The 63054-nt window shown below is 43.1% G+C and overlaps 1 protein-coding gene across 4 annotated transcripts; it reads right to left on the bottom strand.

Annotated features, from left to right (window-relative positions):
- Positions 1-2509: 2509 nt before the first annotated feature.
- On the bottom strand, positions 2510-44884 carry MORC2 (MORC family CW-type zinc finger 2). 4 transcript variants are annotated; one of them, XM_080821116.1, is made up of 27 exons: positions 43645-44884; positions 36654-36707; positions 34774-34808; positions 28861-28929; positions 28245-28335; positions 24819-24927; positions 19650-19809; positions 19427-19538; positions 18804-18929; positions 17922-18001; positions 17117-17199; positions 16480-16565; positions 14907-15047; positions 14667-14821; positions 14426-14554; positions 13802-13907; positions 13352-13484; positions 12115-12189; positions 11651-12031; positions 10934-11065; positions 10419-10473; positions 9856-9997; positions 9503-9730; positions 9316-9409; positions 5474-5662; positions 5288-5380; positions 2517-4258 (listed from the first exon to the last, which is right to left on the bottom strand). In XM_080821116.1, exons 1-27 carry the CDS (start codon positions 43710-43712, stop codon positions 4190-4192), a joined length of 3195 nt encoding a protein of 1064 aa, XP_080677242.1. In that variant the 5' UTR covers positions 43713-44884; the 3' UTR covers positions 2517-4189. The 4 variants fall into 4 exon arrangements, with proteins under 4 accessions (XP_080677245.1, XP_080677242.1, XP_080677243.1 ...); XM_080821117.1 differs by having other exon boundaries at positions 5288-5350; XM_080821119.1 differs by lacking the exon at positions 5288-5380 and having other exon boundaries at positions 2510-4258.
- Between the last annotated feature and the right edge of the window lie 18170 nt (positions 44885-63054).

The following is a 63054-nucleotide window of genomic DNA, read 5'->3' as shown; positions in this document are numbered from 1 at the left end:
CTATGTGGGCCTCTGAGTAGATTTCAGCTGAACTTGCCTCATACCTTAAATAAGCCAGGCTGGGCAGTGATTTCTCTGAAGCCATGTGAGCTGGAAGGAAATTTCTACAGGACCCACCAGGAGCCCTAGTTAGGCCAGGCACATTGCAAGTTCCTGGATGAAAAAGGTGGGGGTGGAGGGGTAGAGGGGTAGACTGGTCAATATTTTGGCTCATTGCAAAACAAGATGCTCCTTGCCAGGGCTTTCCTCTGTCCAGTCTTCGTCTTGCTCACTCACTATTGGAGAGGGTGACCCCATTAGTGCTAAGAACAGACAGAACAGTCTGAGGCCTCAAACAGGGCAGCAGAGAAAGCATGTTCCCTTGGAGCTCTGCCTCCCTTGGCCAAGCTGGCCATTTACCTGTTCAGGGACCCAAAAGCAATGTGGTCATTCCAAAGGAAGCCTCAGGGGGCGCCTGTGTGGCTCAGTGCCTTAAGCCTCTGCTTGAAGGACCCCGCATCGCATCGGGCTCTCTGCTCAGCGGGGAGCCTGCTTCCCCTCTCTCTGTCTGCCTGCCTACTTGTGATCTCTCTCGCTCTGTCAAGTAAATAAATAAAATCTTGTTAAAATTAAAAAAAAAAAGAAAGAAAAACAAACAAAGGAAGCTTCAGGTTCCATCTCCAACAAAAGCCAGAACCCTCCAGTGGAATTCTGAGGATCTTTCAGGCACCTTAGTGACCACCCACCAGCAGGATAGCCTGGCTCAGCTAGAGAACCTTCCAATAGGGATAAGTAGCCAGGAGCCACTGCCTACTTCAGTCAAGCCTTGTATTCTAATAAATGGCAGAGACATTTGAGCTCTATCACTTGCTGGTCCTTAGAGCTATGAACTCTTGGATACCACTGCTTGAACCACAGGTCTGAAAGGCAGTCATAGAGACATGGGGAACTGGACCCAACAAGAGCAGCTAAAAAATGATGTCACTCAGATGAAGAAGGAACCAGAGTTTTTCTCAACCTATTAACCTGTGCCTTCCTTGAGTAAACAAACATGCTAGAGCTTTGTCCTGACTTAGTAATACAGTATTGATCCTAAAGTGGGGGTTATAACCCTAAATCTGTGGGACACTTAGGGCCTGAAGGGGTTATACAAGGTGAACATTCTCCTGAGGACTTCACCCCTTGGTTATCATCTTATATTTCTGTAAACACTTTTGTAAAGTCCCTAATCCAGATTCAGAACTACAGACTGCATCAGAGATATAACTGGCCAATGAAGGTGCTCAATCTTACTTAATTCGAACCAACTCAGAAATACACCACTTTCACCTTCCAGATGGGTACACAGGATGGAAGAAACTGCATACTGAAAAGTGTGGTGGGTGATGGTGGTGGGGAATACACTGTTGGTAGGAGTTAAAGTTGGACGTCTTTTCTGGACTGTATCTTAGTATTTTAATATTAGTATCTATCATTTGACACAGCCATTTCTCTTTGGCATTTACCATACATACATATAGATCTGAGTTAATAATACACACACACACACACTCTCTCTCTCTCATCATAGCATTTGCCATAAATGTTAACCCAAGTGTTTTAGTAGACTCTTAAACAGTACATCCAAGACAATGAAATGCTATTGGGTTGTGCAGAAGAAAAAAGTAGACCCATATGGGCTATTCTGAAACAGGTTCCAAGATACACTGAGAGGGAAACAGGCAGAAACAGAACAGATGTGTGCTCAGCATGGATATTCTTTTCAGGGAGAAAACAGGGATCACAGGTGAAAGGGTATTTTGCTTTTCAGGCTTTCCAGCCTTTTGTAGTGTTTGAATTTTTACTGTTATGTATGTGTCACTTAAAAACTAAAGAAAGACCCCATTGCTCCCATTCTTTAAAAACAAGCAATGCTGTACTCATTCACCTTTTTGCTGCCATTGTGCTACGGGCCCTCAGGCTACAAACCAGCCTGACCACTTCCTCCTTCCTCCCAAGTCCTCAGACAGTTCCAAGCAGGTCCCATCACATGGACAGGGGAGGGACTCTTGAACTTTATCTTCCCACCCAGAATGGCAGGAGCTCTGCCTGGGAAACAGGCTGCATTCAGTACAGCTGTGGCTGGATTTAAACAGCAAAGTGGGCACATGGAGTTCAAGCTGAAATGTTTTAAGAATTTGGCATTTGGGGGCGCCTGGGGGCTCAGTGAGTTAAGACTCTGCCTTCGGCCCAGGTCATGATCTCAGGGTCCTAGGATTGAGCCCCGCATCGGGCTCTCTGCTCAGTGGGGAGCCTGCTTCCCCCTTTCTCTCTGCCTGCCTCTCTGCCTACTTGTCATCTCTCTCTCTCAAATAAATTTAAAAAAAATTTTTTTTTTATTAAAAAATTCAGCATTTGTTTCTGTGTGTGTTAAGGAATGTGAATACAGAAAAAGGAAGATGGTGATGAGGAATAATCTGAAGACAGTTTAAAACCATAGTGGTAGAAAGAATGAAGTAGAAAGTGCTAACAGAAGAAAAGAGACTGAGTTCAGGAGTCTCACCAATAAAAGTTTTATAGTATTGCATTTTGATTACAGCTGTGTAAATAAAAAACTTGGGTATTGCCCTCTGGTAAAAATGCAGAACCAACTTCCTTTAGATTAAAAACAACAGGTTTGGGGACAAAAATAAACCACATGCTGCCTGGGAAGAAGGAAAGCGAGCTGGACAGGAGAGGAATTACCAGCTCAAGAAACACCAAGGCTCAGAGAACTTCCAGAGGAAGAGGCCAGGTTCTGAGTGGTATTTCCCCAAATAACCCTCCCCCAGAGGTGTGGTTTGGGTAAGTCCCAAACCCACAAGTTGCAGGTGCTTCTGGACACACGCACAAGTGGATAGACTTCCCTCACCAGTACCTCCCAGTCTTCTGCAGAGGCCACAGAGTGGCATGTGGGCCACTGCTGACCTGGGGTGGGTAGATGCCAGAAACACACTCAGAAACGTTTGATGAATCACAGACCAGCGGTATCAGGCCATAGTTCCTGTGCCTCTAGAAAACCCAAAGTCCCCAAATAAAGAGGAGAGAGGAGAGTTGGGGGAAATCAAACCAGAATTTTTCCAATGACCACTAAAGAGAAACTCAGCAACTTTTGCCTTTGTCTTTGACCCTGAGAAGTCACTTGAAGGACACAGCTGTGTGAGGCTGTGGCTAGATGGGAGGGAAGGCATGGTGTGCTCCCAACAAAGCTGCCTCTGGGGTCCCTGTGGCTCAGTGACCCCCTCTTCGGTCTGGCCCAGAGCAGGGACCAGTGGGGCCAGGCAGAGGGGTAACAGTAAAAGCAGCAGCAGCAGCAGGTTCTCCAGATCAGCCAGCACCATCTGAGGCAGTGTGCTCCCTCCCGAGCCCGCCACAGGCAGAGGTCACCACCAGATCAGCACCAGGGGCTCTGTCATAAGCAGCTTTCTCAAAAAGAATCCTTTGGAATTCATTCATTCAGTGTGTATCCCATTAGAGTCACATCTACTACTCAACCTGGACTCAAATTTTTGGGGTGGGAAACCTCAATGTCCATGGTAACTAAGGAAATCACTGCAACAGACAGAACTTGAATGGTGGATGGGGAGGTTGAATGGGAGGCTCTTTCTTTCCCAAGCTGTTTAGACAATGTCACAGCTAAGATGACTGACAGCTGCCTGGGCCGACATTCATGTCCCTGACCTGAGAAGGAGCAGCTCGGCACTGAGCCTCATCCTGACCCATAGCCCCCAGGGGTCCCCCAGATCAGAGCCCATAGGAGAAGCACCACTCTGGAGGGCTCTTTCCCCCCTCTACCCCTCAGATTTCAACATTGTTCATCCTCTAGAAGAGACGAGGCCTGCCCCCAAAGCCTCTCCGACTTATGGATGACACTGGGTTTACCACATCTTGAGGAGCCAGGAGACAAGACTTGAAGGAGCCTGGCATCCTGGTTCTCTGTCCTTTGCCCAAGAGTCACCAAAAGAAAAATGTATGGTCTCACAGCAGGTGCAGCATCTTATTTCTTTTAAAAAATAAATATTTATAAACTTAGGGAGGAAGATTCAAAGAATCAGAGAATTTTTCCCTCCAAAAGCACAAATGTCTCACGTGAATCAAACCAAGGTAAGTCCACCAACCCATGAACAAAACACCACCCCCCCAAGAACTCTGCCTTAAAGGGCAGAGGAGCTGATCTTTGTCTCTGAGCCCCTTAGTCCCCCTTGGTGATCAGGTCCTCGATGTAGGCATCCAGCTCATCATCTGTGTTGATGTCTATGTCCTGGAATAGAAGGGAGCAGTCAGCTAGAAGCCAGAAGGTGGTGGTGGGGCTCCCCATCCTTCTCACAGGCAAAGGAGCCTGAGCCCAGAGTCCCCTCCTCTTCCCCCTCCACCCTGGCTGTCAGGCCTGTCCCATCTTGATCATTCTCCCCCCTCCCCATCCTCTGTGCACAGATGACGCCCAGATTTCTTGCTCCTGCCCTGCCTTTACCCCAGGTTCCCGGGTGCCTTAGATGTGTTGCAGACTTCTCAGACTCAGTATTCCGAACAGCCCAACTGCATTATTCCACCCCAGGTTGTGCCCGTCTTAGTACAGGCTACCTACCACCGTCCCTCACCAAGCAGCTCAAGACAAACCAGAAGAATCACCCCTGTTTCCTTCCTTACCCCCAAATATTACAAAATCTTTCTCATAGTCACCATCCAAGATTTAGGCCACCAAATCTCTCACGCAGGTAAGTGTGAGAACCTCCTCACCCAAGCCCTGGCTTCTAATTTCCACCCCACTCCAGGATTTCTACAACCAACCAGAATAAATATCTTAGGTTACAAACAGGATTGTGCCACACCCTGACTTCACATAGGCCCCACCTCTTCTATTGCCCACAACTCCCTACCTTGGGCCTCAGGTCCTAGTCTTCTCTCTGCTCAAAGCACTCACATCCAATCTTGTGTAACTGACTCTACTCTCAGCTCAAATACCCCCTTCTTAGAACACCCTAAGTGTTCTAACAGAAGTGGCCTTCTGTTTTCTTTCTCTTGTAGAAGGCCTAGACTACTGGGCCATGAGGTTAGGGACCTTATCTTGCCTATCTGGTTCACCCAGTATCCCCAGGACAGACACAGAACAAGTCCACAGTTTTCACTGCCTGGGTGCAGGACCCTGCAGGGCACTCCCCACTTCTGGGCAACCCAATCCCAATCTGGGCGTCATCTGGAAAAGCGAGAACTTCTTTCTGTTTTATGGCTTGGAGGATTCTCAAACCAGGTTGTAAATCAGAATATCTAAACAAGGGCAAAAATCTGATACCGTGGGTCTGGCTGGGATGAGGCCCAGGCAGCCGCACCACCTCCAGCCCTCTCGGTCAGGATGCTGTGCAGCCAGGGTTGGAACCACAGATTCCTGTGAGTGGGGAGAAGGGAGCAGGAGGTGCCCAGGCCCCCCTCCCTGAGACACCAGGTGGTCCAGCTGCAATGAGAGGGCTGCCTGGCTCACCTCCTGCACCTTTTGCAGGAGCGCCACGATGTTGGTCCTCAGCTTCTGCAGCTTCTCCTCTGTCTCTCGGAGCTTTCTCTCAGAAGTACGCAGGCTCTCCTCGGAGGCCTTGGCCCGTGAGTCAGCACGGCTCTGGTAGGAATGGCAGAGATTCTGGAGTCCCACTTCATACTGCTTGAAGTACTCTTTCTGTAGGGAGGGAACCCAGAGGGTGAGTGCATGAGCTTACAGGGGTCCCCAGGGTCACTCTAAAATGACACTTGTATCCCCACCCAACTGGCCCAGCACAAGGAGGCTCAGTGTGAAGGGAGGTCACACACAAGGGACAAGTGGGTTTTCTAGCCCATCTCATGAGGCTGCCATGAGGAGGGAGGTAGGATCACCCAATGTGAAGTCCTCAACCCTTGGCAGACAGCAAGCCATTAGTAAATGTGAGGAATGACTCTCCCATTCCAGTTGGCAATAAAGGACAAGTCCTTCTCCCAGCTCAATCACACCTTTCTAACTTCACCAGTCCTCCTGACAGTCCACTTGAAGTCACACCCCACAATGTTAAGAACCAAAAGTTCTCTTCCAGAAATATTTATCAAACATCCACCAATGCAAATACCTCCAGATTTGTGTAGTATACTTCTATAAGCAGGATCAGAGCTTTTACTACCTTTCCTAAGTACCTGAAATTTCCAAGATGTGGGGTAGTGATGGTAAACTAGCAGTTTCTCTAGACATGAGGCTTTTCAAACTTTTAAAAGGTAGCAGAGGGGCGCCTGGGTGGCTCAGTGGGTTAAGCCGCTGCCTTCGGCTCAGGTCATGATCTCAGGGTCCTGGGATCGAGTCCCGCATCGGGCTCTCTGCTCAGCAGGGAGCCTGCTTCTCTCTGCCTGCCTCTCTGCCTGCCTCTCTGCCTGCCTCTCTGCCTGCCTCTCTGCCTACTTGTGATCTCTCTCTGTCAAATAAATAAATGGAATCTTTTAAAAAAAAAAAAAAAAAAAAAAAATGTTTAAAAAAAAAAAAAGGTAGCAGAACAGTTGCTTCAAAAGAAATATTTTGAATTCGAACATGGAATCTAATTGTAAAAAAGTCTGAGCAGTATCTATTTTCAAAGCTCAAATTTATAACATTTACTCCTAAGCCACCAATAAGAATGGTAAGGTCATTTGATGAAAATGAGTGGTTCTGGCTGACCACTGGGGTCTTATCAACTTGTGTTTATATGCTTCTGTAAAAATGTATGAGCTACCTGCCATTGAGGGGCTCCTGTTTTTAAAAAGCGTTACAGGCTCCTGACTGCGGTTTTAAAAAGTGTTACTGGCAAGTACTTAACTGTGTCATTTACCTTACAACTTAGAGAATTATCTTATTAAACCAAGATGGCAAAGAAATTTGAAGTTTTATGTAAAAAATAATTATGTTGGAAGCACAAAATAAATGTTTGAGCACACTCCAAAATATTAAAACTCAGTATACAATGTCTTGAGTCCATGATGTTAGTTTTTTTAACTCTTTAAACTTTTTATTTATTATAGATTTGCATGGTTATATTATTTTTTAAAAACATATATTTAAATCTAATGTTTGCAGGACTCCTGAGGACTTTATGGAACCCTTACTCCAGTATGATAGCAAAAAGGATCTTTTACAGGCTGACAAAAACATAATGAACATTAGACTCTCTTGTGTCCCTGACATTAAAAAATTAGTTTGAGTTGTTGTAGACATTACAATCAGCAGACTATAAAGTTGATGCATTGGTCGTATACCTCCTTTTATAAGCACAAGCTAATAGACTCTTTGAGGCTCAGATACTCCTGGCTATGTTTCTGGTCTAAGCAGCAAAGATCCCACTGCACTCAGGCTTTGCTCTGAGTCTGGCAACAACTTTAAGCCCAAATCAACAAATCTGACAAGAGGCTGCCAGGTCACCCTAGCCATCCTGTTAGTGGTTTGTTCCTGGGATTTGCAGAGAGCACCCGCAGCCTCAACAAGCACAAGAGCTGAGGCATGGAGCTTTCTGGGGAAGCGACCAGGAGCTCTGCCATCCTCTAGCTCCCTCTGCCTGCTCCTCCCCTCTCATCTCAGGAAGCAAGGCAGTTCTGGTAGAAGGGCAAGACCCTTGTCCTAAAGAAGAGGTACCTGGGTTCAAATCTGAGTTTTATCACAACAGACTATTCACCTCTCTGAGCTTGTTTCCTCAACACCTAACATCTCTTTTAAAAAAAAAAAAAAAAAAGAATGGAGATTAAAAACCCCATCTCTTCCTCTCTGGCAAACCATCAAGCACATAGCTGCCACACGAGGCCCCAACATCTTGAAAATACTAGATTTGCAGTTTCGATTCTAGTTCTATTGTTTAGAAACTCCTCCCTAGAAAACTTAAGCGATTCTAACCATAAAAATGTCTATCCCCCTCAATGAAGACAACTCCCAGATCCCTTCTGCAGTCCTGGCCTTTGCACCCCTTAAGTGCCCAGTCCCCAATCTCCACCTGCCCACTGGACATCACCAGAAATGTAGGTGCTGGTGCTTCCAGCCCAACATACATCATAATTCATCACCTCTCTTACCCTCAACCCTCTGTTTTCTCTCCCAGTTAATAGCTTTGTCATCACTTCCCACAGGCCTGAGACATAGAGAAGCACGTGGGCTCTGCCTCCTCCCCCATCACTTGCTTCCAGTCAACAACCTGACATGGCCCTTTCACCCACCAGTTCACTCCCACCACTCTGGCTCAAGTTGCCACTCCCTCACCTCTGACCTTTCACAAGTGGACCTGCCCCCTTGCCCCTGCATCTCCCATCCACCCATCCCACCCACACTACCATGAGAAGTATCCTCTTAGGGCAGGGTCAGCACACTAGAGCCCCAGGCCAAATCAGCCCGCTGCCTGTTTTGTAAATAGAGCTTATACTGGAGCGCAGCCATATCCACTCCTTTACAAATTGTCTACTGCAGCTCTCATGCTGTAATAGTGGAGTTCAGTAGTTACCACAGAGACTGTATAACCCCCAGAGCTGAAAATATCTGCTAGCTGGCCCTCTACAGGAAGTTTGTTGCCTCTTGTCCTAGACCAGGTTCAGACTGACAAATTCCCCCAACTCAACACTTTTGCTAGCCCTCCATTTTATACAAGGTTTAAGCCACTATGCTAAGACCAAGATGCACCATATCCTGGCCCTCAGGCTCTCTTCTTCCCAAAGTGCTCCTCACACAGCCTGCTGCCTTAACCTGGGAACTTTCATCACTCTGACCCCTTGCTCACAAAGTCCCCCTGCCTCAAAGTTTCCCTGTCACACAGGCACTTCAGACTGCTGCTCTCTCCCTCCCCATTGCTGCCACAGCCCAACACCTGCTTCCACAGCACTTAATGTTCTCAGTCTCATGTCCAACTACCTGGTAAAAATTTAATCCCTACTGAACCATAAGCCACTTAGGAGGCAGGACTCTCTTCTGCTGCTCATTAAGAGGTCCAGCACAGAGCCTGTGCCCCAAGAGCATAACAACACTTAGTGCTTACTTCCAACACATCTCTACCTTGCTCTAAGAGTCAAGTTTCAGGCATTTTGAGCCTAAGTTCCTCCCTGTTGCCTGGGACAAGTTTACCCCCTTTGCTGGGGTAGAGGAAAAAGGATATACTCATTGTGACATGTCAAACCAGGCCTGCTGCCCCTAAGTGAGGACTCAGCCCCAGCATCTTATGGTAGCGTATGATTGGCTTCTACATGCCAGTCACAACAAGCTACTGCCAGGAGGAGAGGACAAAGACATAGTAAGAGCTGGCAATTACAAAAAGCACAAAGCTGAGGGGCCACACAAAATAAAAATAAAAGTTAGGCCAAACTCACCAGAGGAAATGATATTAGCTCATCTGAATTCATAGCACTAAGCTCCTTCTTGGAGATGGGGAAACTTGGAGGCAGAAAGTACCGTAAACAATTCCTAAAGAAAGGAAAAGGTGGGAACAGAAATTCAGAATAGCAAGAAAAAGTGCGGAGCGCCACAGTTAGCCCCAGAGTGGGAAGACACACATACCGGAGGATCTGGACGAGCAGGTCAATGGTCTCGTGGTTGGTGCTCGGGGCAGTGGTGTCAGGCTCTATGCGGATGCAGTCAGAAGTAGAGGGCTCTGCCATGGCTACAGCCTGCTGGGCCACCACCACCTCCTCCTCCTCCTCCCCGCCCTCCTGCTGTGTATCAGGGCTCTGGTACTCCGGAGAAGGGGGCTTCATCAGCCGCACGTCCTCACTGCCTTTCTCCACCCTAGAAGTCACACAGCACTTGTCATGTGCATCCCAGATGCCCAGGATGAGCCACCTGCTGGGAGGCCAGGGACAGACCTCCCTTTGGCCTGGCCAACTCTGTGAACCTCTGGAAAGGGGTGTTACCAGCGGTCTCTCGGAGTGGTGTCTGTGGGCACGTAGTCGAACTTCACCTTCCACCGCACCACATGTTTGCCCACCTCCACAGCTGTGACACGGCCTGTGTACCACTCCCTGTTCACACGCACCTCCACGTGCAACCCTTTATCTGAGAGAATGAGGATGGAGCAAGAGTCAAAAAACTAATGAAGTTCCCCACTCAGCCAGGGCCACCTTGAGAGAGGCGGTCCCAGGATTTGCAGGGACAAGAACCCCTACATGCTTGCCCATACTTTGCCAGGAACATGGAGCCCAGCCACCCTGGTCTCCTTCCCCATCTGCCATGAGGGTGCCAAAGAGCGGCAGGATGACAGCCTGCCAGAAGTGCAAGCCAAGAAACCTGTGCTAAAAATACAGATAAGGGTGTGCTATCTTCAGAATTCTTCTCAGGATCAGACTTGGAACCACTGTTGCACAAGAGCCTAGAGCCAGGAAAACCTTCACAAGAGCCTTCAGGATAAGCAGTTGCTGGCAGAGGGGCCCCACTACCCTTTTTCCCCACAGGCTGCCACGTACCTCCCCAAACTCACCTTTCTGAGCCCTCTTAAGGTCAGCTGGGTCCTCTTCCCCAGCACTGTCTGAGAGCTGTAAGGAGAAGAGAGTCTATCAGAGGCATCCCCAGTGCCCCTGAAAAGCAGATTTTTAAATGACTGGAACCCAAGGTCATTAGCTGTCACTTCATATTATATGAGGCCATTTAAATTTTCATGTCTCACCAAGAGCTGCTCTCTAAATCACTACCTTGAGTATCTACCCTTCTGTCACCTTTATAAACAAGACAGTATGCAAAGAAAAGTCACAGACACTGGGAAGCAAAGAGTTTCAAGCCTCCCTGATCTATGTGTGACCTCCAGCCAGTGATAAGAGCCAGAAGCCAGTCTCACTCAGAGGCCTACCTGGCACCATGTTTCTAAGTCATCTGTGTGACTGAGTCCTATAGAGATGAACTGGGCTTCTGGGAGGCTCAAATCACAAAACAAAAATGGAGTTGGTACAGACTGCAATCCTGGGGAAGGACGTTCTAACCTCACCCGGGACCACCTACCTCATTCAAGTCCTTCTTTTCTTCCTTCACAGCAAACCTGCCCCGCTTAGACCTCTCTTTCCTCCTCTCAGACTCCTCCTCAGCTTCTTCTTCATCAGAGACCCCAAGAGTCCGCTTCCGACCCTGAGTGGTCTACAGCAAGAGGAGAGGGAATATAAGGAGGGCCCCTGTCAGTCCCTGAAGTGCAGGAAGATTCCACCCGGCCTAAAGGAGCTGTTCCACTCGTATGCTTCTCAGTTCCCCCAGGGCTGAGCCTCCTGACATTACTCAGTATACAGCAACCTCCTTATCCCTGTGCCCACAAGGCCCTTTGTTCAAAGCTGTAGCAGAGTGAGCCTCTCAGTTTATTTCTCCCTTAGCCTGCCTGACCAGTCAGCTATGACTACCCTGAGACATGCAGATCATTGTAGCCCACCATGGCTGTCACCAAGCTGTCAACCTATACCTATACCATAGAAGCTGGTGGTGGGGACTCAAATTTATGGCAGACCAGAACTCGAAGGGAGCAGTGAAGAGCTCCTTGGACAGGAAATCACCTTGCTCTGCACCCTGACCAGATCAAGTGCCTTCAGCTATTGAGACTCCTCCTCAGGAAACAAAAAGCTTTAGATTCGATGACCTCCAGTGAGGCTCCCCCAGTACAGCTTTGACACAGCCTGATTCCATTCCTATACCACTGAGGGTAGACGCAGGGCTGGAAGAGATAAAGCATCTTACTGGGCAGAGTTTACTGGGTGGCTCTGGCTTCTTGACCACTGGAGTCTTGATGGCTCTGGGAGCAGGGACCTCCCGAGGGCTCTTGGAGTTGGGTAGCAGAGATGGTGACAGTGGCTGCACCACAGGGGTGGGCCGGGGCGCAGTCTTAACCGGTGTGTTAGCAGGCTTTCGGGGTGCCTCTGGTGGTTGCAGCACCCTGGATGTACTGGCCTCCTCCCGAGCTGCCAGGGCAGGAGGTTTTGGGGTACTGCTGATGACAGGAGCCTTTCGGGGCTGGCTGGCTGGCCTGGGAGGTTGCAGGGAAGGGGGTCTGCTCGGGGCATTCTTGATCACAGCAGGTAAAGGAGGTGACCGAGGTCGCTGAGGTCTACGTGCAGGTTCCTAAAAGAGAACAGGAGAGTAAGAACACTGAGCATAGCGTGAGACACCTAAGAAAAAGCCCTTCCCCCACGCCTGGGCCTTACCTCAGTGGAAGGTCTGGTGGTCACTTCCAAAGGCAATTTCTTCAGGTCAGCTTGGGAGCGGATAGGTGTGGTTTTCTGCACAGCAAACATGATGATGAGGCTGTTTGAATATCTTGGTACATTCAAGCATACTCTCTGCATCCCTACTATGTGTCTGGGACAGTGTATAAAAAAGAAAACCTAGGCCACAGTCCTACTATTGTAAGACTCCCATTCTCACTGGGGAGACAAAAAATACCCTAAATCATCAGCAAACTACAGGATTTTATGTGATTAATCTAGCAATTGAGAGACTAGGAAAAAGTGCCAATGAACTAAATTCCTATAAAAGAAGCCAGAAAAGGTAAGAAAAGCCTGATGGAAAAGGTCAGAAAGGATGAGTGGGATTCAGCAGACATGGAGGCAGGCCTAAGACATCCAGATTAGTGTAACATCTGCACATACACTGAAGCCAGAAAAGAAAAAGCTTTTTATAATAAAAATGATAAAGGATTAATACCATAAACACATCTCAAAAACCTGACAAATATGAAAAAAAAAGAGAATAAGCTATCCTGAAAAAACAAATTGATGAATAAAAAATTGTTGAATTTAAAAATATGAAGGAAATTCAAATTATAAGATGTGTATCTTTGCCTATTAAATTGCAAAATACTTTAAAATAAATGTACTGCTGGGGCACCTGGGTGGCTCAGTGGGTTAAAGCCTCTGCCTTCGGCTCAGGTCATGATCCCACGGTCCTGGGATTGAGCCCCACATCGGGCTCTCTGCTCAGCGGGAAGCCTGCTTCTCCCTCTCTCTCTGCCTGCCTCTCTGCCTACTTGTGGTCTCTGTCTGTCAAATAAATAAATAAAATCTTTAAAAATAATAATAATAAAATAAAATAAATGTACTGCTTGTAAAAAACAAATTAATATATCTTCTGGAGAATAACTTGGAAGTAGTTATAAAAAGCCGTAAGATTTTACAAACCCTCTTACTCTTTCAAATTCACTTCTGGAAAAGTATCTCAAGAAAAGTATGCACTAAAGAGTATGCGTCATGATACGTAATTTCCATATTTTTATTATAAAATATATATTTATGTGTACATAGGTAGTCATAGAAAGTTAGGATATGTTAGTTGATGGCGGTTACTGGTAGGATAACCTCTGGTAGGATACTTATTTTCTGACCACACTGGAATACATAAACAAAATAGCTAGCTAGCTCTGTCCACTGCCCATGACCCACACACCTGCAGGGCTTCTAGCTTTTCCTGCTGCTGGCGAATTTTCTCTGTCAACTGCTTCTGCTTCTCTTCTTGTGTCTTTAGGTCCTTTCTGAATGTCCCCAGGGGAACCTTCTGCTTCTGTTCAGAAGCCTCACATCTGTAGAAAGAGGGTGTTAGGGAGGTGATGGCAAAACAGGGCCCTAAGTAAGACATGGTCCTTCCTCTTCACCCAATCCATGCTCTCTCTCGCCACAGCAACAATCTCAGGGTTCCCAAATGTACAGAATGAATACTCACTGCAGGACAGACATCTATTCTTATTTCCAGGGCACTTATTATTTGCAGCAAGACAGAGATGTGAGGATATCAGCACTGACCTCAAGATGCACAGCGAGTTATTCACCCAAAGGGTAGAGAGAATACAGTGGAGAGAGAGGAGATACCCACAATCTCTTTGTTAGAGCAAGTGCTCACCGGTCCTGCTCAGGATCAGGGTTCATGGAGCAAACCCAGGTGTCAGGGTAATCTTTTTCCACAGAACTCAGCTGGAAGGGGAGGGTTCGCCACTTCAGACACAAATCTGTGACACAGAAAACACCCCCACAAACATCAGCCTTGCCCCATAACAATATCTTTAGTAAACAGGTTCCTCCCAACCAGGCCCAAGGCAAAGATGCCCCCAACTTTCCATGCAAAGATCTTTACGCTGGCTACAACTCTGCCTTCCTTGCAGAATAGTAATTCTTCTCAGGGATGGTGATTCCAGCAAGAAGAGACATTTTATATCGTGGACTTTTCAATGTTCCCAGCCTCTCTCCCTCCTCTAATAGGATTCTGGCTCAGTCATCACTCACACCATTAAGAATGTGGTACCAAAGTTAGGCTTGGCAGGTTAGATACCCTCTGCCTCATTCAGGAGGGACAGGTGGACTTGACACAGCCCCAAGGCTGAGCTCCCAGGGCCATCACTAAACAGACTCATCTCCAGTGGGACCCAGAGTCCATGAAAGTCAAGTCAGGAGGCCAGCAAGGGGACAGAGAGAAGAGGGTCATGGATTATGGTGGAGAGTCAGAAGGAGGTTCCGACCACCGGCTCACCACACTGGATGGTGGTTGGGATTTCCATAGCTCTCCGACGCTTGTAACGTAGCTCACTGGATGGGGGCTGGTTCCAGTTGGCAGAGAGGTAGCCAAACTCATCCCAGAACTTGATGATTCCCCTCTGGGCTGGAAAGGAAACACCCACACATAGTAGGAGCCAGACTCTTGCTCTTCCTAAATTTACACCCTTGGGCACTAAGGGTCTCCTAAGATAAGAAGTGAACAGAAAGGGAATTACCAATGGCAATGTCCTTCCAGTACTGTGCTAGATGCTCCCCCATCGCCCGCAACAGGTGCCGGTACTCCTTGGCATCAGCAAAATCCTGCTTGTTGTGTGTAGGTTCCAGGACCAGGTAGGGCACGTCAACAACCCCAACAACCCCACCGCATGCCCTGAAGGGAGAAAGAAGACAGTTCTGTCACCCCACTGGCCCACTCACCACCTTGGGCTGAAAAGCTCTTGGTGGGCAATACTCACATGCCTCCTTCCAGCTGTGGGCCCACTTTCTCATACATCTTGATCAAGCGGCTACAGTTATAGATGAACATGCCATCCAGGTCCCGGTGTTCAATGTTGACCCCAAAGACAAAATTCAGTTCCTTAGGTTCTTTAAGCGCTCTGAGAAGACACAGGATAAATGTAAGCAGATCAACCCATTAACACACAAACACCATCTTCTTTAAGATATGTGAGCTTAAGCTCAAACTTGAGACATGTTAAGAAATAAATTTTGCACTTCCAGTCAAATGTGTAACCCATCAGACTTGGTAGGGGTATGGTACTGTGCAGTGACTCTGAGCATCCCTAATTAAAAGCATGTGACTGTGGCTGGCTTCTGATAACAAAACAGGGATGTTAAGATTTAAGTATGAATGGGATACTGTGAAGTTCCTGCAAATCTCTGTGAAGATAGTTACATGCTGTGCTAACACAAGGTCATACCTACTCCACTAATATGACAGTAATTAATTTTAAAAAGGTAAAAATTCATTAGAACGATGAACATGTATGTGAGAAAGAGACCGTCATGTGATGAGTAACAAAATCATGGAGTTGAAAAGTAGATTAATGAGCAGTGCACTGACTCAGAAGAATCCGGGAACCTATGCCTGTGGCAGGAAGGCCAAGAAACAGCAACTCGGGAATTCTAAGACCAGAGTTCCAAGAAGCTCCAGACATAAAATGGGATGTGGAGATAATCTAATGAGCCAGGGCAAGTGCCCATTCTAGATGAAAAAGATCCAAAACTCAATCTACAACATTACTCCATATTTTAACCAGGGATAAAATATTAAGAGTAAATAGTACCAGAAGGTATTAATATAAGGGAGTTTTAAGATGGTATTTCTAAAAATGGTGTTTTATAAGTTTTATATAATCAGCATCATATATATATGATGTATATACATATAAAATATATATTTATATATGATATATATTATTAAATATATATGTTTATCCTTTAAATGAAAAAGAGAAAAAAGAAAAAAGGAACAGAAAAAAGGAGGAGAGAGAAGGAAGGGAGAGAGAGGGGGGAAAAAAAAAAGAAAAGAAAAAAACAGAGGGAGGAATGGGAATGGCCAGGAAGGAAGGTCTGGTGTTCTATTCCAGGGATTGGCCCTGCCCTGACTTTTCCTACCTCAGGAGAAAACCTACAGTAGGCACTGACAAGCATTTGGGACCACAACATCACTGGCTCTCTCAAAGCAATCTTTGTGATAGAACAGCAAACTCACAAGGTGGGGAGGATTCCTGAAGCTCTTAAATTGTTAATAATGAGTACAAACGTTACATAATTTAAAAAAAAACCAAAAGCCAGGGACCCCTGGGTGGCTCAGTTGGTTAAGCGGCTGCCTACAGCTAGGGTCATGATCCCAGGGTCCTGGGATCAAGCGCTGTATATGGGCTCCTTGCTCAGCAGAGAGCCTGCTTCTCCCCCTGCCTACCGCTCCCCCTGCTTGTGTGTGCTCTCACTCTTTCTCTCTGACAAATAACTAAATAAATAAATCTTAAAAACAAAAACCCCACAAAAGCCAGCCCTGGCACTCACCGCTGCTTGGCTTCCTTGATCCGCTTCTTGACATCGGCTTCTCTGCGCAGGGTAATGGCAGTGTTCTGGACCTGCCGCAACATCACCTGGAAACATACGTTGGCACCAAGTGAGGGGAGGCGGTACTGTGGGCCATAGGAGGCAATATTATAGCCACCATCTGAAACTTCTGTTTTAATCACATGGACTGAGAACCACACTTAGAGATTTACTTCTTTTCTACAGAAAAATGGCCTTAATGGGGACAAACTCAAAAGCTGTGCTTTACCTGACCAGGATGAAATGAAGGAGGAAACACCCCCAACTGAAATAATAGTGCCAGACAGAGAGGGGTAGAGAACTGCTCAGACCCCTTCAGGTATGTGACCTGGGGCAAGTGACCATCTTCACTTCAATCTCCCTTTCTATAAACTGAGAATACTAACAGTGGCCACTCCATATCGTTGTTAGGATGTTGAAATGATTAGCCAAGATTCTGCCATATAGTGTGTTCAATAATGATTTGGAAACATCTTAATGTCCCATTTTGCAGCTTTAGGGCGAGGGGTTCACAACTAGCCTGGGGCTGAGCCAGGCCAGCTCTGGGATCCTAATGCCAGAAATGTTAGACAACAGCTGCTCAGATTTGGGGCCTTACCCTGGAGTCCCGCGTGAGGTCTCCACCTAGGCGAACTTCTAAGGTCCGAGCTTTGCTCTCTGCCTCCCGTGCCTTCTCCTCAGCTAAAATCCAGAAGAAACCATGATTAAGGAATACAAAGATTCAAAAACCCTTAGTCATCCCTCCTGAATCTCACAGTGCAGTACCCACTGGGCAAGACGTATGTACACTGTCAAGGAACAGAAGAGCTGCCTCCAACCTCCCTGCCTGGAATGCAGAGTCAGTACAAAAAGGAAAATCCTTTTGTTTGGAGGCCCCAAACAAAACAGGCACTATTTATACTTTAGACATGTTTTTTTAAACTTTACAAACGAACCAGAACAGGTCAAAAACTGCCCAAGGCAACCAGAGTTACATCCTCAGCAGGAGCTGGAAGGTATCAAAGTCCTCAGCCAATCACTCTCCATCAAGCTGCCAAGAAGCCCCGTCACCATGAGAGACCTTGAGATTTTTCCCTGGAGTCAGGAAAACTAATTTCACAAGTATTTGGGCCAAGGAAAGTGTGAGATTCTTCACTCTGGGCAAATCAAGGAGTTGGTGCTATTTTAGGTAAGTCCCTAAAAATTGCTGATAAAGAGAAAGTAGAGTCTGGGGGAAAAAATGCTGAGAGGATTGGCATGCAAGGGGAGGGGTGCAAGAGGAACTAGACCGGTGGTTCAGAAGAGCCTGCCTCTGGGTGCTAGACAGAACTTTTTTTGGATCCTGCTTTGGCCACAACAAGTATCCCCCAGACAACTCCAACCTGACCCCCCCTCTTGCCCAGGGGGCAGGGAGTGCACATTACCAATCCTCGCTACATGCTCAGCTTTCTTCACCTCCTGCTCTGCACGAGTCTTGAAACGGCTTGATGTGTACTTGTACATCCTGAACAGGGGAAAAAGCAACCTGAAGACCCAAGCGGCAGCAGGGTAGGGCAGCAACCTGAGCAACTCAAGAAGCACCCTGATCTCCTGCCTCCTTCCAAGCTGCACTATATTCATGATGAGTCAAAAACAAACTTATTTTAGGGCACCTGGTTGGTTCAGTTCGTTAAGTGACTGCCTTCAGCTCAGGTCATGATCCCGGAGTCCCGGTATCAAGTCCCACATAGGCCTCCCTGCTCAGTGGAGAGTCTGCTTCTCTTTGACCCTCACCCGTCTCGTGCTCTCTCTCATTCTCTCTCAAAAAAAAAAAACCCAACAAAACAAAAAAAACTTATTTTAGCAAAATCCTCAACTCCTTATTCCACTTGCCCCTTGCTCCATCTTTGATAAGCCACCTCACTACTCACCAGATGTGTCAATAATCCCACAGCAGAAACAAATCTCAGCAATCAGCCAGGAACTTTGCTCTCTCCTGTGTAGAGTCTAAAGGCCCCTTGGCCCTTAAGCTGAGAGGCTCAGTTCATTGTGCCAGGTAGGGCACCCTCCATGTCATAGAACTCACACTCAACAAGCTTCAAAAGCCAATCTTCACAGCTCACCAGCCATCTGTGCCCCCTCCTCAAGACTTAGAAGTTTCTATGCAGTAAATCACAAGTAGCTTAAAGGCCCAAATGTAGTCAACACTGTCAGAACCTCTTATCATCATCACTCCTACCATCACTCCAACAATGCCCATAAGAAATACAGCCACAGCCCCATCCTCAGCTCAAGAGGACAGCAGACCAGGGTGGGCAGGCCCCTACCTGGGCTTATATAGGCAGCAGGAGAGCCTCTTGGTCTGCACCTTGTGCCCATGGATGAAGATCCGCATCCGGGGATCAATATAGAGCACAGCAGCATAGGCACGGAAGGAGCGCCGCTCTGGCTTCCTAGAGGTGGCAGGAATGGAAGAGTGCTATCACCCACCCACAACCAGCTTGACCAAAGATATGGCAGGAAAGCTCTCTGCAAACCCTCCACCTCATATCTTGGCTTTTCTCACCACCCTGAAGGGCTGCTCCCTCAGTGTGGGGTGCACACCCCTCACATCCCCAGTATAGGCACTCCATAGACACCTGACCCAGCCCTACCACTGGCCCCACCACAGACCCAACAAATTCTCCCCCACTTCTAAGGCTGTTTCCAAATCAAGGAGTCAGGGCAAGGGATCATTAATCTTTTCTTTTGGCTTAGCTGTGGAGCTGCTGTCCTATTTGTCCTGCTTGTGGTAAGAAAATATGGAAGGCTCAGCTTCATCAACTCCAATACTGGGAAATTGAGGGAATGAGCTCCCCATCCCTCTTTCGCTAAAGTCACCTCCTGAGCTCTCTCCCTGAGAAAATGAACACCAGTTCCAAGACTTCCCTCCCTTCCCAGCCACACTCACGTGCCCTCTGGGGAAGTCTCTGCCATCTGGATATCTCTTGGATTTGAGATTATGTCTAGCTCTGGCTCTCCATTATCCATGAGTTTGAGATTGAAGATGATCACCAGTGTTCCTGGGAAAGAAATCCTCCTTTTGTCCTGCTAGGTGCCACCTGCCCATCCCCACACCATTCATGGCTCTGGAACTCCTAGTTTCTAGGGGCTATAGGCTCAAGCCTACTTACCACTGTCCCCAGGAATCTTCATGAATTGAGTCATAACTTCCTCTTCATTGCGGAAGGGAGAATACTTGTAGATGAGCTCTGTCTCAATGGCAAACTTCTCCACATTGTCTGTGACAGGTTCCCGGGTCCGAGCATTCCAGGTGGGCAATGGGACTATCACCTTTGGAGAAAGCACAGGCAGACACTGATGGAAGATCCAGAACAGCCTCCCTCAAAATGTACCCCCCATCTTGTCCCTCTCCACAGTGGCTCCACACTGCCCCACTGCCCCAGAGGAGAGATCCAAGCTTTATAGCCTGACTTCTCTGACTTCTGCCCTTTCCAAGACTCAGCCTCACAGCACTAGGTCCTCTGGATATGCTGATTTATGCCCTGGAGGTCTTTGCATGGGCAGTTCCCTGCTTGGGATGGCCCTGGCCATTCTCCTAATTTGGTGTTAATTCTACTCTTTCTACTACTGAAAAGATATTTGTACTTATCTAGTGAATCTGAAGATACCTATAAACATACAACTCAGCAATTCCACTCCAGAACCTGGCAGTGTGTCCTGTACATATGTACCAGCAACCAATTTAGAATGGATAAATTATACTGTCATATTTATACAATGGAATAGTGTGTAGTAATGACAATGAACAAACTAACAGCTATTAGCATCAACATGGATGGATCTCAAAAACAATGCTAAGTGAGGGGCGACTGGTTGGCTCAGTTGCTTAAGTGTCCGACTCTTGATTTTGACTCAGGTTATGATCTCAGGGTTGTGAGATCAAGCTCCATGTTGGGCTCTCAGCTGGGCATGAAGCCTGCTTGAGATTCTTTCTTTCCCTGCCCCTCCCCCTACTAAAACAAAAACAACAAAAAATTGTTACATGAAAAAGACAAAATAGAAAAAAAAACAATCTTATGGCATGAGCCCACTTACATAAACATCATAAAATAGACAAAACTAAACTATTCAAGAATGCATACACAAGGGGCGCCTGGGTGGCTCAGTGGATTAAGCCTCTGCCTTCAGCTCAGGTCATGATCTCAGGGTCCTGGGATCAAGCCCCACATCGGGCTCTCTGCTCAGCGGGGAGACTGCTTCCCCGCCCCCCCACCGTCCTCTCTGCCTACTTGTGATCTCTGTCTGTCAAATAAATAAATAAAATTAAAAAAAAAAAAAAGAATGCATACACAACACAGGTGCCAAAACTATAAAGAGAACAAGGAAATAATCATTACAAAAGTTACCTGAAGGTGGTTCCTTCAGAGGTGCAGTAAGGAATACAACTAGTGAGGGAACACACTGGGGGCTTCTAGTATCAGTCTATTAGGACAGCTACCTAGGTGTTCACTTTGTAATTATCCTCTCAACTGTACCTGCATTTTTTTTAAGATTTTATTTATTTGACAGAGAGAGATCACAAGTAGGCAGAGAGGCAGGCAGAGACAGAGGGGGAAGCAGGCTCCCTGCTGAGCGGAGGGCCTGATGCAGGCCTCGATCCCAGAACCCTGCGATCATGACCTGAGCCAAAGGCAGAGGCTTAACCCACTGAGCCACCCACGTGCCCTGTACCTGTATTTTAATATATTATTTCATGCTATGGAATTTAATCTTATGTTTTTAAAAATCCTACCTTTATCAATTAAACTTCAATAAAACTGGGGGGAAAAAATCCTACTCTTTCTTCTAAAACCCCACCCTCGAGTGCCACACCCTTTAGATGTGCCCCTCTCTCAGCCAGCTGCCCAGGAGCCCTGTGGATAGCTGACATTTGATTCCCTCTGTAAAGCAAACCAGTCTCAGCCACCTCGAAGGTTCAAATCAAACGGCCTACCCTGAGAATAAAGGGGTCCTGTATTTTAAGAAGTGTCGGGGTGATAAACTGTTAAGGGTTCTGAGACATTTTACTGTTTTCTAAGAAGCTTTATTCCTGATGGTATTCATCCCTAGAGATGGTTTGGACACATTCCTACTCAGTAGAAAATGATCTTATTTTGAAATCTTGGCTGAGTTTGCACTAGAGTACAATCCAAAATAGTGACCTTCTAGCACCAAGTAAGGAAAAAACTTCAACCTAGCTTTTTCACCAGAGGAACTGAGTTCCATTTGTGTTCTGTGAATCTATACCTGACTCTGCAACCCCCATTCTTCACAACAGCCCAGGTGACAACAGCATTACTTTAAACAGCATATACTTCCACTGGCACCCATCCCAGTCATCAGAACACTTCTTTAATTTCAACGTCACCACTCTCCTGGTTTTCCTCCTACATATCTGATCACTCCTGTCTCTTGTGCCACCTTGTCCTCTCCCTGGAGAAGAGCATCCCTGAGATCCCAGGTCCTCTTCTCACTGTGTACACCCCTTTAGGTAAGCTCATCTGCTACCAAGGATCCCAGAGCCCGGGCCTCCCTCCAAGCTCATGACCCAGACTTAACTTTTCATGTCCAGGAGAACTTAAACTCTTCACCAAAGAGCAGGGCGCCACTCTCATTCTTTACCAGCTCCAAACAGCCCACATCATGCCCTAGCTGCCACACCAGAACGTACATCATTCATGACCCTCCTTCCTCTCGCCACTAATCAAACACCAGATTTGTGGGCCTCACATGTTAAAGGACCTCCCTGCTGCAGTCCTGCCAGGCCACACATAGCTAGGGAATCTCAACTCCAACACCTATCTTTCCCTCTTCTTCTTCTTCCTTTTTTTTTTTTTTTTTTTTTTTTTTTGGGAGACCGAGAGTGAGAGCAGGCAGGGAGGGGGAAAGGGAAAGAGAGAATCTAAAGCAGGTTATGCACTGGGCATAGCCCAATGGAGGCTCAATCCCAGGGGCCGAGATCTTGACCTGAGGTAAAATCGAGAGTCAGATCCTTAACGTTCTGAGCCACCCAGGTGCCCCACAAAACTGATCTTTTTAAAAGAGAATCTGAGGGGCACCTGGGTGGCTCAGTGGGTTAAAGCCTCTGCTTTCGACTCAGGTCATGATCCCAGGGTCCTGGGATCAAGCCCCACAGCCGGTTCTCTGCTCAGCAGGGAGCCTGCTTCCTGCCCCCGCCCCCCACCTGCCTGCCTCTCTGCCTACTTGTGATCTCTGTCAAATAAATAAATAAAATCTTTAAAAAATAAATAAATAAAAAATAAAAGAGAATCTGATACTGTCACACCACCTTTACTTAAAAGGTCAAACCTGACCTATCCCTCCCTGCTCTCCAGAGGCCACCACCTTTCTTCAGGTAGCCCCTCTGCCAAGTCTGATCCCACAGCCCTCACCAGCCCTCAGGGCCTTCAACAGGCTACTTCCATGGACTTAACCACCCTCCTCCCACTACGCACAGTCCATCAGGAAACATTCCTGAAAACCAGAGCCTGGGCAAAAGTTCTCCTGCACTACCTTCTCCCAGGAACCTGTTCATTCCAGCTGTAGCACTTCTCTCACTGCATGTATGATGGATGAACTGACACTGTGCACCAAAAAGGCAAACAAATCCACTGGCTTGCCAAGTAAAGGTGGTGGGGAAAAACAGCCTTTCATTCCCACCATGAACTAATTTGCTATGATTTAACCTCACATCTAATAGGGCCAGCACAAATTAAATCACAGCTAAGAGAGATTGAAACCCTAACTAAATTCACCTATCTCAGGATTTCTCTCTGCAGACCCTCTCAGTCCCCTCTGTATAGCTCTGGCCACCATTTCTCACACATGAGAGAGTCTAGACTGAGGCTGGGCAGACTAGTCTCTGATCCCCTCTCTGGTGAGGAATCACATACCTCACCAGTCCAGCTCCGCAGATGTCTTAACCACCAGGCCACAAAGAGAATCAACTGAGCATGTGTTTAACTTAATAATTAATTACTGTAATGTTTTAAAATCAGAATATTCTAGATTCATTAGGACTTCTTTCCAGCATAGCAATGATGAGCTGGGGCTAAGTGTCATCTGTCATTTAGCAAAGAACTTACCATGATGTTTTCCATATACTTTCCTGCTTCATTACCTGCCCAGGCCCCATAGGTATCTGACTTGTACCTTCTGATATAGACAAAGCAACAAATTTCTTAAAAAGGAAAATACAATCATAGCACATTTCACAAAATCACCATCATATGGGAAAGACAGTGCTGCTCCTATTATTAGTTATTATTACTGCAGGTTGTGCTCTCTACTCATAGTCAAGAAGCCAAAACATTCCCCTTAATAAAACAACTCTTCATACTGACACCCCACCAGACTAAATTCAGGCTGCAGGTCTAGAGAAGCTACAAATCCAACTCTTGGTTCCTGCCATTTGTTGGCCTCATTCTCGGAAACAGGACAACTATTCTCTAAAGCTTTGAGATTTTTTTTCTTTATTTTTCATTTTTATTTTTATTAACATATAATGTATTATTGGCCCCAGGGGTACAGGTCTGTGAATCATCAGGCTTAAACATTTCACAGCACTCACCATAGCATATACTCTCCCCCGTGTCCATAACCCAGGTGCCCTATCCCTATGCCCCTATCCCCCATCAACCCTCAGTTTGTTTTGTGAGATTAAGAGTCTCTTTTGGTTTGTCTCCCTCCTGATCCCATCTTGTTTCATTTTTCCTTCCCTATGTCAACCCCTGCCCCGCCTCTCAAATTCCTCATATCAGAGAGATCATATGAGAATTGTCTCTAACTGACTTATTTTGCTCAGCATAATACCCTCTAGTTCCATCCACGTCGTTGCAAATGAGAAGATTTCATTTCTTATGGTGGCTGCATAGTATTCCATTGTGTTTTTGTGTGTGTGTGTGTGTGTGTGTGTGTGTGTACACACACACATACATACCACATCTTCTTTATCCATTCATCTGTTGATGGACATCTAGGTTCTTTCCATAGTTTGGCTGTTGTGGACATTGCTGCTATAAACATTCAGGTACATGTGCCCCTTCAGATCACTACATTTGTAGATTTAGGGTAAATACCCCGTAGTGCGATTGCTGGGTTGTAGGGTTAAAGCTTTGAAATTTTTAGCTCCTCTCACACTAAGAAGTCTGCCTAACCCCTCAACCAGTTAATCCAAACAGATAATCCCACAAGGAGGGCATGGCTGCAATCCTGCAAACCCAATAAGCACAGCACGGTGAATAGCCACGAAGACCCACAAAATGTGAAATAATGACTCAGACCATGAGGATAGGACCTACTTCATCAATGCCTTCTTCCTCATGAAAGGTCCGAGACAAGAAGAGGCAGGTCATAGTGTCTTCCTTCTTGGTGAAGAGTATAAAATCCTTCCCAATGCGCATTGAGCCCCTGAAAGGAAAGCAGAAATGGGTTATTCTCCCAGGGATTCAAAAACTCACCTGAAAAAAGAGCAAATTCACCCTCTGGACATGACTGAAACTGCCTTTGGAGAGCTCTCTTCAAGACCTCCCTTCCTCACAGGACCCTGAGATGAGGTCCACAGTCCTCACTCCCTCTGCTCTTCCATCAGCCTTCATCATTCCTCACAACTAGCCTGACCCCACTTACCCACCATACAAGGCTTCCTTTCTAGGGCACATTCACCACAGATCACCAGCCCCAAGTTTAACTCCTGACCTGCTGCCACAACAGCAAGTACCCTGCTGCCCATGCACCAGGTTCATCTCAGTTACACAAGGGCTGCTGTACTCTCTGCGCCACCATCCAATTTCCCTCCAGGAACTAATACCTTCAACACATCATCTTCCATGCTGACCACATCCAGTTCCCATTTGGTCCTTCCTTTGTTGACACAAACTCCCTTCTCATTCACTCATCAAATGGCAGCACCATCAAGGGCACAGCCCACAATCTACACTCACTAAGTCCTCAAAAAAACAAAAAAAAAAAAAACCCAAAAAACAAAATAAAACAAACCCCACAAAAAAAACAGTATGAGCTCAAGGCTAAGCCAAATATAGGGTCTAACCATACACAACATAATTCTTAATGATAGTTTTTAAGGAGGCCTATAATTGGTTCATATCCTATAACCTCAACCATCTTCTGTCTCAAAATGGTTTTGCCACTTCAAACTCATTATGACATAGGTGGTCCCTGCTCTTACATGCAACTGGTTTCTGGGAAATGTGCCTTGAGGCTGGGTTCCACAAGGTGAAAGTCTGAATGGAATCAACTGCTTGCTTCCTCTGTTTAGCTACATTAAATCAGGTGAGGAACAAGCAAGGACAGGCCTTTCTGGGCAACATGGAACAAGGCAAAAGTTCCAACAGTTCACTGCCCACTGAACAATGGGGCTATTTAGCTCCTTTCTTCAAAGCAGCTTCTGGGGCTTTATGGCTATTATCTCATTAGTCTTCATAATACCCCAGGGAGGAGATGGCAATAGGAAGCCTCATTACTCTCTTCTACATACAAATACAAACCAGGCTGGCATGCCAAACACACAAATGAATGCCATGTCCCATTTCCCCAAATGCTCAAGAAAACGCCCAGGACACTATCCAGAGACACCCTGGGGGCTGCCAAGTTCTCTTTCTCCTCCTCCAGTTCCCAAGATGCTGGCAATGCTCCTTCCTCTGACAGATTTCACGGCCCTCCTCCTTCTTCCCTGAAGCTTACGGATAGCAAAATGAGGCATATTACCTTCCCTTCTGTCAAAGCTTGCTCTTGCCCTAATTTGGCAAAAACTCTTTGTGCTTCTTTCTTCTCTCTTTGATCCTGACCTTGGAGGCTAAGAGCAACAACCCCAAAAATGCCACCTCTCTACTGGCTTCCTTGCTTCTCAGCCCTATTCTCACCACAAATCACTCCCTTCTGAAACTCTTTTTCAACTTCTGAATTGGTTTCAAAATAAATACACTCTCAACACTAGATGGCTCCAACTGAATGCATCCTTTACAAAACTCAGTCTACTAAAATATGCTAAGGACAACACTTGCAACTTCCCAGTCTTCTAAGTACCGTTAGAGTCCTATTTTGTTTGCTCCTCAAACTTGCTCTGTAAGGTAGAAGGTCAGAGAATAGAACCCCATTTTCTAGATTAGAAAACACATATGCAGAGATATGAAAGAGCTTGCCTGAGGCCACAAAACTGCTAAGATCAGGTAGAAGGAGACTGGCCTACAATCCAGATGGGAAGTCAGCACTTCTTTCACACTGACACTAAGAGACCTCAGTTATTGGGATTTAGGGCACCAGCACCACAACAATGAGGAACCTACCTATAGACTCCTAGGCCCTACCCGAGATCTAGCAATTCAGACCAGGAATCTGCCATGGAAAGATCAAAGGAGAAATAAAGTAAGAATCCAGAAACTAGTCTAAGGCTCTCAAGGCAATAAGAGCATTTAATCCTTAACTTACTTAGCATGTATTTATAATCCCAATTTACAAAGGAGGATGCTGAAGCTCAGAGAAATAATTCAGGTGGCTGAGGTGAGATTTGAACTTTAATTTGTATGACTGAAGTGAGACGGGTAACCGCTCCAGCTCTGCAGTCAAAAGGACCTGGTTCATATCTCAGCTCTACACTTGGGCTACACTTTTATACCTTTTACAAGGTATAAAATCTTTATATTTTTATACCTTGGGCTACACTTTTTTACCTCTGGGCAAATCACTTCATCCCCATAAATCTCAATTTCCTCACTGGAAAATGAGAATAAAAAATACGAATAGAAGGAATAAATAAGATCATTCAAGTAAAGTTTTTAGCAAAGTGCCTGACACATGGTAAGAACTTGTTACTACCATTTGATTTCTCCCCTGAAAGACAAATAGTCCAGGTACCATGTCCCCGGTGTCTTTGGAAGCACTCTCTTTCCTTGCCAAAGCATGATGCATGCGAGGGACAACTGATACTGCTGAATGACCAAAGCACCACCCTCTCTCGAACAAAACAACACGTTTCCACAGCAAGACTGGAAACGTGACTCAGAATTCCATTTGTACAAATTCCAATTCCACTAAATCTTATTCCATCCAAAGGTATGTACAGCTGGAAGTGAGCATTTCAGAAATAGAAACCTTTCTCTTGGGACTTCACTCAAAACCAGAACAACACATTCCAAACACCAAACAAGTGGGAACCAAGGGCTGAGAAAGAAGTCCCAAGGGATCTGAAGACATTAGGTATGTCCCTGCTACAGGGTCTAGCAGGACACAGAAGTGGAGACCATGTCCTCTGAGACGGAGGATTCAGATCTCCATTACTGACCCTGGATCCCCAGCGCCTGGTCAAAGCATGACACGTGGCAGGTTATCAGGAAACACTGCTGTGCCATGAAGCAACCCCTTTAGCATCTCAAATACATCCTAACCCCATGAAACAACCACTTGCATCCACAAACCACAGGGTAAAAATAAGAATTTTCATCAGGAGGAGAGATGCAATTCCACAGCACACCGTCAAGAAAAACCTACAGTTTGCTTCTCTCACCCCAAATGGTTTAGGATGTTCATTCTTTCAATCTGTAAGGAAAACCTGGCTGTACAACAGTTGCTAAGTTCCCAAACTGCTACTTCTTTCTGACCTTTCTTCTGTTCCAGAAGGATAAGGAACAGAAAAGTTTTCACTGGACAGCAGCAGGACAGTATTGCTTAATTCTGTACTGAGTCCCATGACAGGCTTCTAGTATACTTACGATTTTAACCCATTCCCATACTGCCCAATCTGGGTGGACTCAGGCGTTCGCTTGGCCGACTTCCCAAACTGGATCACACTGGCAGCATCACCTGAAGTCACAGGTACAAAGAAAGTGAAAGCATTTACATTTCTTCCCCAGGATCCTCAAAAATCAAAGGTCTGAACCTAGTTAAATCTAAGCAGGGCTGTGTGTCTACTAAAACCACTTTCCAAGGAAATTCAGAACCATGAGGCAAATGGAAACAACCTCTGACTGGCCTGTCAGTACCACCATCACTATGCCCTTATTCTGTTACCAGAACATGGTATGTATGAAGGCTGAGGGAGGCCTCTGTAGTTCCAGCTCCAGGATGTTGTGCAAGCTGATAAATACAATGTCAAGAGATGGGTAATCTGACTGACTTCAGGTTGCCATTCAGATCCTATCTCCCATGCTAGGACAAGACCTGGCAAATCCATTAGTGGAATTAAGCCTGAGACATTGTAACAGACCTCTCTCTCTCTCCAGGTGGATCTTCTAGTCACAACAGTAAGGCAACAGAAAAACAACACAGTGAGTATTTAGTAAAAAGAGTTACATCCTCCCCAAAAGAAGAAATCATCTCATCACTTACTTGGATCCATTCCTGCTCCATCATCCAAAAAGCAAAGCATAAATCCTCCTCGAAGGTCCTCTCGCCTTTCTGTAAAAGAAGCAGTTGCCATTACTGGGTAGTTACCTAACTACCAGGTAATTACCTACCAGGAACTACCACTGGTAGTTCCACCAGAGGGTGGAAACATGGGTAAGGTCAGAAGGTAGATTAGTGTGACATTTGGCCCAAAAAGGTTAGGACAAACCTAGCTCCTCCTTCTAACAGCCCTAGCTAGTGTAAGGTAAATGTCAGGGCCCTTGAGGGTGGGCATTACTATCAAATGTTTTCCAATGTTTTCTAATTCATGACAAAGATCGACAAGACTCTTTGAGGGCAGGAAATACCTGGTCCACTAGATTAACCACCAAGCAGGGAGCCCAACTCAGGGATTGATCCCAGGACTCTGAGGTCATGACCTGAGCCCACTGTCTGAGTCACCCAGGTACCCCTGAATATGCATCTATTTCACGCAAGCCTCAATCATCCTACTCAATCATCCCGTCTCTCTACCTGGATTACTTCCACCTCTGCCCTCTGCCATGGGTCCCAGGGCACTAAAGCACTCCAACTACTACACATTGTACATTGTCAACACTGCTCAAATTCAGCAGGGCCATCTTCTTTGTGGGTTAAATCTGGAGCAGCCTTCAGACAATGTGATCAAGCCAGACATGCTGTGGGTACAGTGGTGGCAGTTACTATCCACAGAAATTGCTAAGTCTACGTGTGACTATCCCCAGGCTAACTTGAGTTTCTGGAGTATCTGTACTCATTGCCACATCCTCTGCTTGCTATGGGTCCTTGAAATGGCTCCCTAACCTAGAAATGAGATGGTACAAGATGCAGTGAGAGCTGCCTGGTTCCCAGTTGGACTTGCTTGACTGGAAGGAGGAATAGTCTTTTGACAAGAGGATTAAGTCCTTTGATAGTGCAGCCACAGCAGGGCTTCCTGGTTGACAGGAGGGGAATGAAACAAACTGGCTGCCATTTCAGTGGGTGCAAGAATCTCTTCTTTCAGTAACTGTCTTCTGCAGCAGCAGGTGGTTACTCAAAGTAGTCTGGGTCTAAACATGTCACAAACACTAAAGAAGAGATTCCCAAACTGGGAAGGGGGTGATACTGGAGTTTTCAAGGTGCCTATGACCAATGATGAAGATAATTTGACAAAGGAGGAACAGCACAGGCCTTGGAATCAGGAGAGCACTTCTACGAAAAGGCAGGAGGTATACGTAAGGTACTACAGGGACAAACCCAAGGCTGCTTTAGAGCCTAGTTCCTGAGTACTTTTTTGTTCTCTGTAAGCTGTGGTTCACCAACTTTAAGCTGAGGAATCCCAGTTTAAAATACTCTTTGTCAGGGCGCCTGGGTGGCTCAGTGGGTTGAAGCCTCTGCTTTCAGCTCGGGTCATGATCCCAGGGTCCTGGGATCGAGCCCCGCATTGGGCTCTCTGCTCAGCAGGGAGCCTGCTTCCTCCTCTCTCTCTCTGCCTGCTTCTCTGCCTACTTGTGATCTCCCTCTGTCAAATAAACAAATAAAATCTTTAAAAATAAATAAATAAATAAAAATAAAATAAAATACTCTTTGTCCTAAAGATTCAGTGAGTCATGACCACCTTCTGTTAAATGGACTAGTGTAATTTAAAATGCTATTCAAAAGTGTTATAAACCACAAATTTTCAAGTATCACAACGTGTTCAGGAAGCTGACTTTGCTGAAACATTAATGACAAGTGCTTCTTGAAAGTTCAAGAGCGAGGACCTTCCTGTAAGTACTACGGGTAGATAAGAACACTTCTCCTTATGGCAGTGCCTCTTATCAGCATGAAGAATCCAAGTGAGATCTAGTAAGCATGAGCAAGTGCAAGAAAAGTGCAAAGAGGCTTCCAACGTTTCCTTCTGGAGGAAACAAAGTATAACATGAAGACTCAAACTAGGTCAGATACAGAGTATGGTAAAAGAAGTGTTCTAAATCTAGCCAAGAGCCATTTGTTGTACACTTCAGCCATAAAACACACATGAAGATTCTGCTTTGGAATCCAGAATGGTTCAAGCCAAGTGGCACTCCTTGAACACTGTATAGGAAATTACTTCTAGGCCCTTGTGTTTGTTAGGCACATAATCATCACTTAACAGTGGGTCTGAGATCCCTTTCTTGTTCAAGGATTTCATTTAAAGATTTTTCATATGGTTTACAAGCATAAGAGATCCACCAATGGAGGATCTCTTGGCCACATAGTGATCAACAGTCTGTAAGCAGCTAGTAGTACCCAAGACCACATGATCCTATGCAAGACTGCCTCAAGGCCAAGAGACTAGCTGACACAGCCGTCACTTCTTCAACTTTGTAAATAGGCAATGTTGCATCAACACCTGGTTACAATGCTTATCCTGATCACCTGTTTAGTTTACTGAGCACTTCTCTGTTCCTGGCTCTGTGATGAAGACAGCAGTAAATAATGCAGATATGATCACTGCCTTCATTGAGCTTACAGTCCAACAGATGCTGTCTGTAGCAAATCAGTTAAGCAGAAGGGTTTAAGCAGGAGATTAAGAATAAGCTAGAGCAAGATGAAGTGTGCATAAGAATCAACTGAAGAGCTTGTTAAAAATACAGATTCTGGGCTCTACCCCAGAAAGTCTGTGTGGGTCTGAGAAGGTATCTGAGAATTTGCATTTTAAAATGCTCCCAGAGGATGCTGATGCTGTCCGTCAGTGGACCACTCTGTGAGAAGCACTAAGCTAGAGCATCAAGAACCAGGTTTCCCTACTCAAAACTATCTCCCCAGACATCCCACCAGTTAGAGATGTATTCCTAACACCTGATATTCACTTCGATCAGTCAACTGTTATCTGAAGCCTCCAAGCAAAGGATTTTGATGAAGGAGGGGGGAGTTCTAGAGAGAGAGGAGTCTAGAGAATCTAGAACTGCAGGTTTTATGCTCCCACTCCCATCAAATGTCTTGGAACTGCCCTCTTTACAGTTGTGCTTCAGATCCCGGTAGCAGCTAAGTAAGATTATCAGAATGAGTTTGGAAGGATGCACATCTAAACTCTCCCCAGGATGGCCAAGTCTGGCTTTCCAAATTAGCCTGACATCCAATCATCTAACTCCCAATGGAGAGGAGACAGAAAGAAGCAGAAGAAATGTAAAACGGAACTCATAAGTCAAAGGTCAGAGATGAGAAAATATTGTCCTTAACAGAAGTTGTTAATAAAATGAAATCCAAGCTCTTTATTGTTCTTTTGCAATCTGAGTAGTGTTCACTTCAGTTACATGTGCTCTAATTTTCCACTTACTAGCATCACAAAGGGGATCTTTGAGGAATGGCATTGCAGATCCGAGGAAGTCAAGAAGTCAGTAAAAATACCAAGTCTACTTCTGACAGGCACATTATTGTCTGGCCCCGTCTAACAGGAACAGGAATGCTTTGGGTAAATGAACACCTTTGCACTTTAAGATTCCGGTTCCTTTGTCACCCTTCTTTTAAAACAGGACTTTTTAATGAAGTCAAACTAAATCTGATGTTTAAGGGGATTTCCAAGTTCAGTATCAATCTAGTCCCAAATGGGAGACAGGAAAATACTTTCCTCTGTGCCCTGACAATAAGAACTTTACAGTACTAGGGTATTACTAATTCTATCATTGTACTTGTAAAATGAGGTTGCTTTTATTCCTCCTATTGAATGTGTTAGTAAGGCTCTGAGGTAGAAGTGTGAAGTTAAGGACATCTCAGCCAGGATTCCTAATCTGGAGGTATTTGGAGTAAATCAAGTCTTTTTCTAAAATGCTGTAGTGCTTAGTACTTCTATCACACCATTTAATCCTTAACTGCTTTGACAGTTCCCGCAAGATCAAGTTATTGTTCTCTAATCACCTGTAGAGTGCTAACTGTCTCTCCAATTAAAGACTTAAATTCTCCAATGAGAACTTAAAAAAGACCCCATCACATCCTCTCTGGACTCTTCCCTAAGCACAACAGGAGTAAGAACACTGAGCACAGAATAAATGTACAGTTGGTCTTTTTCATTTAAATTGAAATCCAATAGTTCTGTTGTATTCTGAGTGTGAAGGATTAAATTTTCTTAGTGAAATTCACCCACCAAAGGTGGGAGGAGGGGGCGGGGGTGATCTGCTGCTTTCGAGTAAACTCAGCTATGATTTGTCCTTTCAACGTCACTTGGGAGTAGAGGCCCATTCTCTGCTTTACCATCTGTACAAGGATTAAAACATTTCTTTCAGAGGTAACTGTAATTGCTCCTCATTAAAGTACACTTGAGATGTAAGATACATACTGTGACTTGGGAATGGTGCCTCCATTTGGTCTTAGGGTTTAAGTAACCATCTTTAACACTCTTCTGCTGTGCCTCTGGATGTATCCCTAACACCTGATACTTACTTTGTTCCTTTCTTTCCTGTTCCTGTTCCTTTCTACTAAAAATAAAACAAGTCTTATTTTCACCACTTTGGCATAGCCTTTTGAGCAAAAGGCTTTCATAATAAGCAATATAGCTGATTTTTAGCTGTTCTGAATTATCTTCTTTGCTCCCAAGTATATCAGGCATGAGAAATTCATCGTATCTGGGAAGATTCTTCATAAAATTATGTAACATTGGAGGTTCTGAAAATTGTCTCTTGTTTGCTTGTTCCCATTCATGAATGAGTCCACAAAGATGGGTTATTTAACAACTGTATATTCCCACAGAAACACTTCACCTTTCTCAGAAGCTAGTCAATGTTATTTAAGACTTTAGAAAAATTTGTCAGAGACCTATATTATGCTAGCCAAATAGGATTTAAAAGCCATCTTCCTCTATTTTGCTTCCAAATTTCTAGCAATTCAAATGATCAAAAACATGCTGGTACAAACAATGAACAGGCAGAGACCAAACTAAAAACAATAATTTAAAATTTTAAAAAGCCAATGATAATGACTAAGAATTTACAACAGAGCCAATTAAATAAGCAAAACAGGAGACACCATTAATATCTTTAAATTCTAGGGTGCCTGGTACACTCGGTTGGCTGAGCATGACTCTGGCTTACATCATGATCTCAGGGTTCTGGAATCAAGCCCTGCGTCAGGCTCCCTGCTCAATGGAGAGTCTGCTTGTCCCTCTCTCTCTGTCTCTCCCCCCACCCCATGCTCTCTCTCTCTCTCTCAAATAAATGAAATCTTTACAAAAACAAAAAACTTTAAATTCTAAGCAAAGCAGGTCTCCTTCCTACCTGACACCTCTGCCTGAGAACATCTCCTCAGCAAACCCCAGTGCCAACCCACTTGATCCATTGTTTTATGCAACTGATACCAGCAACTCTCCAAGTCTTCACTGAGGTTGCAGAGAGAGAAACCGGCCTCCAACAAATCTTTTTGGCTCCAGGTACCAGTAAAATCAACCAATCAGTAATCCAAACCAGTAAAATCACCAGTACTTGGTCACTTCACTCCCCACTACTCTACTCCATCATCTCATAAATCTCTCAGTGGCTATCTAAATAGATCTATAGGGGCGCCTGGGTGGCTCAGTAGGTTAAGAATCTGTCTTCCGCTCAGGTCATGATCCCAGGGTCAGATGAAGCACCCAGTCAGGCTCCCTGCTCAGCGGACAGCCTGCTTCTCCCTCTCCTCCCTATTCATGCTCCCTCTCGCTATCTCTCTATTAAATAAAATATTTAATAAATAGATAATCTATAGATCTGGGAACCACATGTTAGTTTCCTTACACCAATATTCTTGGTTTCTATCACACGCCTGACTACAGCTGCCCTATTTCTACCCTATGATCTGGAGTAATTGTGCCATCTCCCCAGGCTCTTAGACGTTTCTTCTTAGGCACAGCAATAAATGCATTCAAAGGAACTGAACATCAGAAGAAAGGACTGACGTCCAACTTACCTGCATAAATATCTATTCTGGTGGCATCAGCATCTCTGCAAAATTAAAAGAAATGAATATATGAAAACATGAAATATCAACCATCAAAATACATAGTATTTTAAGTGGGATGCATAATATTTTGAATCCATTTTTAGGAAGTCACACAAATTCTGTATCCATTAAAGTACACTTTCACACTTGGCAACATTACTTCCCTTATGTCTGTGAAACAGTTCTGAAACTCTAAATTATTTAAAATAACCACATGACACATAAGGCCTGTATACATCTTTTAAATACAGATTTCGCAGTAAAAATATCTAGAGGATGAAAGAACATTTGCCTTTACACACTAAAAAATGATTCACAACTATGTTTCTTTCACTAATTTGATAGCCATCATAAAAAATGTTCCAGTAACTTGTCCATTTTTCTTATGTACAAGATACTGAGGAGAAAGAAAAACATCATCTGCCACAAAGCCTATGAAAAATCAGGTTTCATAATATATACATTACAGTTAACAGACTAACTGACAAGCCTATAATCTTATCCCCCCTAATCTAGAAAGGAAGTTAGGGCACTCCATTAAACCAGCCATCAGCTGAAATACAAGTTCAGTCATAAATAAAGGCTTGAAACTAATCTAGTCCAATTCTGCCAACTGCAGGCAAGGAGAATGAGGCACAGAGAATTTCCTAAGTTTTAAATGCAAAAAATCCACTCAAGTCCATACAGTTCTACATGTACTTATTCCCAAACACACAAAAACAGTTTCAAATATGAGACAGATGGGCAACATGTGTGCATGACCAGGAAACACATACTCCCAGAAATCTCCAGTTCACCATATGATATACAAAAAGGCAGTCTACCACAGCACACCATGGTCTCACTAACAAGTGGCAAGTTCAAATATAGTTCCATTAAGCTACACCATTTTTAAATTGAATACAAAAATTAGGAGTCAATCAGGATTGAAAGAAAACAGGAGTGTTCTGATTAAACAACCTGTTAACAAGCACACTTCCATATAACAATCCCAGTGAATAACAATGAAAGTAATAATGGTCCAGGATTATAGTATAGATATACAGACAGCAAATTATAGGCAAGCTCATTAACTGCGGATCCATTTAGAAAGCACTTCTACCAAAACAAAACAAAACAAAAAAAAACCTTCTCTCAACTCTTACCCTCTTCCTTTATTAGTCATCAACACTTGGTCAATAAGCAATGTGTCTGAATTTTATGTTTGCATTCAGAAACAACTCTGAGATAATATTTTCGTAATTAACAGAATCTTGATTTGGATGTTGTTATTTGTTTATCTTTGAGCCAACCCAAACTTCTTTCCAGTCCTGTACAGTAACATTTATAGACTTCCATCACTAAGAACTCAGTATAACACAGTGCTTAAGAATTTCTTCCAAGGACAGCTGCTAACAAGACACTTCAATCACTTGGAAGTCATCTGACATTAAAATACACATTTTGAGAACATACCTAACTCTGGCATAATTTTAAAGACTTTAGATGGTGTACTGTTCTGAGAGCACAAATTAAATTAGATCTTGTCTGTCCCATTAACTTGATTCCTAGGTTTCTATCTTAACTCCCTGCATTTCACTACAATTATTGTGCTCTAATACACAAAGGAAGATAACTTTGGATGTCATAAGTTCATTATTTTTAGGAAAAGCAATGAATGAATGAAAATCAACCAAGTAAATAAGTATCAACTAATGTGCTATTAAAAAAACTTCAGGGGTAAGAGACCTCTTAGGAGTGAATTACAGCTGCTTACAGAATTGTCTTCCTCCCACATCTTCAGAAGCAAAGGTCAAAATGACCCAAGAAGTTTTCAAGCACAGACTGTACGCCTAAAGACTACATACCTTGCATTATCAACCAGTTCAGCAAGAGCACCAAACAAGAATTCATGAGTAGTTCTGAAATGATAAATACTAAGAATCAGCAAAAGAATTACATAATTGAACTATGACACCTAATAAGTCAAGGTTATAAAATACTAGTTTTTAGGGAAAAAAATCTAAAATTCCCATTCGTGCTATCAATTTATACTACTGAAATTTAAACTTCTCCCAAATTTGAGCCTTTTAAGAGCCTGCTAAACCCCTTCAAATGTTAATCAAGTTCTGTTATCTACTCATGTTTATTCTGTTAAGAAACCAACTATGAAGCGTTAAGATTCCTGTACATACTATTGATTTAAAGGCAGTTTTTTTCACCACTCATGTTGTGCCTAGAAAAATGTCAGTGTTTTATTTTTCATTGCCTTAACCAGCTATCAGTTTCTGCCTATCTCTAAGCATGCTCAATGGACAACTTGCTAACATTTTGCTTTACCAATACTTGCATATTATCTATTGGTGAAAGAAGAAAACCCATTTGCTTCTGTGCAGTTTGTAAACAAAATATTCCAAATGAAAGTGAGGAGAAAGGAGAGAATAATCTATTTCCTGACATTTCAACTCTAGCTAAGAACAACCCTCACCACGTTAAAGAAAGGAATCGAAGACCCTCTTGCACAATTCCTCTTATAAGGACAGCTTGGTGTGTTCTTCCTAGGGTCCCTGATAGCCCTTTTAAGAAGATAACCTCTCTGAAGTGGAGCTGCAACGTGGGGGGTTTGGGGGGTAGGGAAAGAATAAATGAAACAAGATGGGATCAGGAGGGAGACAAACCATCAGAGACCCTTAATCTCACAAAACAAACTGAGGGTTGCTGGGGGGAAGGGGGTCAGGAGAGGGTGATGGGGTTATGGACATTGGGGAGGGTATGTGCTATGGTGAGTGCTGTGAAGTGTGTAAACCTGGCGATTCACAGACCTGTACCCCTGGGGCTAAAAATATATTATATGTTTATTAAAAAATAAAACAATAAAAAAAAATAAAAGAAGAAGATAACCTCTCTTCCAGGAGGCTGCTCAAAGTTGGGTTAGGTAAATACACAATTACCATGTTATTCAGAACTCAATAAATATGGTATTTATGCATAAGATGAATCCTTAAATTCTTTCTCCATTTACATTCTCCTTAATTTGTGCTGTTTCCTAGAATAGTCCTCTTTCAATATAAAAGTTAGGATGTGTCCACCTAGAAACTTGACTTTTGGTAAAAATTAAAATAAAATCATTAACCTAAATAATACACTGCCATCATCAATTTTTTAAAAAATAAATTATTCCTGCTGACTTTTTTATACCATTTCAGCCAACAGACAAAGTGAAAATTTCTGATAATTTAGCATGAAATATACCAAAATTAAATAACCAGTGTCTAGGAACTCTGATCATTTACTACAGCATGTAAAACAAAAAACAAATTGTAAAGTATCTGCTTGTAAAACAAACACCCAAAACTGAACTGTCCAAGAATCCTAGTTTCCCCTCCTCAAGTTAACCTACAAATTTTTATAATAGCAAAATTTGAATTAAAAACTACTAGTTCCAAAAAAAAAAAAAAAAAGCAGTTCTTGGAATTTTAGGAAGAACTTTTTCCCATGAGATCAGTGAATATATCTGTGGCTAATCCAAAGGTGGCACCAACAAATATGTCTTAGCAAAAAATAGAAACTTATCTCCAATTCACCTAGAAAACAGAGCTCAAATTCTTCTGACCAAATCCAATCCTTAACTATTTTACAAGAAAAGAAAAATAATTTCTAAGAGAAAAACCTACTTAAAAATTATCTTTAATTTTAAAATTTAAGCCTCTGTAATCATCTTAAAATCTTCAAATTACCAATGGAAGAAACAAAGTATTCTGTAGATTACTAAAGAAATAGGGAGAAATGTCAGAAAATTAAGGTGATTTGTAAAGATAATATATAAGTTAAAAGCAAATCTAACATTTGTTCTCAAGCTTTAAACCATTTTCCTGTCTTAGAAATGGCTTAGAAACTTAGAGTTAGTTAGTTTTCTATACTCTAAATGTTTTTAAGGATAGCTAGATACAGATATAAAATAAATTCTACTGTAAATTTCTCATTATGAGAACGTGTACTTTAACCATAGTCAAGGATATTCAGAAATATAGCTCCTATAACAACAACAAAAAGAATACAACCATAGTAAGAATGGGACTACAACTTGTATTCAGGAATCTTTGGAATAAATATGTTTAAGAATGAAGTACTGGGGGCACTTGGGTGGCTCAGTGGGTTAAGCCTCTGCCTTCGGCTCAGGTCATGATCTCAGGGTCCTGGGATCCAGCCTCGCATCGGGCTCTCTGCTCAGCAGGGAGCCTGCTTCCCTCTCTCTGTCTACCTGCCTCTCTGCGTACTTGTAATCTCTCTCTCTGTCAAATAAATAAAAAGAAAAAAGAAAAAAGAATGAAGCACTGCCCTTGGTAGTGAAAATAGTGAATATAAATAATCTTCAAAACTAATTCTGATACCCTCTGCCATCAGGGCAAAGAAAAAATGAAAGCAACTGCTTCTCAGCAATACATATTTCTGACTGCTTCAAATGAAAATGAGAGACATTTAGAATTCAGTAAGATCTCAAAACAGCAAGCACAAAGTATCTCTGGCTAAGTTTTCACTGCTTTCTATACAATGTTTAGAAATGCGCCTTGTAAATTAAGAAGGTAAAGAAAACATTCCAAATGATCTTCGCTGTTCCACAGAGTGTCAATGCTGTTCCACACATACATATTTCAGATACCTTAACAGGTATCGCTAAAATGTGGCTGGGGGGGGGGGGGGCGCCTGGGTGGCTCAGTGGGTTAAGCCTCTTCCTTCGGCTCAGGTCGTGATCTCAGGGTCCTGGGATCAGCCCCACATCAGGCCGTCTGCTCAGCAGGGAGCCTGCTTCCCTCTTTCTCTGCGCCTGCCTCTCTGCCTACTTGTGATTTCTCTGTCAAATAAATAAAAACAAAATCTTTAAAAAAAAATAAAATGTAGCTAAGGGATACTTTTGTGATATGTACCGACACATCATAAAAGGGGTCTTTGTGACAACTGTTGGGAAGGTCAGAGGCAACACCCATTACCTTCTCTACACCTTCAACTGATTGATGGGTCCTACTAACAAACTCTAACATCAGAGTTCTAAACATTTCTTAAAAATCTTAAGAACCAAAAACATACTGACATAATCTCTCCCCCTTTTTTTCAAATAACATTCAGAGAGACACATTCATTGCTTGCTAGCGTTTGAAACATGTATTTGAATAAATATCAAAGAATTATTTTCACAGATGTAAAGATTCTTTGCATGTTACCCAAGAAAGGTCAACCATCCTGAAAAAGACAAGAATTTTTAGCAAACCCTCACTTTCCATTGACTTTTATACCATTTGTGCGATGATCAAAATAGTTTTGCAGCTCAGCATTTCCAGTGACAAATTGACGGGTAAATCTACTCATTACGTAAGGAAAACAGTGTCCCTATTTATATTCAACCTGAATTTAAACCAATAGGTTATCCACAAGTCCATATACAGTGATAGCTTCTGCTGTGTTCTTGGAGATGTTGACAACAGTTAATTGCCTTAATTGCTAGAAAATAAAGCTGAGAAACTAGAGTAACCATTTTACATTAAAATGGCTTTAATATATTTAGAGTGTGAACCTACATTTCAACTAAATCCCCAAAAATATGAAGTCTCTAGAGGTGACAGTTTCCTCTATATTCACTATATATATAGATAAAAAAAACCACAACTATCATATTGCCAAGATAACTTATTAAATGTGCTAATAGGAACAGACACAAAGAGCAGGAATCTTAAGCATTCTTTCTATCAGACCACTTAGGAGTACTGCAGTGATGTAAGATACACACCTTATTAAAAAGGAACATCACTACTACCACTATATCTGGAATCTAGCACCTAGATTGCACAGAAAGTTTTTCGTAGTACCCATCACTAAACCTACCTACCTAGTACCTATCACTAAAACCTACCACTAAAGAGCAGCTAACAGCATAAAACTGCTTTTATTTAAAAACCGTAACTTACCATTTCATACTAGCAACAACCTGTATTTTTAAAAAGTAGCCTAAACTTTCATGTTATCATGAGAATTTCCCAGGCCTGCTTTAAATCTTAATGCTGATGTAACCAAAATAACCATCAACAGTTACCCTAAACATCATAGAAAAAAACTAAAAAAAAACCCAAAAACCTCTCAAGACAGATGTTTACTGTCTCCAACAAATGCTCCAGAATTTAATAAGAATGTATCTGCCTAATGACTACCACCAAAGAGCAAGCTACTACACTGATGGACTTCTGGTTTATATAAATTATTATACACTGAATAAACAATAAACAATAATCACCATCTATTCAATGTTTTTATCGTGTACCATGCATGAGCTAAGTACTTAATATAAACATTATACATAATCCTCAAACTGCCTGATTAGACCCCTTTTATAGATGAAGAAACTAAGGATCAGGGAAATCAACCTGCCCAAAGACTCAGCGAGGAAGCAGGCAAATCTAAGCTTGGCCGGCTCCCAAGCCCATGCATGCTCCCCGCATTGTACCACATTGACTTCTATTCTTCTAGCCTACCTGGGTTCAGCCTGCAAGTCCAAATTACATGGATGGTAAGCAAAGGGCCATACCTTTCATAATTCACAATATGGCAATATCGTAGATGTCAGACATGCTATTATGGTCTTATGTTTTAAAAATTAGAACAAAGGAGACGGTACTGTAACACAAATCTTCCCATTTCTAAAGGTAACACTGCATCACTTAACATAGAGAAGATCCACCCACCATCGCTAGGAGTAACAACTCACATCTTATGAAAATTTAAAAACATGTTTCCTCTAGAAGTGAACTTCCAGTCATGCCACCATGATAAATAATCTTGAAATTGGCTATAAACTAACTTATCATAGTATTCTAGGGTTCATAGTTTCTTCTGGCAGGATGGGACACATTCAAAGTAGACAACTTCAAAGGTCTGATCCAGATTAGAAAATCTAAAGCTTCCAAAATGGTACATCCAACCCTCAAACAGTCATGCAAGCAGGTGGTTCCAATTCAGTATGGTAAATCAAATTCACAGAAAAATCTCCAATTTCACTTTAAAGTGACTCAACTAGAGCTCAGTTCTTTACCTTAGTTGTGTTCACCTATTAATAAGACAGCAAAAGAATATTCCAGAACCTCAAATTAAAGACTTCTGAGATAAATTTAATAGGCTTTTCAAATAAGAAGTAAACCCTTTGCTTTAGAAGGAAAGCAAGCCCTTAAAGGTAAATCTGACTACAGTACTGCCTAATGGTTAAAGACACAAACGCTTATAGCCAAATAAATTTTATTGCCTTAAATCTTGATGCATGAAATGTGCCACTTAGCAGATGTGTAACTTTTGGCATGTTAACTCAATCTCATCCTGTTTCCTCAAACACAAAATAGGAATACTCCTTACTCCAACAAGGTTACTATAAAGAGTACACATGTTTAAGGTGGCAAGAAGCAATTAACTGTTGTAACTATTATTTTATTATTAAATAGAGTCTTTGGGGGAAGCTAGAACCCACCCAATTTCGCAAGTCCCGTTCATGGTCTTCCAAGGTTATCATATACTCTGTCATTCCAAATTTGGCCTCTCATTCCACAATTCCGAACTGAAGTAACCATTTATCAAACACAATCATCTAAGCGGTCTCCAAATGTTTGCTCTTAAACATGGCAGTTCAAATATAAAAAAGGATACTGAAGATTTTACCCAAGACTGTTATCAACTAGCTACGCAAGCCTGATCTACAACCTTATCTAACTGGGTTTCAGATTCATCATCCATAGCATGAGACTTCACTTAAATGGCACCTACAGTAGCTACTCTAAAACGCTGTAGTTCAATAATAACCTTCCTAAACAAACAAAAAAACCAGGCTATCACCATTTGGCAATTCACTTCACTACTCAGAAAAATTTTATTTCCTTGATTGCGAAAAGCAAACAAAAAATTACAGACTCTCATCATAACATATTGTCCTTTCCCATAAAAGGCTTTAACTCATTTCACTATTACTAGATGACTGAAGTCTGTATCCTCAACCCTTGAGGTGGTTCTTCAGATCTCTGGACCATCTATGTAGCTTATCGCTTTTCCAGGTACTAAAACGGTAGAATACTTACCTTCAACTCAAGTGACAAACGAATGTGTTAAAACACTATGTGGTTATGATCCCACTGAATTACTTCCAAGAGAGTGGGCATAAGAATTAACCCTAAAACATTCCAGGTCAACATGGGATAACGATAATCTCTTCATGAACTCAACCATAAACACATGTGTTCTGTGATTTGCACACATTCTGGGGAAAGGCTATTTAAATTTTGAGTTTAAACAAGTTGCCATTTCCTGCTTAGCATATAAAATCTATATGGGATGTAGGTACGAATTTCCCAAGAAGATAAAGCCAACTGTTTGCTGAAAAGAGAAACTAATAATTTCTTCTCACAAGTTGTCATTTAAAGGTCTTCATTTTTTTTTTCTTGTTAGGGAAAAAAAGACTTATTATAACCCAACTGCTTTGGCTGGTGTCACTAAAGAGAAACAGTTGATTCTAGAATAGTCCAACTTCTGGCGATCCAAAGAAGAGTACTGGTTGGATTTCTATCACACCCTTGAGTGAAACAACTCAATATATGGACTTCAAAAATTAAAATTTGCATTTGATCAAATATATTTTGATCCAACAAATGAAGATCTTATTCTTCTGGATTAGCAACAAATATTTCACTGATCTCAGTTCTTCAATACAGAGCTCCAGACTCATCCAGTGATACATCCCCAAAAGTAAAAAAGCAGAGTTTTCTGGGAAAAGGATTTTCGTATTATCAAGGAATGAGTTAGCAGTGACCTCAGTGGCACCTAAAAGATACTTACGAATTTGTATGCAGATATTCAAACGTTAGCTGAGCTCGATTCAGACTGCTGTAATTTGTGAAAGCCATGAGTGCAGTGAGATCTCCAGTCCTTCACCCACTAACTGGGAAATATAAACTTACAATGGAATAGATTTTCCAGGATTCCTTCCAGTAAAGGTTTGGTAAGTCTGTGCTCCTTACTGTTAAACAAGGTTACCTAGTATCTATCCGAAATATATTCAAAGAGATGTCTAAAACTACAACTGATTTCTCCCTTAAGTTTTTATCTTCTCAATTGTGATGTAATATTCTGGAAAAAAAAAAACATAAATCTGTAGTTTTAAAGAGCTTTAGCATTAAGTGGCGATAGTTCAAGGAGTTGAATGTGGTCTTGAAGTAGATGGTATTGGATTTGGGAGGTTTTATTACTGCTCCATCTTCACGTTCTTCAAGCTCTTTTTTTGTTCCTCTAAATTTCCGATCAGAAAATTTACCAATCCGGAAATTCACCAGCTTCTGTCATAAAACTGAGCAGTCACCCATTTCTTCACCACCAATGATCCCAGGGTTCTTAAACAGGCTCCAGGCTGGTGGCCATGAAGTCGATGGAGTGCATATGGCGTTAATTCCAGCTTCACCACCTCCCAACTGAAAGGTCTCCTAAGCGCTGATGACGATTCCTGTTTTCAAAGCCCAGACCCAACCTAGCTTGTACTCCCGTCCCAATCTCCTCAGTGTAATGGGTCAAATTACCTCACACTGACCCACAAAAATGCCTCAGAATTGACCCGCCCAAATCACCTGAAGCGGGCAACGCCCCTCCCCCACTTCCCTCAGACAGAGGCCTCCGTCTCGGCCCTCCAGGGCCTCGCTTCCGAGGCCGCCTCCTCCTCACGGAGAGGAGTTAGTCCCAGCTTTCAAGGCTCGGGTCGAGGGCTGTGTGGGGAGCGCACAACCCGACAGGGCGTTGCCCGGTGCTCAAAGCTGCCTTTGTCCCTCCCCACGGAATTGGAACCCAACAACCGCAGCGCGCTCTTGGAACCATGTGCTGCCTCCGCCTCCGCCGCTGCCGCCGCCGCCGCGAGACCAGCCGCCCACGCGCCGCGCTGGATGAAAGGATGACAGGACTCAGCACCACGGAATTCGGCGTTTAGGGCTGCTCTGCCGCCGCTGCCGCAGCCGCTACAGCCACCTCAGCCACCGCTTTGTCTCCGCTAGTGCACACAACCCGGGCCGCCTCGCGCACTCCCCGACGCCCCAAGCCCCCGAGGCCTCCGCGGCGCATTCGGCCAATCACAGAGCCGCAGCTCCTCCCGCCCCCGCCCTGATGCGACGCCTCCTAATTGGCGGGCAGCCGGCCTCCACGTGACCGGATCTTGCTAGCCGGGCCCGCCCCTGTCACGTGAGGGCGCGCGCCTCTCTTCCTGCTTTCATGACCCTCTCCGCCATTTAAAGAAACAGTACCGGGGGCGGGCCGAGCGACGCAGCCGGGACGGTAGCTGCGGCGCGGACCGGAGGAGCCATCTTGTCTCGTCGCCGGGGAGTCAGGCCCCTAACTCGAAGAAGCCCTGGCGCGCCCTCCCCCCCTCCCCGGTCTGGTAGGGCGAAGGAGCGGGCGCGCGGTCGATCGAGCGATCGGTTGGCGGCTCTTTCTCCTGCTCTGGCATCCAGCTCTTGGGGCGCAGGCCCGGCCGCCGCGGCGCGCGCCCGGTGGCCGTTGGCGCTCGCGCCGCGTCTTTCTTCTCGTACGCAGAACTCGGGCGGCGGCTTATGCGTTTGCGATTCGTCGAGGAGTCGTCCGGGTGGTCGGCGGCGGCGGGCAGCTGCTCCGCCCCGCTCCCGGGGAGGCGGCGGCGGCGGGATTTGGCGCGGCCGGGGAGGCGGGGGTGGCCGGGGCTGGCCTGGAGGCCTGGCGCCACCCTTCGGGGCCTGCAAGGACCCAGTTGGGGGGGCAAGAGGGCGCCGGGGGATGGTTGGTGGTGGGCTTTCTACTTTGCCTTTTCCTCCTTATGCCCCCTTAGTGAGGGGCGGGAGCTCTGGCGGCAGCTCCGGGGTGGGGAGACAAGCCCCGGAGTCGGAAGAGCTGGGTTTGCTTCCGGGCCTAGCCACCAGCTGGCCGAGTGACCTTAGGCAAATCACTCTGTAATTTGTCGGCGCCTCAGTTTCCTCCTCTGCCTATCAATGTTTGTGGGGTTGAAAGCGCTTTGTAAAGTATAAAGCGACAGTTGTACGTAAGGGATGATTATTGTTTGTAATGGGGTTTTTTTGAGTTGTAAGAAAAGTTAGCAATTGCCCAGTTCTTGGATTTTGAACCTGGGAACCTTGGATTGAAGTTGAAGATACCCCAAACTCCCCGAAATTGTGTGCAGAAATAGTGGGAGTGTGCATTTTGGGGGGAATGAGGATCCATCGCCAGCAAGTTATCAAAGGGGGCTGTGACCCAGAAGAGTTAAGAATCCAATTGTTTTATGCCACAGGGAGGAAACTGAGGCCTAGATGTCATTTGGGACCTTTCACAACCGATTTGAAGCCCGTTTGAATCCCTGGGATATGTGAGCTGTTTCTATGCATAATGGATATTTGGGGTAACAACACTCCACTGCTTGGCTTCTATTCTGAGTCCTTTCTTTTTACCATAGGGTGCTTGAAGGGTGGCTGACAAGTTCGTATGGTTCAATGGCACCCCACATAAAGCAGCTAAAACCAGAAATGGGTGTGTTCTCTAGTATCAAGAAGCCTGTTGAATCTTTTGCCCAGCAATTCTTAGTGTTCTGCTGCTTATACTGGTACCTGACTACCTTTCTCTTTCATTGACCATTTTCCACAACCATGGTTGCCATCCATTACTTGCTTCTATTTTATATCTTTTGTGCGGTTGGTAGTGAGCCAGGCTTATTTTTAAATGGTGCTGCCAAGGCCAGCTAATTAATGGTGCAGGTGGATTTTTAGCAAGCTGGCTCACTGGAACAGACTAAACCAGGCATGGAATTCCCAAAGATGTTTGGGGGTTTATCTTTATTAATTGAAGGTTAACATTCTCTGAAGAGTTTTGTGATGACTTCTGCTGAACTTCAAAATCAGTAGATTTGGAAGTGTTTCAATGCTTAGCTTTTTCCTGGCTGGCTTTGTATTCTATTTGCTTGCAAGTGTGTTACTAAGATGGCCAAAATGCCAGTGATTGCTCCTTTGTTAATTGTCAGCTGCTTTTATCAAATTCCAGGCCATTGTCCAGCAAACACTATAGAAATGTTTGAACAGTTGGATTTCAAACATTTTCATTTTGTGGAGTGGTGCTTACCAGTGGTACAGCTCTAAGCAAGTGAACATAAACACATTTATGTGTATTTTGTCTGGTTAGGTGTTTACCTGTTTTGCTATTTCATACAAATGTCTGAGAAAATCAATTGACTATTCCTTTTACATAAAGGGCAGAGACAGATGATCTCACTTCCAGAAAATGACTGTTTTGGAGAAAAATGTGTTGGTCTTTTAGCTCTTTTGTTATTATCTGGATGTACCTCAAAAGAATCTTAAGACTGTGGCGATCTTATAAGATGCTTTTTTCGGGAGAAGGGAGAAAAAAAAACAACTGGAACTCAAAGCTTGAAATTCTGTGACAAAACATGAGATATCCAGGATAGGAGGCCGAAAAGGTTTCACTACAGTGTTCTGCACTAGCTGGAGCAGATGCTTTTCTGTGTAGCTACGGCGTGGGCTCCAGATTGCCAGATTTTCAACATCTGGGACCTGAAGAGTGTGTCAGGATATGACAAGAACTCTGGAGCTCAATATTTTTGTTTTTGAACGTGGGGGCTGTTGACCTTGCTTTGAGAAGAGACAGCAACTGAGCAAGCACTGCCACCAGCACCATTACTGGGAATTTGAAGACCTGAGTGTCTGCCAGACCTTCAGTGCAAACTCTAGCAACACTTCATCAAATGTGAACTATGGTACTTGCCATTTTCCAAAATGCCTCATTCTTTACTTACCATCTCTGCACTTTTTCTTGCTGTACTTTGGAATGTATTCCTCTGGTTCTTCACCTGTCAGAACACTGCCATTTCCTCAGTCAGATGTTCTCTACTACCTGAGTCTCCGTAACTTAAGTTGTATATCGTGTTGTTTACCTTTTAGCTATCTTTAGGTAGCATACCTTGTAAAGTAGTCATTTTCAAGTACTTGCTCTTTTTCCAGATAGCAAGCCCCTTGAAAGCCAGGGCTTTGTTTTAAGGATTTTTGCCCACACGTACTACCTGCATATGATGAAGCCTTTCACAGAAAGGAGTCATTTAGAGAGTGGGCTATCGAAAGAAACTCAGTAAGCATTTGCTTAATCGCTTTGTGGTAACCTAATTACTCGTAATTAGAAAAAAGATCACTGGTTATGAGTCATGTTTCTTTCTGTGTTTCCTGGTGGGTTTGTTTTTTGTATTTTGTTTTTGTTTTTTTGTGTTTTTTTTTTTCTAAATTTTAAAAGATGTAGGGAACCCTCAGACATGAAGAGAAACTGATATATTGCATAGAGTATTAACAGAAGGGTGCAAATACCAGGGTCTTACTCTCCAGGTACCTTGTTCTTTCACACACAAGATTGAATCTTGTTAAAATGAAAGTTAAAAACAGCTTTTAAAAGTACAAGATCATAAGATAATTTGAGGAAAGCATTGGAAAATGAAGAAGGACAAGATCTCTGGTGTTGGTATATAAACCTAAATTCAGTTCTTCTTGTGCTACCAATGGGACTACTTTTTCCCCGGTCAGGCACTGCTCAGCAGCCTGAATACAGATTACTCCCCCAGATTATGAGATCTAGGGCAATTCCTGTTTGCTGCTTCCCTAAGACAGTTTGTTCTCAAGAGTCAGGAAGCAGTCCCTGCCAGAGAACTTTTTCTGCTCTTATCATCACTAATTGTTAATCAGAAAGCTTTTTTACTCCCAGTAAAATTTGTCCGCTTCTTAGCTAGGTTTATCGAGAATTAGTACCCATCAGGCAGCTGATATGCTGACAACACACCCTAGTGTTAGAGTCCCTGTGTTTGTAATTCCATGCATTTGTTATCTTAACCTGTTTTATTCCTGTCCCTTCCAGTCCTGTGCCTCCTGCTGAGTGTTCACCTGGACCTTCTGACCACCTTCCTTGTACTATTCCATCAGCCTACAGATCTGGTACCTGGATTTTTGCCATCGGTGATTCCTTCACCTTACTGCTAAAGAAGACACCATTCCTGTGGACCAGTGTGATCCAAGAGGCATTCAAGCATCATGATGTGGCCTTCACCTCCACTTCTGTCCTCTTCCACCCAGATTCAGCATAGCCCTTTATAGTGAAGTCAAACTGTTTAAGCCAAGTAGCTGAAGCTATTTTATCACAACGAAGGCCCAGTTTGTTCCTTGAGTGTGCATTTCATTTCTTCAGTTAAAGCCTTCAGAGACACAAAATAAATTTGGACCGGAGGATTTTTTAGTTACCAACACTGAAGAATGGCAACATCTTTTTAAGAACAGCATTGGACCATACCCCACATTCTCAAATGATTGAAATTCATGAAGTGTCTAGGATCCTATCCAGGTCACTGGATCTTATTCTTTCCACTTCAAGTCTATAGTAGCCTACTGAATAGAAAGCAGGTATTCTGACCAGCAGATATTGGGATTAAAACAAAGGCACAGTGAACTCACAGCATCTTTGGGATTACTCAGGAACCAGAACTTTACACGCAAATTTGAGAAATTCTACCAAGGAAACCCTTTACCTAACAGCATCTCAAAAAGCTCCAGTCAGATTCCAGAAAAGGCCTCTTGATACTTCCAGGTAGAACCTATAATGGTAATCCCTTATGTTTATATAGCACTTTATAGTTTCAAAGCACTTTTACATGCATTAATCTCAATTATCAAAATAATACAGTAAATTGCAAATGAGGAAATGAAAATTTAAAAGGTTATCCAAGGTGACACAGCTACAGAGTGGTAGAGGTCAGGCCTTCTGACTCCCAGTCCAGTTCTCTCCATGGAATTAACTTAGCCTCTACTTTACCTGCAGTGTTAAGATGACTGGAGATTGGTAACCCCAGAAAATTTTTCAACTTCCTGATCTGGTGCCCTTAGTCAGTCAGTATGTTGTAAGTGTAATCTTGTGATGGCTGCATCTAGACCAGAATTCCATGGCAATACCCCTAAGGTTTAAGAGCGAACTGTTCTTCATAGTGATAGATTATTCTAGTCAACAAGGCACACATTCATCTGATGATAAGACTGTAACGTGAAACATAAAGCTACTTTTAGATCTGTTTTTCACATGGTTTTCCTAAATTCCCAAATGGCTTAATTGACTGGAGATTCCTGTTTGTGTTTTGTCCTCTTTTTTTTTTTCCCGTAAGTCTTATTAACTACTAGACACCAAGATCTTATCTATAGTCCTCTACCCCCAAACATGTACTTAACATAAGTCCTACATTTTTTTAGAGCAATGCTGTTCATATATGTGTGTGTATGTATATTTGATGCATACTCATAACATATATATGTAGATTTCCCGTAGTTCTATATTGTGGTAAAATATATGTTCCCTCCCCTGATTCAGTGTAGTGTATTAAAGGATCTCAGAAGGCTTGCAACAAAGAGCCTCATTGAGCTGTTTAGCCCAGTGTGTCCTAAGTTTAATCAAACACAGAATGTTATTGTCACAGCATTCCTTTAAATGGAATGGGGAAACTGCTTTAAAGCAGTATAGCCAGTGCTTTCTGATTGCCCTGGGGACCCAGGAGTAAAGAGCATCTTTGAAGGCCGCCCTCCCCATTTCTTACTTTGTCAGTAACTGAATTGGTATGTCTTTAATCATCTGAGAGTCCTACATCTTGACCGTTAACTCTCTCTTTTTGTTAAATAACTGCTAGAAGATTTGTAGGGACATATGGGAAGGGATTGGGGAAAAGTTAATGTTGCACCCCAAATTGGATGGGTTCCATGACATTTAGCAATATACTCCTCTTTTAGAATTGTGCTGTAAATCTAGCTCAAAGGCACTGAATCTCGGGTGAGGAGATTGGGAAGGGGAGGGAGGAGGAGAAGGATGGAGAAAAGGGGGAGGAGGGATGAGAGGAAATATTTTCTTAGAATTTGAGTTGTGGCCCATTGAGATCATACCAGTGCTGGAAGAGAAGTCATCTAGCCATGGACTTGGGATAATATTTACAAAGAAATGGAATGCATTTTGCAGATGTATGCTAACTGCAAAAATCCAGTGCTGTTGTCATTTAAAGCCAATAGCCTGTTCTCTGATAGTTACAAACCCATTTGAGCCATCAGAATTTATAGCAAACTTGAATGTTAACTTCATCGTTCTGTAATGTGGTCCATATTAGGGATAAGAATGACTGGGAAGACACCTTCTTGGCTTACCACAGGCTTTGCTCACAGTTTCTGGTTTCTGTGACCTATTTTTTGTATTTCAGCATTTTGTGAACAACTTATTCTTAGATCATTGGTTTTCCAAAGGCTTTGTGACCATGAAGCCCTTTGGATGAAAACTATGTGGAAGCCCAGAGTAAAAGAGAAGCTGCTGTAGATGAAGCAGGAGTGGGGGGCCTGAAACCTGCCACAAGCATCTTCCTTTACCACCATGGTGACCCCTAAGGAGACTTCTTTACAACACCTAGAATTCTTCAGAACACAGTTTGAAAACCACTGCCCTAGACAACATGTGCAACCTGAATGGCATTCTGATCTGTACCTCTACCCAACCCAGTCCATGTTCAGTTGATGCTGCACATTCTTAGGAATACTGTGGGCAAAATCAGAAAAGTGCAAGAAGATGGGCATACCTTTGCCCCCCCTCCCCGAGTAGTCATGTGGGCTGAAAGTGGTATCAAATGGACCTAGATTAGCAGCCCTGTACCCCCAGATGGATTTCAAGTCAGTGATTCCTGGGATTTAATATAGTCAGCAATTCATGTGTACTCTGCACTGACACACCCCCTTACCCAGCTGCTTTAACAAACACCAGATGCTCTTGTGGTACTTGAAACACGTAACTTTGAAGTCTTGATCCTCCTTGGATACCTGAATCGCCAGGTATTGAAGCTGGTACTAAAGTTGATGATGCCTCATTGAGGCCATATTAGACCAACTTGTATATTGGACCTCCCATCATCAGCCATGGTACTCTACTTCGTGTGCAAGGGATAACCATTAACTATGAAAGTAGAACTGAAATTCTGGCAACATTACCTAAAAGGGTACCTAGTTTTTCATCTTATTCTCAAAACTACAAGTCACTATGTCTCAGCCTGTGACAGTTACACAGCTCCTTGGTTATTATTCAGTTTAACTGCTGTTTCCGGGATAAATGAGCTAATGACCTTAAAAAATTTCCTCCATCATTAGCATATCTGCTCCAAAATTATGAATACTCTGCTCTAACTACATGTAACACCTGATCCACAAGAGACTATTTTTGAACATCCTCTCTCATGTATGTGATTTTAAATGTGATCCTTTGGAAAATTTTCTTCTAACCAATGAGAGGTATTCTTTTGTGATGGATCTTTTGATATCTGGTACCATCCACTACAGGTGTTAGGGATATTTGGAGGTAGGCCTTTTGACCAGGCCATGGTAGCTTGCTTGCTGGGCATCTCAAGTTGGATATCATCAACCTTGTTGTTGGAAATGTAGACTGACTTGAAAATCTACAAAGCCTACAGCTAAGATTTAATCAGTACACTCAGGAGCTTCCTGCAGCTTCTTCCTAATGTTACAAGACCACAGTGTCTTGTCTCTGTGGATTTTTTCAAGGAATTTCATCTGTCTCCATACTGTTTTACACTGAGAGTGGCTGACATTCCTTGCTATGAGATACACCCAGGCATTAAGATACTTAATCTGTTTCTGCAGGATGGATTGAATTCATGAAATCCCAGACCAGATCATGTTAAACAAGTAGAAGTCAATTTGTGTCATGAGAAAAATCTCAGTCCCTTCCTTCACAGTTTACTTAAGGGCCAGCTGTCCTCAGCTATACCCTAATGAATGCACTGGTTAAATGCTGGGAATGGTTTCTTTGTATCTTTTTTTCTTATTCTCTAGACTAACCCTGATTACATGATTCTGTCTACAAATCATCAGACAAGGCCTACCCTCAACTAATAAAAATCTAATGACTAGCTTACTTGTACATATAACTATTGTTTGTTCATAATTTACCTACAGACTCCATTTTTTTACTACCTTCAAAACGTCAGCTCGATTTTCTCTTCTGTACTTACAGAAAAAGACACTGATCTACACTGCCAGTCATTCCCTTTAATCCTGTCAAACACAGTCAAAATGAGGGGCTTAAGGTGAGGATGATCGTCTGTTCAAGAGTCTAATGTATGCTGTGTATCAGAATTGATGGTTGAAATGAAGAAAGCCTAAAACTCAAACCTAGGATCTTAACTGCTCTCTCCCTGCCACAGATCTCAATCTAAGTCTTTTGGCAGCAACATCCAACCAATCTAAGGCCTTGTTTATAAACTGATTCTCAAGAGATGGGCAGAGTTTCAGAAGATGGAGACTTGATTACCAAAGAGAGTAGGGCCAATCTTCATGAACCTGGCCCTCCCAACCTTGTCATTCCCAGATGTAGCATAGACTCCTCAACAGAACCTCAAGTCTGAATTGAGAATATAGCCTTCTACTGAGCTGAAAGTTCTTGGGCAGATAAACAGAAAAATGAAAGCTGCTATACCTGGCTGGCCCTTTAAGGTCAGAAAATGGTATCCAGAGCAAATCCTAAGGAATGACCCTGGAGTGCTCAGGATAAAAACTAATTTACAGAGCTTCAACATCAATCTACCCATTTTGACAGATCACGTCCTGGTTGTTGGTGTGGCTAGCCCTGATGAAGGTACCCTATTTGCCTGTTTAGACTCAGCCCTTGTATGCCTTTTTTTACATGTTGCAATCAGACTGGCTGTGCCTGAGAAAACTACCAACTGGTATCAGTCTGTCTTACACTCAGTTCCACCCAAGGAGTTTTGAATAGAAGCAGCTTGCATCTTACCACCACCCCCCAAACCCAGGACTTAATGTTCACAACTGGAAGGACCATGCTGTATACTACTTGACCAGCAGCCTTTTTTTTTTTTTAAGTGCAGAGTAAGCCTGTACACCTGTGTATATGTCACCATTTTCAGCACTTGAGACCCCTTCTACCAGATCTGAAAGACTACAGCAGATTGAAAGCACTGTCCATTCCTCTCTTCTGCAGTAATAGAGAGGTGACAGAAATGTTACCAGTTCATCTTGGCAAAGGACTAAAGGAACACAAAAAGAGGTTTCCACTGAACTTAAAATTTACCACTGACTTCAGTAGCCTCACAGAACTATTTGCCAGTGGGAGGCTTGTTCAGCATCATGTCAGCAAGATGGTTGAGCTCTCAGATTCAAGGCCGCTGAGTTTACTTCTGTTGAAACACTATTGCATCATCCAAAGTATGCTATTGGACACAATTATACCATTCAAATGGATTACAAGCTTCCTGAGTACAGGACAAACTTAACTCCTCGTGATGTTTTTTCAGAATACTTTTATTATCAAGAAAGTAACAAATGCCACCTGTTAGTGAACAGAGACTAAACTTTTTCGGTATCTGGTCTTATTGACATCAGTTGTTTTTGATTGACCAGCATCCATTCCATCTCTTTGTAACAACTGTGATGTTCCTTGGAACCACTTTTCCGTATCTTCAGTCCACATGATTCAGACAGTCTGGCCTAACTTTAAGCTTCATGGGTGGACATGTAATTCAGACCTGATGAATCAGCATAGTCCATCTCTTTTACCATAAAGACTCGTTCTGGAATGGTCATGTGATCCAAGTTGGTCCAGTGATACTCAGCCCTAGGACTTTCACTGAACTGTGGGGGAGAAGCTCAGAAACTCTCTTTACTGAGGTTGCTTGGCTTTGTAGTATGAAAAGCTCAAACCAACAGGGCCCACCATATCAAATGAGCCAGAGAATGAAGCCAGTGCAGAGCCAAATGATGGAGAGACTTGAGTCCTGATGACAATGTTTGTGCCCCTGGATCCAACCGTGCCTGAAGCTAGTATATCCCTATGGACTTTTCAGTTATGTGAGCCAATAAATACCCTTTTTTGCTTTAAGTTACTTTGAGTTGGGTTTCTATTGCTTAAAATTGAGTCAGTCCTGACTAGTATACTGTCTACCAACATTGACACTTGACAGATTCAAGTATTTATTAAACTGGAGGTCATGGCCACACTGAAGTCTTCCAGATGAGAAGACAAAATGAAACAGGAAATGACAATGTTTAAGTTACTACAGAAGCATAAAAAGTACATGGTAGAAAAATATAAAAGAAAACCTAAATGTTTATTGGTAAAGGATTGATTAAATAACACATGGTTCAGCCATATAAGAAAATCTACATGGCTGTTAAAATTGATAAAATACATTTATTGTGTATGAACATGGAAAAATGGCCATGATATATTAAGAGAAACAATGGAAAAATATATAATATGAACTCACTTAAAAATTTGTGTTTTATGATGTATAGAAAAGTCTACTAATGGCTTTCTTCAAATAGTGTAGATTCCATGAGACTTTCAACTTCATACGTTTCTGTATTTGAATATTTTCCACTACTCATATTACTTTTAAACTTTATTTAAAAATAAAGAATTTTAAAAATTAAATTTAGTACTTATTGTTTGACTTTGGCAAGTTACCACTGTAAGTCAAATAATTTAAAATACCCATCTTTATGTTAGTGAACATTTAGATAAGTATATTTGTCTTGCCATTAGTGAAGCTGACAAAGTTGCACCTTTTTTGAGGAACTCAACTCAGTAATTGATTCTTAATTTTTCAAGCATATCTCTAAATGTCTGAGCTTTTTTTTTATTATCAGTGTATCATAGTATCAGTGTTCATCAAAGATTCCAGTTCTCAACTGATACTAATCTGTTAAGAACTCTTGCAGTGTTTACAGTAGGTAGGTAGAAGGAAAAAAAAATCATGTTTTCTTTGAAATCCTTAAGTATTTTGATAACACAGTCAAGTTCAGTAGTTACCTTTTTATTGCTAAGTCTAGTACATAATCTAAACTTTCAGCAGCACAGTCAGCTCCCATGATATATCTTGACACACTCTTTCCCTTAGGTGTTGTGACACTTCTCATTTTCTTCTGCCTTTCTGGCTATTGCTCCATTGTCGATAGTTTTCTTCTCCCCATCATTTAAATATTAGTGTAATGGCAATTCATTGATTTTTGCCTCCCATTTCCCCTTTCCTTCAATGAGAAATATCCACTTTTTTTTGGAATGATAATCCTTTCCATTCTGAGGTTTCCATTCCATTTTACTATAGATTACAGTATTACAGCCTTGTAACCCCCCCAGTTGATCATGTGATCCAAGGCTTGTCCAATCAAAATTCCCCTCTCACCAAGACTTTGAGTCTTAAGAGAGGTGATGCAAACAAAATCAGGAGGTTACACATATTGATGGTAGTGTCCCAAGGAAACTATACCAGAGTTGGTGCAAGGACATCCCCCATGGTGCCCTGGTTCTGGTTGTCAGGGCCTAGTTATCCAAATTTTCCTTTGATTCTATAGACTACCATATATCCTTAAAATACATTCCCTTTTCATTTGTTAGCCAAAGCAGGTTTCTCTTGCTTACAGCCAAATGACTGATAACAGAAATTGATACCAGAGAGTTAAATGGGCTTCAGACCTTTAGAAACATGGAAGATCTGAAATTGAGTCTGAACTAGAGGTAGCAAAACTTGCTTTGTATCCCAGGGTAGGGGGAATAAGCAATTTATATTGGCAAAGGAGCCAGTAAAGATACTTCCCCCTTGTCATTTGGAAGCATGTGCCTGTTGAGGCAAAATGTGGATAACGAAGTATCTGTTGACAGTAGGACAATTTGAAATGGATAAGAAAGCCATTCTACAGGCAGTATCTGCTCACTAATACACACAGGTGTGTTGGTGATGGTTAAAAATGCTAACAGATGCATATGCAAGGTATGGTTTAAGAACTAAAAGGACAGTATCACCCAGAAATTTTAGGTTTGACTCTGGATGTGATAAGTGGAAATTATTTTTAAGTTCTCACCTTGGGAAGAAGAATAAACCGTTTTCTACAGTATGTTGAACAGAAGTATTTGTAAAATTACTGACGTTGAAGAATGCATGTCCTGGGCAGCAAAGGGATAGAACATAGTGGGCAGTTGCATTTACCCAACAGGTGTCTTTTCCCCCTCCTTTGAGAACAGCAGCTCACCTTCATTTTGTGAAGCTGCGCCTCTCCCATGCTACCAGAACATAATATGTAAATGACATATGAGTTCCATGTTACTGAGGTTCCCTCAGTTGCCCAGATTCCTGATTTTCTTAAATGTTAAGCTTCTAAAATTTTTGTAAACTGCCTTCTGTCCTTCCAGTAAATTGCATCGGCTGTGCGGACATCATGATATATATGGCTGTAAACAGTATCCCTTTACAACCTCATACAAAGGCCTGGTAGCCAGGGCCAATTTTTGTTACTTATAGTCAGAGAAGCCCAACAAAATCAGTGTCCCTCCTGTGTCTTGGGTCTTCTTGGCCTACTCTGAAGAATTCCCCATTCTCATGGCTTTGGTTTCCAACTATGTTGGTAATTTCAGATTCCTATTTTCAGCCCAGATACATTTCTTGAGCTTGAGATCTGAATGTCCACCTGTCATTTAGATAGCCCCTTGCTTGATGAACAGATAATTCACACTGACCCCATCATTTTCCCCTCAAAATTTTTCTTCTAGTGTTCTTTTCTTGATAAATGGCTCCACCCTCCATGGACTAGAACACAGGAATTATTGTCACTTCCTTCTCTTTTCTGTCACCCCAAACATCCCTATTAGTCGTTAAGGTGTATCGTGTAAATATACCTTAAAACCATCTCCATTCTGTCAGCTTTGTCCAGGGTATCTATTGCTAGGACTATTATGATGCCATTCTAGTGTCACTGCCTCTACTGCTGTCCTATGGTAGTCTGTTCTTTGCAGAGCAGCTAGAGTAATCTTTGATACCCAGATCTGATTGTGTTACTCCCCTGCCTAAGACGTTTGAACAGTCCCCCATTGTTTCAGAATAAAATCTATAAACTTTTATTCTGAAACTTTATACTTGTTTACAAGGCTCTTCATTATCTGACTCAAGCCTTTCACCACTTCAAACAGAAACAGCTCAAATTTTGTATATTGGCATTTCCTATAATATTTCATATGAGAACAGGATTCCAAGTTTCTTTCCATGAAGTTTCTAAATTAAATCTGATATGTGTTACTGCTATATGAATAGAGCTACAGTAAGTGCCTCAAGAGCAACAAGATACCTGCCTCACAACATAGACAATACCAAAGGGACTGCAAATTCAAATGGTAAAATGAAATATTGGAAGAATTTTTAGGAGACTTTATAATCATATGATGGGGACCATAAGCAAAACAAAATCTAGAAGTTCTCAAGGAAATTATAGACATACTTGACTACATAAACAAATTTGGGGAAAACAAATCTTGGTTCTATAAACGACACGAGAGACACGTGAAAAATTTCGAACACAAGTAACAGATTGATTATTAATATCCCTAATATACAGAGAATTCCTAAAAAATGATTACTATAAAACAATCATCCCAATAAAGAATATCCAGTAGGCAACTCAAGAAACCTAAAAGATCAACAGTAATAGTCACTAACCACTTAGTGAGAGCTTGCTATGCGCTAGACATTGTTTCAGGCACTTTATAAGCATTATTTAAAACAACTTACCCTTGGAGATAGGTAATATTATCCCTGTTGTACAGCTAAGGAAACAGGCTCAGAGAAATAAAGTAACTTTTCCAAGTCCTGCAATAGGTGGTCACGTGTTTTTTGTTTTTTGTTTTTAAGATTTTATTTATTTGAGAGAGAAAGAGTATGAGAGAGAACATGAGAGGGGAGAAGGTCAGAGAAAGAAGCAGACTTCCCATGAAGCCAGGAGCCCGATGCAGGACTCTATCCTGGGATTCCAGGATCATGACCTGAGCTGAAGGCAGTCACCTAACCAACTAAGCCACCCAGGCACCCGGTGGTCACGTGTTTGAGATATGACACAAACTCAAGTAGTTTGACCCTCTTGAGTCCATGCTTCAAACCATTTTTCTCTCTGGCATAGCAGTAAGCATATGAAAGCAGATCAAGTGTACACATGGGCAGGGAGATGTAAATCAAAACAGGGTACCACAGGTCACCTATCATGCAAAATTTCAAACAGCAACAACCTTCAGTGCTGACAAGAATTAGGGTAAAGGAAAACTTTTGTACAGTGTTGGTGGGAATGTGGAATGTTGCTGTCTTTTTAAAAGGTGATCTGGCCATAGCAATTACAATTTTTAAATGCATCTTTTAACCTAGCAGTCCCACTTCGAAGGATTGAATCTCAAAGAACTAAAAGCACTAAGATACAAGGACATCAGTGCAAGAAGTTTGCTGTAACATGGCCTGTGGTAGCAGAAAAATGGAAACAGCTTGACAGTCCATCAAAGGAAATGATTGAATCATTTATAGGACAACTACAAGCTGGAGTATTAACGCAGCTATTGAAAAGAATGTCAGACCCCTAGATCTTAATCTGTGGCATGTCCATGAAATATTTAAGTGAAAAGACAAAGTTATGGAGTAACATATATTGTGAACCCATTTTGGTGAAAATAAAACCTACAAATATGTCAATGAATGATCATGAAAGGTGGACACAGACTGTTATGGAGTAAACTGAAAAGTTTAAGGAAACAGTACTTTATATATACTGGCATTGTTTCACTAGTCATGGGGAGCACACACCTTTTTTATTTTTTTTAAGAGAAAATTTACTCATTTCTAAATTTAAATTTTTTTAAAAGATTTTATTTATTTATTTTACAGACAGAGATCACAAGGAGGCAGAGAGGCAGGCAGAGAGAGAGGAAGGGAAGCAGGCTCCCTGCCAAGCAGAGAGCCCTATGCGGGGCTCGATCCCAGGACCCTGAGATCATGACCTGAGCCGAAGGCAGAGGCTTTAACCCACTGAGCCACCCAGGCGCCCCTAAATTTAAATATTTTCAAAGAAGCAATTAAATTGCAATTGGACATTTTCTCATTAGAATATGCTAATAGAAGAGTGATAAAAAGGAGAACAAAGAGTAATGGTTAGTTAGGTCTTACATACTTAGGGTTGCCTTTTTTTTTTAAGATTTTTATTTATTTATTTGACAGAGATCACAAGTAGGCAGAGAGAGAGAGGAGGAAGCAGGCTACCCACTGAGCAGAGAGCCTGATGCGGGTCTCAATCCCAGGACCCTGAGATCATGACCCGAGCCAAAGGCAGAGGCTTTAACCCACTGAGCCACCCAGGCGCCCATTAGGGTTGCCTTTTGAAGGTGCTTGGTTTTCAGGTGACTGGTCTTTAGCCTTTGGATAGGCCACTCTACAGCAAAGAGCTATACATTGGGGTGCTACTTTCTGACAAAGATTGGTTGTCTCCCTGTGTCTGTTCTTCCCAGAATAAACACATTTCCCAGCCTCCCTCGCATATAAGTATAACCCACTGACTACATTTTAGCCAATGGGGCATGAGCAACTGCTGCAACTTGTTCTTAAAAGTGTGTGCCCATCTCTTTCTTCCATTCAGCTGAGTACAATGTGGGCTTGGAGGCTAAAACTTGAGCATGTCATAGTCGGACCATGAAGGAGAAGGAGGTGTGTGTGAAGAACCACCATACCAGGTCTGCACTGTTTACCTCTGGACGCGGTTTATAAGAGAAACTTCTATGCTCTTAACATAATTGGTATTTGAGGTTTTCTGTCCTTCACAGCTGAAACTAATCTACCCACAAATACCTTGTCAGGAATATTTCTTAGGAACATCTTTTTCCATCTGTTCTAATTTTATGCTACTGAAGGAGCCTGGACTGCTAGCTGGACTAGCTGTACTAAAAGAAGTGCAGTGCCCTAGGTGGAAGACTGGCTGTGCCACAAAACGGCATATATCTCCCATCGGAAATTAATCAGTTGGCTCTATTACCCAGATGCCCAGAGTTCCCACTCCCAGAGTTACCACTGCTATGGACATCTATTGCTTTTGTATTCCCACTACCCATCTGCACTTCTTTTGATTTGCCCTCCGCCATTTTCCGTCTGTACGCTAACTACCCCTGGCTCCAGGGCAAGCATGTAACTGACTGACCGACCAGAGCCCTGCAGCCCCTTGGTGAAGGTGTTTAGATAAGGGATAACCAAAGGATCTAAGCCAAACCAATCTTATACAGACTATGTTAATTCTGATAGGTGAGAGAGTGGGGGTGTTTAAACAACTGAGAAAGGCTTTTCTTTTTGCTTTTAATTCACTGAATTTAGAACTGTAAGGCTACAAGTCTAGTACTGTTGGTAACAACCTCACTACCATAAGGAGATTGCCTGTCAGAATGGAACATGCACAGAGGACTAAGAAAGAATCCTTAAAGACATTCTTGTCACCTGGGTTTAGCCATACCTCAAGCTAAACTAACCCTGGACATTTTTTGCAAGCCAGTAAATCCAACTTTCACCTATTCAGTTTGAGTTGTCTTCTCTTTTCATGAAACAGAGTCCTGACTGAACCATCCCATTTCAATTTATTACTAGCACCAGACACATAGTAAATGTTAGAAAATAGTATGAGATCAATATATAAGAGGCAGAAACTTAGAACTTGTTGGAGCACCTGAGTGGCAGTCAGTTAAGCGTCTGCCTTCAGCTCAGGTCATGATCCCAGAGTTCCGGAATCAAGCCCCACATTGGGCTCCCTGCTCAGCCGCGACTTGGTTTCTCCCTCTGACCCTCCCCCTTCTTGCGCTCACTTGCTCTCTCAGATGAATAAATAAAATCTTCTTAAAAAGAAAGAAAGAAAGAAACTTAGAACTTGTTAACTCCAGTAGACAGAGCCACAGAAATTTCTGCATTGGCAAAGCCGAAGACACTGGCATGCTCCTTAACCTCTCTGAGCCACTTTATTCAGAAAAGGAGGAATAGCTACAGGCCCTATCTCAAAGAATGTGAGGATTAGGAGAAAGAATGAACACATAGTACTGAGCACACTGCCTGGCACCTAATAAGCCCTTCATAAATGGCAGTTGTTGTTAGCAATAATATGACGACAATAATACCCTGGAAGCCTCTCAGCTCAGCCAGCCAGCTATTCCCTTGCCATCTTTTTAACCTCAACTTGCCATCATGTTCAATCTCTTTTATAAGAAGAATCAATTCCTTATTTGCCCCATCAGCCTTGGGAATGCTGATGGCAGCAAAACATGTCACATTCCATTTCTCTCATGGGCTGAGGTCCTTGGATGCCACCTGTGCCAACTGGCCTGTTAGCAAATGTGACAGGAAGCCTGGATTAAGGAGGTCCAGTTTTCACTGATAGAAACATGTCCTTCCTCATCTCTGTCAGAGCAGGTGGCCAATCTGGGCATGCTCCAGACAGATGAGTGGCTCACCACTTTTCAACTTCACATTAAGACTCAGCAGCACTCCAAACTGCTGCTTGTTTTAAAAAAAGAAAACCAGTTTAAGTCACAGAGTTAAGAATCCTGGTCCTTCACACCAACAAAAATAAAAGAGATCTTTCTGTTCAGGTGTAATTCTGAAAATCCCAGAAGACCTGTGGCTTTCTTCCAGGTCACCATCCTGAACTGCCAGGACTTTGAGTGTTAGAGAAAGTAACTGAAATCAGACCTAGTCATTAGGTCATGGAAATGGGCCAGAGCCATATTTCCTCAAGTGGAAGCACTGAGGGACCTTGGGGTACTCCAGCCTCATCACTGTCATTCTTCTGAGGCAACAGCAACAGACAGAAACATCCTAGCCACATTTGCCTGATTCAATGCCTGGCTGCTTTGGACAGGAATTCTTGACTTCTCAAGTTCAGAAGATGCCTAGGACTACCTGGATTTGGGGAGAAAAGAGTTTTCCTGGAGAAAGTATTCAAGTTCAGATGCTGTTTTAGGTCCAGGACCCAGAAGACATACACAGATTAGTGCTTCAAAGACTGTGGAGTTGATGCAAGGAAAGGAGGGGGTGACAGGAGGATCATCAACCCCATTCCACTCTTATCACAAAGATTCCCTGACATGGTCAAAAGACAACAATGACCGTCCCCAAGATGGTATTCAACTTCTGTCCCATCTTCAGAACATTTTAAAATAAACCTTTAGTTATCTTGTGACCAGCACAATTATGCTGCAGTATATTCCTGTGTGTATTTTACACTATTTGTTTTACAGTGTGATCATTTAAGTTACAGGAGAAATTTTGAAGAGTATAAGACAAGCATAAAATCAGAGTCCAAGGCCACACACACACATCTACCACCA

This window comes from Martes martes (assembly GCF_963455335.1).
Source record: "Martes martes genome assembly, chromosome: 13".
Classification (NCBI taxonomy): domain Eukaryota; kingdom Metazoa; phylum Chordata; class Mammalia; order Carnivora; family Mustelidae; genus Martes; species Martes martes.
Note: the sequence above shows the minus strand (reverse complement) of the source record. Positions and strands in the feature narration are given on the sequence as shown.

Excerpts from the sequence above, each read along its gene's own strand:
- MORC2 (XM_080821116.1), bottom strand. The coding sequence starts at position 43,712 with ATGGCTTTCACAAATTACAGCAGTCTGAATCGAGCTCAGCTAACGTTT. Across the intron at positions 15,048-16,479 it reads ATCAAGGAAGCCAAGCAGCG|AGCGCTTAAAGAACCTAAGG; the intron begins GTGAGTGCCAGG and ends GTGTCTTCTCAG. Across the intron at positions 9,731-9,855 it reads ACCACTCCGAGAGACCGCTG|GGTGGAGAAAGGCAGTGAGG; the intron begins GTAACACCCCTT and ends TGTGACTTCTAG.